Source organism: Lathyrus oleraceus, chromosome 6 (genome assembly GCF_024323335.1).
Source record: "Lathyrus oleraceus cultivar Zhongwan6 chromosome 6, CAAS_Psat_ZW6_1.0, whole genome shotgun sequence".
Taxonomy (NCBI): Eukaryota; Viridiplantae; Streptophyta; class Magnoliopsida; order Fabales; family Fabaceae; genus Lathyrus; species Lathyrus oleraceus.
This window is the reverse complement of record NC_066584.1, coordinates 115,577,729-115,649,817: the sequence shown is the minus strand read 5'-3', so window position 1 is coordinate 115,649,817 and position 72,089 is coordinate 115,577,729. Positions and strand designations below refer to the sequence as shown.

Genomic DNA, 72,089 nt, shown 5'->3' with positions numbered 1-72,089 from the left:
ACTCGAAGAAGTCTGAGATAAAGGCTCATTGGGTGAAGAAAGGAGGTTTATTTGGGTTGCCATCTGATTTACTCATCAAGGAAGCTACTGCTTTTGCTCAAGCCGGTAGTGTGGACGCTTTTGAAGCTATATTTGTGTTGCTCATTTATGGATTAGATTTGTTCCCTAACATTGACGATTTTGTTGATGTTAACGCCATTATACTTTTCTTGATTGGGAATCCTGTGCCTACTTTGTTGGGTGATATGTATTTCTCTTTGCATTTAAGGAATTCTAAGGGTGGTGGAACCACTGTCTGTTGCATTCCTCTTTTGTACAAGTGGTTTATTTCGCACTTGCCTCAGACGCCTACTTTTGTGGAGAACAAACAATGTCTACGGTGGTCTCAGAGACTTATGTCTCTCACTAATGATGATATAGTTTGGTATGATCCGTCATTGAGCAGTTTGGATATTATTGATTGTTGTGGTGAATTCTCTAATGTGCCTCTCATTGATACACAAGGAGGAATTAACTACAATCCTGCTTTGGATCGTCATCAACTTGGGTTCCCCTTGAGAGACAAACCTAATAACACTTTGTTAGAAGGTCTTTTCTATCAAGAGGGTAAAGATCCCCAACATTTGAAGCATAAGATTGTGCATGCTTAGCATAATGTGCATAGGAAGGGAAGATTTGAGCTTGGTCCGTGCAATTGTGTAGCTTTGGAAGCATACACTCTTTAGGTGAAGAAGGGAGCTTTGGAGTTGAAGATGCCTTATCCTTGTGAGAGACCTATATTTATGGTTGTGGTTGAGCCATTAACTCTCCCTAACCAAGATGTAGAGGAGTTGGAAGACGCACTCGCCAAGATGAAGCAAGAGAAAGATATGTGGGAAGATTGTTTCCGTGCTTTGAGAAAGAAGCATGAAGAGTTGCAGTTGGAGTCTAAGGAAAAAGATGCACTTATTGAGCTACTTGAAGACCGAGTGACAAAGAGACAAAGAGAGCCGGAGGTTTCATCTTCTAGCATGCCTCAGCCTTTCATTGCTTGGAAGAAGATTGTTGATCAGCTTATCCTCGAGAAGACTCAGATGAAGGCTTCTTTTGAGACCAAAATTCAACGCATTCGAAGGAAGTACGCGCCTTCAGCCAGATCTTCTGATGTTGTTATTAGGGATCCTTAGGATGACTAGTCTCCTTTTATATTGTACTTTTATTTGGTTTCTGAAATTGTACTCAGTGTAATCCTTCCAATTATATAAATGAAAAGAGATTTTTATGGTCATATGAATTGTTGCAATTGTTGTTAAGTATATATATATATATATATATATATATATATATATATATATATATATATATATATATATATATATATATATATATATATATATTGTAAATGATATAGTAAGTTCCTTGAAAATAAAAATAAACAAGCAAGCATTGCATTTCATTCATCATTTGCATAAGCAGGTTTCTCTTTCGCCAGATGTCCCATTGGTGTTTCTTATGTGCTTCAGCCAAGTTGAATCATCGGTACAACACTCGCGCCAATCATCTGAGAATCATGGAACATCTTGAGCAAGAAAACAGAGAGTTGAAGGACGAGATCGCTCGACTGACTACCATGATGGAGTCAGTATTGGCTACTCAGAGCCAATCTTCTCCAACGCCTGCAACTCCTCCTCCTTAGAGGACTGTTATTTCAGAGGTGGCTACCTCTACCATGTCTGCTGCTTCCGCTCACTTTGCGTCTGCTATGCCTGCCGGATTCCTGTGGGGAATGCCTCCGAACTTCATGCTTGAAGGATTTGCGCCTACTTTTGCTTCTATACCAGCATCTAGCCCGGTCATGTCTGTGCCACCTCCCGTTGTGCACACCATACCTCGTGTAGAGGACACCATTTATCATTCCGAGCCATATGAGGGCCCGGATGCTTATGAGAAAATGGACGAAATGAAGGATCAGTTTCTTGAGCTGCGCAAGGAACTGAAGACGTTGAGAGGTAAGGACTTGTTTGGGAAAAGTGATGCTGAGTTATGTCTGGTGCCGAATGCAAAGATTCCGGTGAAATTCAAAGTGCCTGACTTTGAAAAATACAAAGGGAACACATGTCCGCTCAGTCATCTAGTGATGTATTCCCGCAAGATGTCTACCCAAACTGACAACGATCAACTATTGATACACTACTTCCAAGACAGTTTGACTGGTGCTGCGCTCCGTTGGTATATGGGGTTGGATAGTGCAAGCATTCACACTTTCAACGATTTGGGGGAAGCTTTTGTGAAGCAGTATAAGTACAACGTGGATATGGCGCCTGATAGATACCAACTGAGGTCTATGTCTCAGAAGGATAAAGAGACATTCAAAGAGTATGCGCAGAGGTGGAGAGAATTGGATGCCCATATCACTCCTCCTTTAGAGGAGAAGGAAATGACAAAAATCTTTTCGAAGACCCTGAGTTCATTTTATTATGAACGTATGATTTCCAGTGCCCCCAGTGACTTTACTGAAATGGTAAGCATGGGGATGAGGCTTGAAGAAGGTGTCCATGAAGGAAGTTTGTCAAAGGAGGAAGCATCATCAAGTAAGAGATATGGCGGCAGTTTTGGGAAGAAGAAAGATAGTGAAGCTAATGCAATTTCTAATGGGAGGCAGAGGAGGCCTCAGATAAGAAGGAATCAACCATCCCGTCAACACCATCATCAAGTATCTTCAGTCATTCCTGTATTTTCGAATAATCAATCAGTACTAATTCAACAGTAATAGTGTCAACAACAGATCGGTATCGCCGTTGGTCATACGGTTAGTGGATCCAGTCCCGTATTCATCCAATAAAGCTGTTCCATATTAGTACAATGCAAAAATGATGAAGGATGGTCAAGAGGTCCCATTGCCTACGACCAGCTCTGTAGTGAGCATTGCTGATGTTACCAAGGTGACCCGAAGTGGTCGTGTGTTTGGGTCGGTGTTCCCAAAAGACAAAGAAGAATCAACTGTCAGTAGGGAGGTGGAAGTGCCTGCTGTAGATCTGGTTAGTGCTTCAAAGTATAAGTATGGGGAATCCAACAATTTTAAGGCTAATGATGATGATGAGGTACTTCGTCTGATCAAGAAAAGCGAGTTCAATATGGTGGAGCAGCTGCTCCAAACCCCCTCGAAGATTTCAGTATTGTCTCTGCTTATGAATTCAGAAGCGCATAAAGAAGTACTACAAAAAGTTCTTAAGCAAGCATTTGTGGAACATGATGTTATGGTGGATCAATTCGATCATGTTGTGGCTAACATCACTTCCTGCAACAATCTCAACTTTTATGATGAAGAACTCCCTGAGGAAGGTAAAAATCATAACTTGGCCTTGCATATCTCTATGAATTGCAAAGATGATGCTTTGTCCAATGTGCTTGTTGACACCGGATCTTCATCGAATATGCTGCCGAAGTCAACTCTTTCAAAGCTGTCATATCAAGGAGCGCCCATGAGGTATAGCGGTGTAATTGTCAAAGCTTTTGACGGTTCGTGCAAAACTACGATTGGAGAAGTGGACCTTCTAGTAAAGATATGTCTGAGTGACTTCCAAATTACTTTTCAAGTAATGGATGTCCACCCGGCCTACAGTTGTCTATTGGGAAGTCCATGGATCCACGAGGCGAGAGCTGTTACCTCCACACTACATCAGAAGCTCAAATTTGTGAAGAATGGAAAGCTTGTAATTGTTGGCGGGGAAAAGGCGTTGTTGGTTAGCCACCTATCATCTTTCTCTTATGCTGAAGTTGAGGATAAGGTTGGAACTCCGTTCCAAGACTTATCTATTGTTACTGAAAAGAGAGTTCAGGCACCTATGTCCTCATTGAAAGATGCAAAGAAGATTGTTGAAGAAGGCAATGTTGATCAGTGGGAGCGCATGGTAGAGGTCTCCGACAACAAAGGAAGAACTGGTATGGGCTTTCAGCGAGGATCATCAACTGCAAGGTCTGAGGATATGCAACTTAGCTTCTGTAACGGAGGGTTCATTAATGGCAATAAACAACACTTAGCTGTTGTGCTAGAGGATGACGAAGAGGAAGACTGCACCAATTTTGTGACGCATGGAAAGGCTTGCAACAATTGGACTGTTGTTGATGTTCCTATTATTTTTCATTGATCTAAGTAATTACTTTTATATGTTTTGAAAAATCCTTCTCCTCTACCTAAGGGAGAAGTGAACATTGTTTGGGCATTTTGAAATTGATCATTAATAAAATTAATTATATTCATCCACATCTAGGATGTTTTGTTTTTACTTTTTGCTTTATTCTGAAAATGATAATCACGAAAAACATAAATAAACAATATAAATTGTCCATATGCATAATATTTGGTCACAAATTCACTTCTCTAAAATAAAAATATAAAATCATTATGCAGGTTGGTTCCTAACCCCATTGAATACATTGATCCTTCTCCTTCTCCAAATTTTGAATTCCCTGTGTTTGAGACCGAGGAGGAAAGTGATGAAGAAGTGAGTGATGAACTATCTCGTCTTCTTGAGCACGATGAAAAGATCATTCAGCCGTTCGAAGAGCAGATTGAGCTAGTCAACTTGGGCTCCGAGGATGATGTGAAGGAAGTAAAAATTGGGTCTTGACTGTGTCCAGATGTTAAGAAGGGATTGGTTGATCTTCTTCGAGAATATTCAAATGTGTTTGCTTGGTCCTATCATGACATGCCTGGTTTGGATTCTGAGATTGTGGAGCATAGATTGTCGTTGAAGCCAGAATGCCCGCCAGTCAAACAGAAGTTGAGAAGAACGCATCCTGATATGGCAGTGAAGATTAAAGAGGAAGTGCAGAAGTAGATTGATGTCGGTTTCCTTGTGACCGCTGAGTATCCGCAATGGGTGGCCAATATTGTGCCTGTGCCAAAGAAAGATGGAAAAGTTTGCATGTGTGTTAACTATAGAGATTTGAATAAAGCTAGTCCGAAAGATGATTTCCCTCTTCCACACATTGATATGTTGGTAGACAACACTGCTAAGTTCAAAGTCTTTTCGTTTATGGATGGATTTTCCGGATATAATCAGATCAAGATGGCACCCGAAGATATGGAGAAGACCACATTCATTACACCTTGGGGAATATTCTGTTATAGAGTGATGCCTTTCGATTTGAAGAATTTTGGCACAACGTACCAAAGAGCAATGACTACTCTTTTTCATGATATGATGCATAAAGAGATTGAAGTATATGTCGATGATATGATTGCTAAATCAATTGATAAAGAGGAACATGTTGAGCATTTGTTGAAGCTATTCCAATGTTTGAGGAAGTATAAACTCCGCTTGAATCCCAATAAGTGTACTTTTGGGTGTTCGTTCTGGTAAGTTGTTGGGCTTTATCGTCAGCGAGAAAGGTATTGAAGTTGATCCTGCCAAGGTCAAAGCAATACAAGAGATGCCTGCGCCCAAAACTGAGAAGAAAGTCAGAGGTTTTCTCGACCGCTTGAATTGCATCTAAAGATTCATTTCACACATGACTGCCACATGTGCGCCTATATTCAAGCTTCTTCGGAAAGATCAGTCTTGTGATTAGACCGAAGACTGCCAGAAAGCTTTCAACAGTATCAAGGAATATCTACTTGAACCTCCAATCTTGTCTCCGCCTATGGAAGGAAGACCGCTGATCATGTATTTAACTGTGCTTGAAGATAGTATGGGTTGTGTTCTAGGTCAGCAAGATGAGACTAGAAAGAAAGAATTCGCGATTTACTACCTCAGTAAGAAGTTCACCGACTGTGAGACTCGATGTTCTATGTTTGAGAAAACTTGTTGCACATTGGCTTGGGCTGCTAAGCGTCTGCGTCAGTATATGTTGAATCATACCACTTAGTTGATATCCAAAATGGATCCAATCAAGTATATATTTGAGAAGCCTGCTTTAACAGGGAGAATTGCCCGTTGGCAGATGTTGTTATCAGAGTATGATATTGAATACCGATCTTAGAAAGCAATCAAAGGTAGTATCTTGGCTGACCATTTGGCTCACCAACCAATTGAAGATTACCAGTCAGTGCAATATGATTTTCCTAATGAAGAGATCTTATACTTGAAAATGAAAGATTGTGATGAACCATTGCTTGAAGAAAGGCCATAACCTGGTTCCCGTTGGGGCATGGTATTTGATGGAGCTGTTAATCAATATGGTAATGGCATTGGGGCAGTGATTATTAATTCTCAAGGCACACATTTTCGGTTTACAACTAGTTTGACTTTCAAGTGTACAAACAACATGGCAGAATATGAAGCTTGCATTATGGGGCTTGAAGAGGCCATTGATCTCAGAATCAAGCACTTAGATGTATTTGGAGATTCAGCTTCGGTTGTGAATCAGATCAAAGGTGAATGGGAGACGAATCAACCCGGTTTAATACCATATAGAGATTATGCGAGGAGGATTTCAACTTTCTTTACAAAAGTTGAGTTTCATCATATCCCTCGAGATGAAAATCGGATGACAGATGCTCTTGCAACATTGGCGTCAATGATCGTAGTGAAGTACTGGAATGAGGTTCCCAACTTGACCGTGATGCGTCTTGATAGACCAGTTCATGTGTTTGCTGTTGAAGAGGTCAAAGACGAGAAGCCGTGGTATTACGACATCAAATGTTTTGTCCAAAGTCAGATTTACCCGTCTGGGGCATCTTTGAAAGATAAGAAGACTTTGAGAAGGTTAGTCGGCAATTTCTACTTGAATGGTGATGTACTGTACAAGAGAAACTTTGACATGGTTCTGCTTAGACGCGTGGATAGACACGAAGCAGACTTGTTGATGATTGAAGTGCATGAAGGTTCATTTGGTACTCATTCCAATGGACATGCAATGACAAAAAAGATGTTGAGGGCAGGTTACTATTGACTGACAATGGAATCTGACTGTTGCAAGTTTGTGAACAAATGCCACAAGTGTCAAATATATGCAGATAAGATTCATGCTCCTCCAACACTGTTGAATGTTATCTCTTCCCCATGTCCTTTCTCCATGTGGGGAATTGACATGATTGGGATGATTGAGCCTAAAGCTTCGAGTGGACATCGTTTCATTTTAGTGGCAATTGACTACTTCAGAAAATGGGTTAAAGCGGCATCATATGCAAATGTAACCAAGCAAGTTATTGTAAGGTTTATCAAGAATAAGATTATATGCCGATATGGTGTGCCAAGTAAGATCATTACTGATAATGGATCTAACTTGAACAACAATATGGTGGAAGCTCTTTGCAAAGACTTCAAGATTGCACATCATAATTCTTTTCCCTACAAACCTAAGATGAATGGGGTTGTTGAAGCTGCAAATAAGAATATCAAGAAGATTATGCAGAAGATGATTGTCACATATAAGGATTGGCATGAGATGCTCCCATTTTCTTTGCACGGGCATCGTACATCCATCCGCACTTCAACAGGGGCAACCCCTTTCTCTCTTGTTTATGGTATGGAAGCAGTACTCCCCGTAGAGGTTGAGATTCCTTCATTGTGTGTGCTCATGGAAGCCAAGTTGACTGAGGCTGAATGGTGTCAGACCAGGTTTGATCAGTTGAATTTGATAGAAGAGAAGAGATTAACTGCCATGTGTCATGGTCAGTTATATCAGCAGAGGATGAAGAAAGTTTTTGATAAGAAGGTCAGACCTCGGGTGTTCAGAGAAGGTGACCTTGTGCTCAAGAAGATTTTATCTTTCAAACAAGATTCTAGGGGCAAATGGACTCCAAATTATGAAGGCCCGTATGTTGTTAAGAGAGCCTTTTTAGGCGGTGCTTTAATTCTTACAACTATGGATGGTGAAAAGTTCACTCGTCCTGTGAACGCAGATGCAATCAAGAAATACTTCGCCTAAAAAAAGAAAAGAATAACTCGCTAAGTTGAAAACCCGAAAGGGAGGCTTAGGAAAAAAAGGAGCGTCTCGGTGGATTGAAAACCTGAAAGGGCGATCCAGGCAAAAATTAGAGACATAAAACATAAAAAATTATCCCGATAAATTGAGTACCCCACCTTGGGGCAATTTATGCAAAAATTAGGGATTATGGTAAGTAACTGCATGCTACTGATCGTCCAGTATTGAAGAAACTTTGTTGAGCACAAAGGTTGACGTCAATTCATCACCCCCAGTGGCGGTCAAAAGCACAACGGACATCAAGAGTTTGTAGAAGGATTAGTGGTCATTTGTATTCAATGAAACCCTTTTCCATGTAAATTACCATTTTCAAATTTGTAAAGATCTATGGAGTCTTCTCATTTACAGACTACCATTCTATTATATAAAGTTGAGCTTTTATCCAATTGTTTCTACTCTTATTTATTTCAGCCAAATAGTTTTAAAATTTTATTATGATCATTTTTTAAATCAAAATTTTTAAAATCATTTTCTTAGACATATAAAAGCAAGAATTGTTCAGCGGCAGTTTTAAAGCAATATCAACAGCATTTCGAAAAACAGCAAGTCTTAAGTGTGAAGCTCTATGGGTTCCCCAAGCAGATAACCCTTCGGGTATCCCTAGCCGATTTTGTTGGTCTAGTTCCCCTGTGGAGTGTTTGATCCCCAGCGGAGCTTCTGTACTTTTCCCAGCTGAGTTGGTTGATTCAGTCCCTGGCAGAGTTTGTGTGTTCCTCAGCAGGGTTGATTTTCTGTTTTGATCTTCAGCAGAGTGAGATCGATTTCCCTAGTAGATCGCGTTGGTTTCTCCGCCAATAGCCATCCGACTCACTCCCAGTCAAAGTTTCCTCCTGGTTTTTGAGCAGATACTTGTGTTTATCCTCTGTATGGTTGTCTCCCATTTGATATGGTGTTGACCTAAAATTCCCTGCAGATTCAATAATATTTCCTTTCCTCAGCATATCTCCTCCTTCCCCAGATAATGTTGAGCCTTTGGGATGTTGATCTCCCTGTTCTCCAGCAATTGTATCCCTTGTTGTGGATTGACCGAGGATTGTATCGATGATTCAAATTTTTGCGACACCTTTGTATCCTTTGCGATCGTTTTGTCAGCATAATCATCATATATACATATACATATACAAATACATATACACTCATATAATTTCATGATTACATATATTTGCATAATCATATTTGTTGATTCCTTGTCTGAGATTCTTATTCTTTGTTATGGCGATACTTTATCCCCATACAAGTTTGGTGTCTGTCCTCTCAATGGTAGAAGTGTCGACCCCCTTAAGTAGAAAGATTTTAACCTTTCTCCTTTCCACACTGAGTTATTTCCTCATGGATGATCATTGTTTAATTTCCTCCCCAGTTGATTACCTGGATGGAATTACTCCCCTTGAGCTATATCCTCATTGGGTTGAGTCTTGATTGACCTTTTCTTTCTAGATCTTACCTAGATATATGCTTTTGGTCCCCTGAGAGCCTATTATCCGGTAACTGGTAATATTCTTCTCATATTTTTCACTTTTGTCCAATACCCGACAAGAGCAACTTTTTCTCCCCAGCGGATTCGTTTTCACGTTTCCCCAGGAAGTATATCCTTGATATGTTCATCCTAACCGATGACAGATATTTTCTTCCCTTGCTTGAGACTATCCTTGATATGTTCATCCTAACCGATGACGGATATTCTCATCCTTGGTATTCTACCCAGTAAAAAGGTAGTTGTGATCCCTATTTTATTCCCCAGAGGGTTAATCATTGATATGTTCATCCTAACGGATGACGGATTTCCTCCTATTTGCGGTCTTCTACCCAGTAACCGGTAGTTGTAAATCCTACTCTTCCCCTCAGCAGAGACTATCCTTGATATGTTCATCCTAATCGGTGACATATTTTCTCTTTGATGGTCTTCTATCCAGTATTCGATAGATGTAATTCCTACTTTTTGTTCAGTTGGTTTATCCTTGATATGTTCATCTTAACCGATGATGGGTATCCTCCTTAATAATTCCCAGGCAAGACTATCCTTGATATGTTCATCTTAACCGATGACGGATCTTCTTTACTTTGAGTCTATCCTTGATATGTTCACCTTAACCGGTGACAAATATTCTCATCTTTGGTCTTCTGCCCAGTAACTGGAAGTTCTAAATCCTATTTTCTACAGTTTTCCCCAGCAAGGCTATTCTTACCCAGTAACTGGTAATGAATACTCCCTCCTGAAGATTCCCAGCGAGTCATCCTTGATATGTTCATCCTAACCGATGACGGGTGTCCTCTATACCAGACTTTTATTATCTCCTTACCCAGTAGCAGGTAGTGGATAATAGATTTATGTTCCTCCTATGTTGAAGTTTATTTCTTCCCCAGTTGAGTTGAGTGCGCATTTCTTTAGTGAAATCGCTTTTCTTACATTGGTTCAAGTACTTCAGTTTTATCCTGATCTACTTTTAATCCCCTGCAGATGTCTTGTTTCCCCGGCTGAGTCTTTCCATTTTTATGGAAGTCCTCTAGTCCCCCAGCAGTTTTTAGTCGTAACCTGGCCTACGCGTAACCTTTTATCCCCTCAGAGTCTCTGTCTCCCCAGTGAGTTTTCCTCACGGAAAGCGTTATACTCCTGCGGATCTTCAGTCTCTTAGGGACCAAAATTTGTTTCTATGTTGTTATTTAATCCCATTCTACTGAGTCGATACGAAGATTTTAACCTTCACCTCCTCAATTAGAATGTCCTTAAATATGGGCAGCTGTAAGACCCCAATTTTTACCCTAAGAACCCTCATGCAATTTCATCATATGCATTAGCATTGGGATCATACTTTGGCATTCTCCTTACCCCTCTTTCATTGGGTTTATTTTGGGAGAGATCACCAAGCACCATGTGATTGTATCATACTTGTATTTTATCATTTCACTAACCAAAATACCAAAAATATGTCTTTGTATTTGCCTAACTTTTTTGTAGGTAGGGCATGATCATCAAAATTTATCAAGTTCACACCTAGGGTTTGAGACCCTCATGGCTAAAAGTACAATCAAGGATTGAGCCACAATGTCTCAAAGCATCATATATGAGTCACAATGATCTCTACATGTTATATTGGTCAAGTTTTCTTCAAGAGTTTGGAAGTGATTTTCCTTGGAAACCCTAGTTCGACTAGGTATCTTGAGTAACATCTCCAACAAGCTATCTCACCAATTGATCAAATTTCTCAAGGTAAACTTCAAAATTCATCATCTTATGCATATATGATCTACCATGAGCCTATAAAGTCAAAATAATTGAAGGTTAGCAAGTTGGTTGATGGTGGTTGGCCAGATGAATTCATCTGATCAAAACTGGGTCTCCCTAGACCTTATCTCCTACATTTTTCACCATATTAAAATTCTTCCAAGATAAAATTTACTCTAAGTGACATTCCAAACAACTTTCATGCTGAAACCTAGAGCTATTTTTTCTTGGAAAATCATTTTCTATGTTGAAACATTATAGATTATTTTGTCTAAACCCTAATTTGAAAGTCAACTTCCCAAAGCCATAACTTGATCAATTTTTTATGAGATGAAAGATTTACAAGTTTCACAATCAAATTCAAGATGTCTACTTCAACTTTTATGTTTGTAGTGAGAGCTAATTCAACTTTTATGAGCATATGATATGAGGATACATTATAGGTCATTTTTGACCTATACCATTGAGCAAGTGATTTTTCCAAACTTCAAAAATGTATAACTCTATCATTATAAATCCAAATCACATGAAATTGGTGATCATTTTAAAGTTCTTTGAAATAGCTACAACTTTTATAAAAACACGTTTCTCATTTGAAGCTCACATAAAAAGTTAAGCAAGGTGGAATATTGAGATATATGACTTGACACTTAGAAAAAATTTCAACATATTGAAATTTCCAAACTTCCACCTCAAAATTCACCATGATCCAAGTTCCAAATGAAAAAGTGTCCAACATCAAAATTGTTCCAATTGATCTAAGCTTTCCAAAGAACCCAAGTTCATGCATTTTGGATAAAGTTTGCTAGAGCTGCATATGGCTTTAACAGATCTGCATGATTGGAAGAAATCAAATGCCAAAAATCACATTTCACATTGCCTTGACACCCAAGCCACATTTCAAAATTCACCATGATCCAAGTTCCAAATGAAAAAGTGTCCAACATCAAAGTTGTTCCAATTGATCTAAGCTTTCCAAAGAACCAAAGTTCATGCATTTTGGATAAAGTTTGCTAGGGCTGCACATGGCTTTAACAGGTCTGCATGATTGGAAGAAATCAAATGCCAAAAATCACATTTCACATTGCTTCATGGGCCTGTACACGCCCATGCAAGCTTGTGCATGAAATGTTCAAAATTAGCAATTTTTCAAGTGTGCAAATTTCAATCCCAATTGCTATAAATACAGGCCCTTGGAGCTCAATTCAAAGACACCTTGCGCGTCAGCTTTGCCCCCCAATTGAAACCCTCACCATTCAAAGGAAAACCTGAGAATTTTCAACTTGAAAATTGAGTTTGAATTTCACTGTTTGGAGATTCAGAAACTCCAGGATCCAAAGCTTTGTACCATTGTCAAACCTCTCCTGCAAGCTTCTCAAGTGTGATCAGATCAAGGTTGAAGCAAGCAGGATCCATTTTTGCACAACATTGAAGGTAAATTTCAGAAAACTTCTTCTCTTCGATTCTCACTCAATTCTCTTGGATCTTTGGTTGTCTGAAGTCCTACCAATGTAGGCAAGAAGATTGAGTTGCTTTGAGGTCAAATCAAAGTAACTCAGTTCTCACACCTCAAAATTCAACTCCTCATATCTTTTTATATATTTGGAGTTAGTTGAAATTGAGGTCAGATTCCTGCTCTACACCATTTTTTCTTTCAGATTGTGTCCTCCTTTTTTATTTTGGTCATGGTTAAGGGTAAACCAGTCCGGTGAGGTCCACCGAAGAAGAAGACCGGAGCTCTGGCTCCGGCGGTGTGTTGGCACGTCTCCAGACCACATGATCCATTTGAAATGTTTTAATCTTAGGCGTTGGTTTTGATTACCACGCGTGTGGCGCGCTGACTAAGTTCCACCATGGAACGCGCGTTTCCATCCACTTGATCTGCCACCTCAATTAATGAGGGAGATCAAGCGGCTCACGTTTTTTTTATTTTTTGATTTTTATTTTATTTCATTTGATTTTTATTAATCCATAATAATTTTAATATTGATCCAAAAAATATGAGAGTTTCACCAAAAAAATTTAAATAAATTCCTCTTTCATATTTTGAATAAAAATTATTTTTTTGGATCATTATTAATATTTTCATGATTTAATTGATTTTGTGTTTATTTTTAATTGTTTAAAATACTTTTAAATATTTAAAAATTCTGAAATTTTTTCTTCAAGGTCCTTTGACCTTGTTTGACCTATGATAAATCTCATGGCCATTTCTTTGGTGCTTTGATGAGATTTTAGGAATTTGACAAACCATATTTAATTTAATGCATTATTTTTAGTATTTTTTAAATTGAATAAATGCCAAATAATTGTGTTGACCTCTTGTGATGGTTTGTGTAAGTTTGACTTGTGTTGTTGGGTCTTGGTCAAGGTTAATTTGACTTTGCTAGGTTAATATCATTGGATTTAGGGGATTGATGGAATGTACATTCCATCACCAAAATGAATGAATGATATTAATTTGGTAAAAATCCTCCTTTGACCAATTTGAGTTTTGATCCATTCCCCTCCCTCTTCATCTAATTCCCCTTCTTTATGCATTCATTTCATTTGGCCTATGACATCTCAAAATCCTAAGGCTAGTTGATTGCAAAATCAACATAAGTATGGATGAGATTAGGCCACCTCTTTTGCATATTCTTTTTGTGTGTGGTGTGTTTCATGAGTATAGTCCATTATACTATGTCTCTAACATGCATTAACACCAAAATTCTATTGCCCGACCTCAAATACTTGTGACTTCTACATAAGTCCAATTACGATTGCTTAACATATCGCTAAATTTTTGACACAAAAGGCATAGCATTCTAGTTAGTGAGATTGTAAGTCTCCCCTCTTTCATGGTATTGTGTGGAAACTTGGCCTTTTTTCCTTCCTTTGGAAGATGCCCTGGTTCAAGGATCCATGCTTGTGATAAGTGGGTTGAGTGTTCTACAAAGAATGACTTAAAACAAAAAAGAAAATGCAAAACAATACTAACTTCTAACTCATTAACAACTAAAATTTAATTTCAAGCCATTTACTTTAATGTCATTTAATTTCAAGTCTATATTCATTTGCCATTATTCATACCATTCTAATTGTTTATGTTAATGTCATTTTCACTTTGTCCATTTGGACCATATTTGTGATACATTTTGTTTGTGTATGTTTTGTTTGTTTGTGTGGTCTTTGACCATTAACGTACATAATAAGAACAAAAACCCTAAAAAACTTTTGTGTGGACTGTTGGCTTGATCTTGGACAATTGGACTTAGACTCTAGGAAACCTCCCTATGCTAAAGGACTTGACCAATGCCAACTTTCATGTAACCAAGTGCTTGCAATTTAAAATTGCATCTGATGCATCATTGAAGATTCCTTTGAGTTCATCTGCAACATGATCATTGTGAAGCTGTTATTTTGAACTTGTGACTTGTGGAATTCATCAGCTACATGGGCAAATTTGAAGGAGATCAGGAGTGACTAAGGCTTGGATGGGGCTATATTTATTTGATGCATTGCTCTTCAAGATAATATTGTATGCATTTGTTTGTGACTTGATTCTAAATGTCCAAGGGAATTTGGGTTTCTATAAGACATTCTTGTCTATTGGATTGCTACCCATTGGTCAGATCTTTTCAACTCTTAACTTTTAATTTTGTGCATAGGATTAATCTCTTCATCTCCTCCCCACTTATTTAATTTCAAAATCTCTCCCTCCTTTTAAAAATTCTTCCTTGCTTGAACTAGTTTTGCTCTAAACTTTGACCACTTTGCAAACTAGAACTTTGGCCTTATGCCATTGCATTTTCGAACTTCTTTTCTTAATCAAACTTGTAAATAAACTTAATTATACTTGACTTAAACTTTCAAAAGTCCAAAAAGAACTAACTCATTCAAACCTTTTTTTAGGCCTTTGTGCCTTTCAAACTTAATTTTTGTTAAAAACAATGCATCCACTTTGAAATTTGTATCATGAACTACGAGGTTTTGATCCCCCATTTTTATGTTGGTACGTAGGCACAAGTCCGAAGGTCTTGTCAAACACAAAAATATAATTAATGAATTCGTTTCTCACCCCCCATTCTGTTTGTTTGTAAACATCACTTTGTACAAAATACATAGGCACACAAAAAAGGCTCCCGAGAAGTACCTAGGACACTTTAGGTGCTAACACCTTCCCTCTGTGTAACTAACCCCCTTACCTGTAATCTCTGACATTTTATTAGTTTTGATTTGAAAATTTCTTATTTTTGGATTTTGTTCGTAGTTTTCCCTTTTCCCTTGGAAACAATAAAAACGCGGTGGCGACTTTGGTTTTATTGATGTTTAGCTTATCCATAGCTTGATGATCATGAATTTACCGCTACAACCACCTTATTTGCAATATGGACATCTGGATGGACCACCTCATCTGTCACCTCATCAACAACCTCAGCAACAACATGTATCACATTTGTCTCGACCGATGGGTCATGAACATCTTGAATATACACCTCCTGATCATGAACAACCTCGACATCATCTTTGGATGCTCGTATTATCTTATTGTTCGGCGCCGGGTGCTACGAGGTGCGCGAAACTTCCTCTGCCCAACCAACTATTTCCGGTGTGAACCGGTTGGAACTACTCGTCCAACCCGTAGCTAAGAAGACTCAGTCTCAACAGCCCTAGCCTGGATTGTCGCTCTATTTATGGCCCTGACTGTAATAGTGTCGTCATTACCCGTGTATTTCACTACAAAACGAAAAAACAAAACAAAAATATCAGTTAAATTTCGAAAATTTTGAAATTTCCCATATTTTATCGGAAAAACCAATTTTTCTGAACTGCAGTAAATTCAGAAGTTTTCGGAAAAAATGCATATGAAAGTACCAAGAAATATGAAATTTCTGGAAAAATATATTTATAAATACTGGAATTTCTGAAATTCCCGATACAAATTCAAACGATTTTTACAGAAATTTTGAATATCCGAAAAAATACTTACTGATTTTAGAATTTCCGAGAGAAAATTTGGAATTTCCGGTATCACTCTGGATTTTTCAAATTTGCGCATCATTAAGTTTGAGGGGTATCATATACAATTGGGTAGCAAGTTAAATGCTCGTAAACTTTCCATATTCTTGCTTTAAGTCCAAGGTTAAAGCCCACTCCATGATCCATGTCTCAGAGTTAGACATGAAATTTATTTAATGGTATTGGCGTTCTCCAGGTACGAATGTAGTTGAAGAGTAATATAAAATACGATCCTAATTATGTTACTATATCAAAATTTTCTCATCAATAACTTAATCTTTTATTAAATAGTGTATTATGTGTCAATGCAGAAGGGACAGACACACATTAAAGAGTAGCTCTTGTTTACTGGACGACACAAATTAGAGAGGACTGACCTTAAAATCTTGATTCAATCTTTAAAAAAATGTGGGTAAAACGGACATGTCCGACTGACCGGTCCCATTTTACTCTTCTTTAACAGAAACACTTTTTCTCTCATGTTTGGGATTGTATTTAACGCAATCTTATTAATAAAACATAAGATTAATCAGAATATTAACTACTTCACAATATTTACTTCATTTTCATTGACTTGCAACTACCTTCTAATTTATATACATTAAGTTAGCATTACAAAAGACATAAAACATATCATTTGCATACATTATATTTCACAATTACTTCTAATAAACTTTATGATATCATTGTTATATGTACATAGACAGAGGTTCATTCACAAGGTGGAAAATGTCATAACAACAACCATGCATTGATCACTCCCAACCCATCAACATCTTCCAAACTCCCTCCTCAATCATGTTTCTTGGAACAGACAATCCCTCCCCTTCGTCGAGCAAGATTCTATAAACTTCCCACTCGCGGTCTCCGATCACGTGTCTCCCAATTTCAGCCTGTTGAAACAATTCATCGGAATATTAACATAATGGCTGCAAAGATGCAAATTTAAAGGACTAAATGATTTGACCTTTACAATTTTTGATAACAGATCAGTAATTACCGAAAAGATGCAAATTTCAAGCATTTTGAGAGCAAGAGTAATATCATAAAAAACTAGAGGCCGTCCTTCGCCAGACAACTCGACAGGGTTTGCAACCAGAAGCTCAGTATCAGGGCCTCTGCTCACAACAGCTACTCTTAGTGGACGATATAGTTCCGTTCTAAGGCGTGACAGCAAAGAACTCTGCTTGTTAGGGTCAACTATTTTTTTTCCATCTGCTTGCATGATGAACAAGTCCATGTCACATTTTCGTCGAGGTTTTGTAATGAAACGCCCGAACGAAATCTGATTAAGCGACAAATTGCGTTGGCACATATTCGATTAATAATAGCATAAGATTAGCATAAAACAATATTTATTCATGATGATTTTGAATTCACATACCTTAATGTTGTAGTCCTTAAGAGTTCTCATTATATCGTAAAGAAGACCTTTGTGGTCTTGGCACGTAATTTGGACAAGGGAATGAGCTGGACTAAGCGTGTTGTCCACCGTGATTGAAGCATAATCTGATCGGAGAGTTCCACTTCGAACGGACTCAGGCAATTCCAAATTATAATCGTTTTCAGTGATGGCAGCTGGAAGGAATGAAGATGCCTGCGAACAAGCAGAAATTTCCGGGCCAACCAATTCGATTTCCATAGTAAGTACGGAATCCTCCAAGACACCTTTTATCTGTTCGATCGTATCATCCTTTCTTGTCTTTGTATGTAAAAGATCTCTGTTATTATACATTCATCAAAAGTGCATTAGGTAATACGATGAAGAAGTTTCGGTAGAACGAACTAGCATTATAGAGTAGCAAATGGAATATGTAAAAACCTGGGATCTATGATAAAAAACAGATCCAAGACTTTGCCATCAGGGGTAGTGGAAACCTTAACTTTGATAATAGAAAGCTCTAGCTCACAAAGAACCGCAGTAACATCTGCCACGGATATAAAAACATTCGGTTATTTTGTTCTGTCCACCGATTCCACACAAAATCGTTGTCACAAAGTAAAAGACAATCTTATAAAAATAAGATATGGCATAATAACATAGCTCCAAATTGGAATGCATTCAAGAATACGACATCAAATTTGATTCCAGAGGTGTAGAATTGATTTTGAGAAGTTAGAATGCTCTTCGAGTAGAACTGATTTTTGCCTCCACAAATGAGTCCAATTTAAAGCACTTTTAACCAGAATCAATTCATTCAAAATCAATTTTTGTCGATTCAGAACCAACCACACGCACCGAAAGACTTGGATTTCTCAGTACAGTTTCGAAAAATTACCGTGTAATAGTCCTTTCCGATCATGACAGCAGAATTTCAAAAGGAAAACATCAGGAGGCTTAGTTGGCTGCAAATCAGAACAGTAATAAGAGATTCCAGAAGCTGAGAAACAAGAAGGACATGCTTCAACCATCCTCTTCTTCAACAAACTCCACCTTGTCTTCTGTTTCCCAACCACCCAGAAAACTATGTAGCACCATTTTCCATCAGTTGACACGTCTTCATCGCAACACAGAAAACAAAACAAAACAAAAAATTGTTATTCATTCTAAATCTCAAATTCAAGAAATTCATTTCAGGGTCAAGCAAACACAGAAACCAAAGCAAACCCATCTCAGAAATTCAGTAAACTCACATACCCATCTCTCAAATTCAAACGAAAATGAAAAATTCAGGATAAAAATTTGATTTTTAGAGGAATTCCCATCTCAAAAACTATGAAAATTTTGATTTTTAGTGTTAGTAAAGTTACCTCCTCTAACAATGTTTAGACCAAAGAAGAGTATGATACGACACAAGTCACAACCAAGACCGGTTTTGTCAGGGCAATTCACAGTAATCATAGTTGGGTCGCCTTCTTTTTCTGGTGGCCTGATAATCACTACGTCGTCGTATAGTATTCCCATAGTTTGTTGATTTGGTTTTGATTCAAGGGTAGTCAATATTTGAGAAGGAACCGTTTTTGAAGTTTGTGTTTTGTTACAACAGTGGTTCCTTCTTTAACTTTACAGGTTGCTGTTGTTGAATCTTGTCGAGAATTTGAGAGAGAGAGAGAGAGATGAGTAAGTAGTAAGTAGTGAAACTGGTGGTGGGGGTTGTTGTGGGTTGACTATGGTCCAATTTTATGGGCAGGTGTAAAGGTTTAAGGTTGAAGGATATTGTTACTAAGAGTGAATCATTTTAGTTTACAAGTTGATTCTCTCTCCTAAAAATAGAAGAGTCAAGAGAGTTATTCTCTAAAATAAAAGCATGTTTTTGCTTCAAGCAATACTATATTATTAAATAAAAACATTCATTTGACAAAAGATGTTGGTTTTATACATAAGTCTCTTTTTAAATTATAAAATATATTTATTGTTTCTTTTTTAAATATATTTTTAACTAATAATAATAGTGGTGTATTTTGGAGCATGGTTGTTAAATTTGCGGGTGGACTTATAAATTCGTATGAGTTTATGAGTTTAAGAATCAAAAGCGAGTAGAATCGCACATAAAATCGTTTTTAATAAACTAGAGTAAATTCGAATAGACTCGCACAAACTCGTATAGAATTGTGAGTCTATGGCGAGATTACGAGTCTGTTCTTTTTAAGAAATTTTGTTTTGAAAAAAAACTAAGAAAACAACCCAAATTTCCCATAACTTTTTATATGTTTTTTTTATTTGTTTAAGATAAGAACACAAATTTGTGTAAAGACTTGATTTATTTGTTTAAAAAATTTGAGTTGAATTATTATTTACTACAATTTGTAGGTTCATACAAGAAGAAGGTTGCATAAACAAATGGATAATTTTATTTATGTCAAATTGTAGTAGACATGACAACATAACCCGTACCTGTAGGTATCCATTCGAATCTGCCCCAGATTTGACGGGAAAAATCCGTTTTGACTAGGTTTGGGTTTGGGTTTGGGTTTTCTCCGATTACAAAATATGGGAACAAGTCGGGTAATGTGGCACCAGTACCCACCTTGAACCCGTCCCCGAATCCGCCTGATTTATTTTATTATGTTTATGATAATTTAGAATATTAAATATATGTCAATGTTTTGATATTGTGATTTGTATTTATTATTTAAAATATTTGAAATGCATGTAGAAATTTTTTGAGATTGTTTTATTTTATTATTTGTAATATAATTTTATTTTGAAAAAACTAAATATTTCTATTAACAAATTGATTTCACTAAATGGATGGTGGCGGGGATGGGGGGATACCTGAACCTAACCCCGACCCGTTTGGGATGTATTTGTGTTTTATTTCCCCATCTCCGTTGGGGATCGGGGCGGGGAACAAATATTGTTTGAGAATTCAGGTTTGCGTTTGGGGAAGGTAAAAATCGTCCCTGGTCTTCCCTGTTGTCATGCCTAATTTGAAGTTGAAAAGTAGAAAAAGAAAAAGAAAAAATGATGTTCTTTCCTTTGAAAATATTCATTCTAATGATGAATGAATAACTAAATATCCTAAGGAAGAAAATGTGCAAACTGAAGTTAGTGTTGAGCAAGATGATGTTAATGTTAACATTGTTAAGGAAACGGATGTTGTTGTTACTAATGTTGTGCAAAGTGGTAGTGGTGGCATTGTTGAATTAGGTGGAATTGGAACTTCAAGAAATTTAACTTTGGTTAACGATGAAGAAGGTGTTTAATCTGGAGTAGAGTTTGATGATGATAGTCAAGATACCATTGAAGATGATGGTGATGATATTGGTGGTGATGATTTCACTAGAGTTTGGATGTTTGAAGCCATTAGCATATGTGTTTTATTATTTATTTTTCTTTATGTAATAGCCAATTAATAAGGATATAGTACTTTAACTACATACCTTTCTATTTTGTTTGTTTTATTATAGTTTTTTTTGTTAAGAAGTGTGCTATAGAGTATGAATTTTTCCATGTCCAAAAAGTACATGATGTGTGTGTGTTCCCCCTATAAAGGCAGAGAGACTCAGAGATCCTAGTAGGTATATTACAAGTTTGGGATGAGGGATAACTCACAGTGGAGAGTAGTCATATACAGTGGTTTTTGAGGTTGTTCGAGGGACCAGCTCACGTGAGGTGATATGTCATATTGGTGGTCATCGCTGCTAGGTTGTAAGCAGACGGTTAGATTGAAGGTGTTAGGACTACTAGGAGTATAGTGCTATTTGAGTAGTAGTAAATGTGTATGACATGAGAACCTCTTTTATCCCCTTGTGGGATAGTGTATATATAGGGCTTCCCGAGGTCTAGGTTTTTTGTCCTCAAAACATGGTCTTAACCATTCCCCACTTAGTATGGAGCTTATTAACCGCCTATCTTCTCGGAGTCAATGAGGACTCTCTCTTACTTAACTCCCACGTTAGGTGGACCTCTTGGGCGACTCCTTATGATTCCGTCCGGGCGAGCCAATTGTTACGCGAGGGCACCTAGTCAAGGGCTTTTCCAAATATAACATTATATAGTCCCTCAAGCACGAGGACTTTCCTCTAAAGAGCGAAGTGTTTAAAACCACTCCCTTTTACGGAATGTACCTCTCGCCCTATCGACGATTCCTTTAACTGAGAACGACTTTACTCGGTGGCGTCTCTCATGCATAGGCGAGTACCTCAACCGAGGGCATCTGAGGCATCATGCAAGATCTTTGGTTATAATTATCACCTAATGAGCCAGTGTCCAGGTGTCCTTTGTTTAACTAAGGCATATTAACTCGAGACGTCAATCAATCATGCTACGAACTTGTTTTTTTTCATTTAACGTAATTAATGATGACATGCTCTTCGAAATTGCAAACGTTAATGACATGTGTCTGTAGCGTGCAAAGTTTATAAAACCCCGGGGGAAAATGGTGGTTGAGACATTGGCCTCAAAGTTACCAGGGGCTAAAGCTCAACGATTAGAGGAGGGGTCTCCTTTTATTGTTAGCCAGGTGACGGAGCCTGCCAGAGGTGAGAATATGATACCCTGGCGTACCAACGCTAGACCCGACCTCCTACGCTTCAAAGGTTCACACCCCCGTTTTTTCAAGGAGTTCCCTATTGAGTATTGAGCCCTTTGTTCACAGTTCTCCTCGATTATCATGAACATGAACGATACTTTTTTATTAAAGGTGTCGATACTTCAGGATGTAGAGCATGGAAGGTACGACAAGGATGATAGTGACTTAGAGGAGAGGCTCAAGGAGCAGACGAAGGCTTACAATGAGAGCCAATGATTTTTAAAGTCCCTCCAGCAAGATGGGGAGAAATGGGGAAAGAGGTTGGAAGATGCCCAAGCTAAGGCTAGAGAGATCTCCGCTGAGAAAAAATCTTTGTAGGACTCTTTGGATGCAGTTTGCCTTCACTAAAAAGGTTTGGAGAAAGAGGTATCAGACTTGAACGACAAAATAGTGTTAACCGTTGATGTTTACTTTAAGATGGCTAAGGATTAAGTCCTTTTTTTGTAACCTACTATAGACCTAAGTCCCCTAGATCCTTTCAAGATCATGAAGGGCAGGGCGATGGTGGATGATGAGGTAGCGACTTCTCCCGAACTTGAGTCTTTCCCTATTCACGAGGAAGGTGTGACCCAGTAGGGCAGTAAATCTGAGAGTCCCCAGTCGAAGCATGCCATTGAGAAGGACCCCCAAGGAGAATTATGTTTTCCCTATGTGGCTTTTGTCTTTTTTTTGTATTTCTTTTGGCCCCTGTAGCGGTAAATTCACGATCATCAAGCTATGGATAAGCAAGACATCAAATAACAAGAGTCGCCACCGCGCTTTTATTGTTTCCAAGGGAAAAGGGAAAAGTACGAACAAAACCCACAAATAAAAAGTTTTCAAATCAAAACTAATAAAATGGCAGAGATTACAGGTAAGGGGGTTGGTTACATAGAGGGAAGGTGTTAGCACCCAAAGTGTCCTAGGTACTCCTAGGGAGCCCTTTCTTGTGTGCATATGTATTTTGTATAAAGTGATGTTTACAAACAAATAGAATGGGAGGATGAGAAAAGAATTCATTAATTATATTTTTGTGTTTGACAAGACCTTCGAACTTGTGCCTACGTACCAACATAAAAATGAGGGATCAAAACCTCGTAGTTCGTGATACAAATTTCAAAGTGGATGCATTGCTTTTAATCAAAAATTAAGTTTGAAAGGCACAAGGGGCTAGAAAATGGTTTGAATGAGTTATCTCTTTTTGACTTTTGAAAATTTTAAGTCAAGTATAGTTAAGTTTATTTACAAGTTTGATTTAAGAAAAGAAGTTTGAAAATGCAATGGTATAAGGCCAAAGTTTCTAATTTGCAAAGGGTCTAAGTTAAAAAAAAGACAAGCACAAACAAAGAAGTTTTTTTCAAAAAGGAGGGAGAGATTTGAAATTAAAGAAGTGGGGAGGAGATGAAGAGACTAATCCTAAGCATAAATTTAAAAGTTAAGAGTTGAAAAGATCTGACCAATGGGCTGCAATCCAATAGACAAGAATGTCATATAGAAACCCCAAATTCCCTTGGATATTAGAATCAAGCAACAAACAATGTATACAATATTAACTTGAAGAGCAAGGCATCAAATAAAGATAGCCACATCCAAACTTTAGCCACTTCATGATCTTCTTCAAATTTGCCCATGTAACAGATGAATGCCACATGTCACAGGTTCAAAATAACAGCTTCACCATGATCATGTTGTAGATGAACTCAGATGGATCTTCAATGATGTATCAGATGAAGTTTCAAATTGCAAGCATTTGGTTACATGAAATTTGGCATTGGCCAAGTCCTTTTGCATAGGGATGTTGTCTAAATTCTAAGTCCAATTGCCCAAGATCAAACCAACAGTCCACACAATAGTTTTTTAGGGTTTTTGTTTCTTATTATGTATATTAATGGTCAAAGACCACACAAACAAACAAAATATACACAAACAAGATATATCACACAATATGGTCCAAATGGACAAAGTGAAAAGGCATTAATATAAACAGTTACGATGGAATGAATAATGGAAAATGAATAGAGCTTAAAGATAAAGTGCATTGAAAGTAAAAGACTTGAAATTAAATGTTAGTTGTTAATGAATTAGAAATTAGTATTGTTTTTGATTTTTCTTTTCATTTTAAGTCATTCTTTGGAGAACACTCAACCCACTTATCACAAGCATGAATCCTTGAACCAAGACATCTTCCAAAGGAAGTAAAAAATGCCAAGTTTCCACATAATACCATGAAAGAGGGGAAACTTACAATCTCTCTAACTAGAATGCTATGCCTTTTTTGTGTCAAAAATTTAGCGTTGTGTTAAGCAATCGTAATTGGACTTATGTAGAAGTCACAACTATTTAAGGCCGGGCAATAGAATTTTGGTGTTAATGCATGTTAGAGACATAGTATAATGGACTATGCTCATGAAACATACCACACACAAAACGAATATGCAAAAGAGGTGACCTAATCTCATCCATACTTATGTTGATTTTCCAATCAACTAGCCTTAGGATCTTGAGACATCATAGGCCAAATGAAATGGATGCATAAAGAAGGGGAATTAGATGAAGAGGGAGGGGAATAGATCAAAACTCAAATTGGACAAAGGAGGACTTTTACCAAATTAAGATCATTTATTCATTTTGGGAGATGGAATGTACATTCCATCAATCCCCTAAATTCAATGATCTTAACCTAACAAAGTCAAATCAACCTTGATCAAGGCCCAACAACACAAGTCAAACTTATACAAACAACCAAAATGGCTCAACACAATTATTTGGCATTTATTCAATTTAAAAATATTAAAAATAATGCATTAAATTAAATATGGTTTGTCAAATTCCTAAAATCTCATCAAAACACCAAAGAAATGGCCATGAGATTTTTCATAGGTCAAACAAGGTCAAAGGACCTTGGAGAAAAATTTTCAGAATTTTTGGAAACTTAAAAGTATTTTTAAACAATTAAAAATATTCACAAAATCAATTAAATCATGAAAAATATTAATAATGATCCAAAAAATAATTTTAATTCAAAATATGAAAGAGGAATTTATTTAATTTTTTTTGGTGAAACTCTCATATTTTTTGGATCAATATTAAAATTAATATGAATTAATGAAAATCAAATGAAAATAAAAAAAAACGTGGACCACTTGATCTCCCTCATTATTTGAGGTGGCAGATCAAATGGACATGAGCGCGCGTTCCACCATACACCTGGTCAACTGTTTCACACGTGTGGTAATTACTTTGGGTGCTCAGGATTAAAACATTTCAAATGAGATCAGTGGCTCAGAACCTATCCAGCATACCACCGGCGCTGGACCTCCGGTCACCTTCTCAGACGAGGTTCACCAGACTGGTTCACTCATCACCAACACTAAAATGAAAAAAGAGGACATGATCTGAAAGAAAAAATGGCGTAGAGCACGAATTTGACCTCAATTTCAACTAACTCCAAATATATAGAAAGATATGAGGAGTTGAATTTTGAGGTGTGTCAACTGAGTTGCTTCGATTTGACATCAAAGCAACTCAATCTTCTTGCCTACATTGGTAGGACTTCAGACAACCAAAGATCCAAGAGAATTGATGAGAATTGAGTGAGAATCAAAGAGAAGAAGATTTCTGAAAATTACCTTTAATGCTGTGCAGAAATGGATCTTGCTTGCTTCAAACTTGACTTGATCACACTCGAGGAGCTTGCAGAAGTGGTTTGGCAATGGTACAAAGCTTTGGATCCTGGAGTTTTTGAATCTCCAAACAGTGAGATTCAAACTCAATTTTCAAGTTGAAAATTATCAGGTTTTCCTTTGAATTGTGAGGGTTTCAATTGGGGGAAAAGCTGGCGCGCAAGGTCTGTTTGAAATGAGCTCAGAGGCCTTGTATTTATAGCATTTGGGATTGATAATTGCGCACTTGAAAAATTGCTAAAAATGGCAAGGGTGATCCACAAGCTTGCATGGGCGTGTACAAGCCCATGAAGCAATCCATTATGATCTAATTGCAACTGTACTGAAGTTCAAATCATGCTTGAATGGCAAGGCAAAGTGAAATGTAGTTTTGGACATTTGATTTTATCCAATGATGCAAACCTGTTAAGACCATGTGCAGCTCTAGCAAACCTCATCCAAAGTGCATGAAATAGGGTTCTTTGGAAATCTTAGATCAAGGGGAACAACTTTGATGTTGGATACTTTTCCAATTGAAACTTGGATCATGGTGAATTTTGAGGTGGAAGTTTGGAAATTTCAACATGTTGAAATTTTTTCTAAGTGTTAAGTCATATATCTCAATATTCAACCTTACTTAACTTTTTATGTGAGCTCCAAATGAGAAACGTGTCTTCATAAAAGTTGTAGCTATTTCAAAGACCTTAAAAATGGTCACCAATTTCATGTTATTTGGATTTATAATGATAGAGTTATGCATTTTTGAAGTTGAGGAAAATCACTTGTTCAATGGTATAGGTCAAAAATGACCTATAATGTATCCTCATATCACATGCTCATAAAAGTTGATTTAGCTCTCACTACAAACATCAAAGTCGAAGTAGACATATTGAATTTAATTGTGAAACTTATAAATCTTTCATATCATAAAAATTGAGCAAGTTATGGTCTTGGGAAGTTGACTTTCAAATTAGGGTTTAGACAAAATGACCTATAATGTTTCAACATAGACAATGATTTTACAAGCAAAACTAGCTCTAGGTCTTAACATGAAAGTTGTTTGAAATGTCATTTAGAGTAACCTTTCTCTTGAAATAATTTTCATATGGTGAAAATTGTAGGAGATAGGGTCTAGGGAGACCCAGTTTTGATCAGATGAATTCATCTGGCCAACCACCATCAACCAACTTGCTAACCTTCAATTCTCTTGACTTTCTAGGCTCATGGTAGATCATATATGCATAAGATGATGAATTTTAAAGTGTCCCTTGAGAAACTTTATCAATTGGTGAGATATCTTGTTGAAGAAGTTACTCAAGATACCTAGACAAACTAGGGTTTCCAAGGCAAACTACCTCCAAACTCTTGAAGAATACTTGATCAAAGTAACATATGAAGATCATGGGGACTCATATATGATACTTTGATACATTGTGTCTCAATCCTTGGTTCTACTTTTAGCCATGAGGGTCTTAAACCCTAGATATGAACTTGATAGGTCAATGATGATCATGCCCTACCTACAAAAGAGTTAGGCAAATGCAAAGACATATTTTTGGTATTTTGGTTAGAAAAATGATAATATACAAGTATGATACAATCACATAGTGCTTGGTAATCTCTCCCAAAACAAACCCAATGAAAGAAGGGTAAGGAGAATGCCAAGGTGTGATCCCAATGCTAATCATATGATGAAATTGCATGAGGGATCTTAGGGTCAAAATTAGGGTCTTACAACTGCCCCTATTTAAGGACATTCTAACTGAGGAGGTGAAGGTTAAAATCTTCATATCGACCCAGTATAATGGGATTAAATAACAACATAGAAACAAATTTTGGTCCCTAAGAGACCTCATGATGCATATGATATGAATGTAAAACCGAATTTTCTGTGGGGAAAATGTTGCCACAAAGGAAAAGAAATCAGAGAGACTGAATATCTGCAAGAGCATAATACATTCCATAAGGAAAAGCTCACTGGGGAGACAGAGACTCTGAGGGGGAAAAAGGATTATGCGTAGGCTAGGCTACGACTTAAAATTGTTGGGGGACCAGAGAGATTTCATAAAAAATGGAAAGACTCAATCAAGGAAATAAAACATCTGCAGGGGATTCGAGTAACTCAGGGTAAAGCTGAAGTACTTGAATCATTGCAGGAAAAATGATTTCACTAAGGAAATGCACACTCAACTCAATTGGAGAAGAAATAAACTTCAACACAGGAGGAGCAGAAATCTATTATCCACTACCTGTTACTGGGTAAGGAGATAATAGAGATTTAATAGAGAGGACATCAGTCATCGGTTAGGATGAACATATCAAGGATGACTCACTGAGAACCACCAGGAGGGAGTATTCATTATCGGTTACTGGGTAAGAATAACCTTGCCAGGGAAAACTACATAAAATAGGATTTACAACTACCAGTTACTGGGCAGAAGACCAAATATGAGAATACCCGTCACCGATTAGGGTGAACATATCAAGGATAGACTCAGAAGGGAAGAAAATCCATCATCGATTAAGATGAACATATCAAGGATAGACTTTCCTGGGATGTCAATGAGGATATCCGTCATCGGTTAAGATGAACATAACAAGGATAAACCAACTGAGCAAAAGTAGGAATTACATCTATCGAATGCTGGATAGAATACCATCAAAGAGAAAATCCGTCACCGGTTAGGATGAACATATCAAGGATAGACTCTGTTGAGGAGTAAAATAGGAATTACATCTATTAGTTACTGGATAGAATACCACAAAGAGAAAATCTCACTGGTTAGGATGAACATATCAAGGATAGACTCTGCAAAGGGGAAAGAAAAACAGGATTTACAACTACCGGTTACCGGGTAGAAGACCGCAAAGAGATGGAAATCCGTCATCGGTTAGGATGAACATATCAAGGATTAGCTCTCTGGGGAACAAAATAGGGATTACAACTACCTTTTTACTGGGTAGAATACCAAGGATGAGAGTATCCGTCATCGGTTAGGATGAACATATCAAGGATAAGCTCAGACAGGGGAAGAAAATATCCGTCATCGGTTAGGATGAACATATCAAGGATATTCTTTCGGGAAAATAATGAATCCACCGGGGACTCTACTGATGGGGGAAACAGGGGTACCTTTGCCGGGTATTGGGCAAGAAGTAACAAACTGCAAACTAAGAAGAATATTACCAGTTACTGGGTAATAAACTCTTAGGGGACCCAAAGCATCTACCTAGGTAAGAACTAGAAAGAAACGGTCAATCAAGAGTCAACCCAATGAGGATATAACTCAAGGGGAGTTATTCCATCCAGATAATCCACTAGGGAGGAAACTAAAACAAAAATCCTCCACGAGGAAATAACTCAGTGGGGAAAGGAGAAAGGTTAAAGTCTTTCTGCTTAAGGGGCCGACACTCTATAATTGAAGGAGGACAGACGCCAGATTTGTATAGGGATAAAGTATCGCCATAACAGAGAATAAGAGTATCAAACAATGAATCAACCAATATGATGATATAATTATGCAATTATGAAATTATATGAGTGTATACGTATATGTATATGTATGTATGATGATTATACTGACAAAACGATCGCAAAGGATACAAAGGTGTCGCAAAAATTTGAATCATTGATACAACCCTCGGTCAATCCATAAAAGAGGGGAACAACTGCCAAAGCAAAGAGACCAATATCCCAAAGGCTCGACCCTAGCTGGGGAAGGACGAAATCTGTTGAGGAAAGGAAACATTATCGAATCTGCAGGAAATTCTAGATCAATACCATATCAAATGGGGTACAACCGTACAGAGGATAAACGCAAATAGCTGCTTAGAAACCAGGAGGAAACTCAGACTAGGGATCGGGCTGGATGGCGACTAGTGGAGAAACCAACACAATCTACTAAGGAAACCAATCTTACTTTACTGGAGATTAAAACCAACATCAACCATGCTGAGGAATACACAAACTCCATTGGGGAACGAATCAACCAACTCGGTTGGGGAATAACTGAAGGGTTAACTGCTCGGGGGAACCATTAATGCTCCACACTTAGGACTTGTTGTTTTCGAAATACTGTTGATATTTCTTTTTAATTGCTTTAAAATTCTTGCTTTTATATATTTAAGAAAATGATTTTGATTAAAAAATTTAAATTAAAAAATGATCATAATAAAATTTAAAACTATTTGGCTGAAGTAAATAAGAGTGGAACAATTGGATAAAAGCTCAACTTTATTTAATAGAATGGTAGTCTGTAAATGACAAGACTCCATAGATCTTTACAAAGTTGAAAATGGTAATTTACATGGAAAATGGTTACATTGAATACAATTGACCATTAATCCTTCTACCAACTCTTGATATCTTCTGTGCCTTTAGCCGCTATTGGGGATGATGAATTGACGTCAACCCTTGTGCTCAACAAAGTTTCTCCAAAAATTGAAGATCAGCAGAATGCAGTTACTTGCCATAATCCCTAAATTTTGCATAAGTTTCCCCAGGGTGAGGTACTCAACTTATCGGGAGAATTCTTTCTATTTTATGTCTCTAATTTTTGCCTGGATCGCCCTTTCAGGTTTTCAATCCACCGAGACGCTCATTTTTGCCTAAGTCGCCCTTTCGGGTTTTCAACTTAGCGAGCTGTTCTTTTATTTTTAGGCGAAGTATTTCTTGACTGCATCTGCGTTCACAGGACGAGTGAACTCTTCACCATCCATAGTTGTAAGAATCAAAGCGCCACCTAAAAAGGCTCTCTTAACAACATATGGGCCTTCATAATTAGGAGTCCATTTTCCCCTAGAATCTGGTTTAAACGATATAATCTTTTTGAGCACAAGGTCACCTTCCCTGAATACCCGAGGTCTGACCTTCTTATCAAAAGCTTTCTTCATCCTTCACTGATATAACTGACCATGGCATATGGCAGTTAATCTATTCTCTTCAATTAAATTCAACTAATTAAACCTGGTTTGACACCATTCAGCCTCAATCAACTTGGTTTCCATGAGCACACGTAATGATGGAATCTCAACCTCTACGGGGAGCAATGCTTCCATACCATATACAAGAGAGAAAGGGGTTGCCCCTGTTGAAGTGCGGATGGATGTACGATACTCGTGCAAAGAAAATGGGAGCATCTCATGCCAATCCTTATACGTCACAACCATCTTCTGAATAATCTTCTTGATGTTCTTATTTGCAGCTTCAACAACCCATTCATTTTGGATCTGTAGGGAGAAGAATTATGATGTGCAATCTTGAAGTCTTTACAAAGAGCTTCCACCATATTATTATTCAAGTTCGATCCATTATCAGTAATGATCTTAATTGGCGCACCATAACGACATATGATCTGATTCTTGATAAACCTTACAATAATTTGCTTGGTCACATTCGCATATGATATCGCTTCAACCCATTTTGTGAAGTAGTCAATTGCCACCAAAAAGAAACGATGTCCATTCGAAGCTTTAGGCTCAATCATGCCAATGATATCAATTCCCCACATAGAGAAGGGCCATGGGGAGGAAATAACATTCAACAGTGTCAGAGGAACATGAATCTTGTCCGCATAAATTTGACACTTGTGGCATTTCTTCACAAACTTGCAACAGTCAGATTCCATTGTCATCCAATAGTAACCCGCTCGCAACATCTTCTTTGCCATTGCATGTCCATTGGAATGAGTACCAGAGGAACCTTCATGGACTTCAGTCATCAACAGGTATGCTTCATGTCTATCCACGCATCTGAGTAAAACCATATCGAAGTTTCTCTTGTACAATACCTCTCCATTAAGATAGAAATTTCCGGCTAATCTCCTCAAAGTCTTCTTATCTTTCACAGATGCCCCAGACGGGTAAATCTGACTTTGGAGGAAACACTTGATGTCATAATACCACGACTTTTCATCTTTGATTTCTTCAACGGCAAACACATGAGCTGGCCTATCAATATGCATCACAGTCAAATTAGGAACTTCATTCCAATACTTCACTACAATCATTGATGCCAATGTTGCAAGAGCATCTGCCATCCGGTTCTCATCTCGAGGGATATGATGAAATTCAACCTTAGTAAAGAAAGTTGAAATCCTCCTCGCATAATCTCTATATGGTATCAAACCCGGTTGATTCATCTCCCATTCACCTTTGATTTGATTCACAACCAAAGCTGAATCTCCATAGACATCTAAATGCTTGATTCTGAGATCAATGGCCTCTTCGAGCCCCATAATGCAAGCTTCGCATTCTGCCATGTTGTTTGTACACTTGAAAGTCAATCTAGCTGTAAAGGGAAAATGCGTGCCTTGAGGAGTAATAATCACTGCCCCAATGCCATTACCATATTGATTAACAGCTCCATCAAATACCATGCCCCAACGGGAACCAAGTTCTGGCCCTTCTTCAAGCAATGGTTCTTCACAGTCTTTCATTTTCAAGTACAAGATCTCTTCATCAGGAAAGTCATACTGCATTGACTGATAATCTTCAGTTGGTTGGTGAGCCAAATGGTCAGCCAAGATACTACCTTTGATCGCTTTCTGAGATCGGTATTCGATATTATACTCTGATAATAACATCTGCCAACGGAAAATCCTCCTAGTTAAAGCAGGCTTCTCAAATATATACTTGATTGGATCCATTTTGGATATCAACCAAGTGGTATGATTCAACATATACTGACACAGACGCTTAGCAGCCCAAGCCAATGCGTAACAAGTCTTCTCTAGCCTAGAATACCGAGTCTCACAGTCGGTGAACTTCTTACTGAGGTAGTAAATTGCAAATTCTTTCTTTCCAGTTTCATCTTACTTACCAAGAACACAACCCATACTATCTTCAAGCACAGTCAAATACATGATCAACGGTCTTCCTTCAACAGGTGGAGACAAAATTAGAGGTTCAAGCAGATATTCTTTGATACTGTCAAAAGCTTTCTAGGAATCTTCGGTCCAATCACAAGATTGATCTTTCCGAAGAAGCTTGAATATAGGGGCACATGTGGCAGTCATGTGTGAAATGAATCTTGAGATATAATTCAAGCGGCCGAGAAAACCTCTGACTTGCTTCTCAGTTTTGGGCGCAAGCATCTCTTTGAAGGTGAGAAAAACAAGAAAGGGGGGTTTGAATTGTTTTGGAAAATAAGCGCTTTTGCAAAATAAAATCACACATGATTTTATACTGGTTCGCTTATAACACAAAGCTACTCCAGTCCACCCGGCCAAGGTGATTTCGCCTTCAACAAGGACTTAATCCACTAATCTTGAAAGATTATTACAACTAACGTCTAAGAGAAAGATCTCTTAGTCCTCTCAAGTATACAGACTGCGCAGAGTCACTTGAGGAATAAAAATCAATTTAGGTAAAACAGAATTTGTAATCTAGAATGCTTCTAGGCTAAAGCAAATATTACAGAATTTGAGCAAGTAAGAAGTTTCACGTTATGAGCAAAAGCTCGTGAAAGATTTAAGAGAGAGAGTAGAGTATTTCTGTGCGTTCAGGTGTGTCTCTCAATGAGGTTTGCCGTCCTTTATATAGAGGTGAAAGGACCGTTGTAGTGATGGCAGATATTTTGTCTTGATGAGATTTTAATGCCATAACTTCTGTTGTTTCTTGCCAAAACAAGTTTGTCTCCCTGAATAACTTCTTTCCAAATATGGTTTCTTTCCCTTTGAAGTTGAAGTTGCCGTTACTCTGGATAAGGAAATTCTTCGTCAGAGTCTGAATTACCCTATTAATATGAGATCTGAGAAATGACATTAGAGTTTCTGATAGTCTTGGTCTTTTTAGATCATCAGTGTTGACTTCAGAGGAAGTTGAGAGCTTCTGGTGTTCTGATATGCTGTTGCTCAGAGTCAGAACTTCTGGGGCGTGCTTCTTCTTCAGATGCTTCTGATATTCTGATGTGTTGTTTTGCTCGGAGTCAGAACTTCTAGGGAGCGTTTCCACTTCAGATGCTTCTGATATTCTGGTACTTTGTATCTGATTTTATTCTATATCTGATAAAGCGATCATATTCCTTTGTTCTTGTTCAAAGTCCTGCACACTTAGAAACTTTTCGTTAGAGTGCCAATTTTGGTTTCATCCTTTGTTATCATCAAAATCCTGGAGTCTGTTGTAGAACTATTTTTGTTCTTACAATCTCCCCATTTTTGATGATGACAAAACAAACTTAAATGACAGATGAAACATTCAGATATAAGAGTTTATCAGATCAAATAGAAGTGAGCTCCCCCTGAGATAAGCTAGGGAGTTCAGAAGTTCTTACCAGAGCTTCCAAGCAATGAAGTTTTCTAGATACCTTTCTGCATCTTTCTAAGTCAAAGAGTGTTAGATGGATTTTAATTGAATAGTATGTTTGCAGAGTGCTTGAGGATTTAGACAATTTTTCATCAGAGCTGTTTGATTTCTCCCCCTTTTTGTCAGAATCAAAAAGACTTAAAAAAAATAATAAGCAGGAAAAAAAATATATATATATCCAGATAAGAGCAAAAACATCAGAGACAAAAACAAGCAAAGCATCAAGCAAGAAAAAAAATCCTAAGTGCCTAAGGGTTGGGAGGAGGAGGCATTCTCTGAAGCAGTTGAGTCAGCAGATTCTGGATGTTGGCGTTGACTGTGTCCTGTTGATCCAATCTGGCTCGGACTTCCTTCTGCTCTTTCTGAAGCTCCTCAAGGGTCTTGAGAACCAGAGGGGCAAAAGTAGAGGACTCCCCCTGAGTCAGAGCATTTTGTTCTTCAACGGCTTTAGCTTCAGCTTCAGCAGCAGCTTTTGCTTCAGCTTCAGCAGCAGCGACATCAGCTAGGGCTTTGGCTTCAGCTTCCCTTACCCTTTGAAGTTCTTCTTGTCTTGCTCTTTCTTCTGCTTCCCTTCTGGCTTCTTCCTCAACTTCTCTGGCTAAGCGCTCCTGTAGTCTTGCCTCAGCGTCTCTGATAAAGTCGTTTCTGACTTGCTCAGAGATGTGCTTCAGCTTAAAGGCCTCAGAAGTCATCCAGCCAATGACTCTGTTCCAGTGTGTCCTAACAGAGGACGGATCATCACTGATGCCAGAGTTTGTGGACAAGGACTTAACCTTTTCCACTGATGCTTCTGCAAACAACATAATTGCCTCTTCTAGGGTTGGCAGGGAGTGGTCAGGTTCAGATGGTAGAGGTGAGGAAGTGGGAGGGCTTAGGTTGATAGTTTGAGGTTCAGCGGAAGTGTTTGGAGGGGTAAGGTCAGAGGCGTTGGGGTCAGAAGATTGAACGTCAGATGGAGTAACTGTTGGTTGTTCTGTGGGTGGTAAGATTACTTCAGGTTCAGGTGGAGGTGACTGTGGTTGTTGGGAGGCACGGTTTTGTGTATGAAGTTGGGCTAGAGTGGGAGAAGCGGGGTCAGAGGGTTCTGTGTCAGAGGAAATGACAAAGTAGGGAGGTGATTCTGGGGCTGAGGATGAGGAAGTGGTTTGATTCATTTGTTCAGCTTCAGATATGGGTAAGGAGGTATTAGCAAGGTTGAATTTTGGTAGTGGTTGAGATGTTCTGGTCGTTGAAGGAAGGGTTTCAGATGTGGTATAGAGGGGTGTTGGTAGAGGAGTAGAAGAAGCAAGTTGCTGTACAGAAGGAGTAGGAGAGGCAGACTTACCAGAAGACTCATGCAGAGGTGCTGGAGGTCTTGATTCAGAGGATTCTCCTAGCTTCGCTTTCTTCGCCTTCGATGTCTTCTCAGATGGACCTCTTTTATACCTCACGAAGTCTGGAGCTGTATCTGGCAGTTCGCTCAACCTGAATTCTGAGATGTCCACTCCTTCATCCTTTAGACGTTGGAGATAGTGGAGAATTGCTTCTTTGGGTTCTTCCTTGTAGAACATACATAGACCATTTGGAATTTTCCTCTGATCTTTTAAGGCTTCCCAAGAGGTGTCCAGAGTAGGTCTGACGTTGACTTTCTCCAGAATCCCCATGCTTTTTAGATTCCTGGAGTTCAGAGGCCTTCCGGTTTCTATTGCCATGTCTTCCATGAGCCTGTGTTTTACCAGATGGTCCACGAGACCATTTTCTATCAGAACATCTGAGATTAGTCTTCCCAGAGGGATGTAAGTTCTTGGCTTCATGTGATTTCTGGTTTCTCGTACAGAATCTCTGAGGTATTTGAATAGAAGTGCAGGGAGACATAACTTCAGACCTTTGTGAATGCAGTACAGAATGCATTTCTGATCTGTATTGATGTAATCTGATGAATTTGACGCTGGGCGATGATGGATTGTACCCAGAATGATTTTGAGCCAAACCCGGAGGTTCTGATGCAGTTCCTTGTTCTTTGAGGGGTTGCCTTCTGCGTTGAGTTTGAAGATTGTTGGGTTGATTTCTTGAGATATGTATTTCTCCCTGGGATTGATGTTGTAAATTCTTCTTCCTCCATCTTTCTCCATGTTCAGCAAAGCAGCGATGGACTTTTCAATTATCACAATCTTTACTCCCAGAACGTAGGAGACGATGAAATGATCGTCAGCATCAGTAAATCTCCAGAATTCCTTAATGAGATTTGGGTAAACTGGACCGTAGAGGCGTTGAAAGTAGTTTCCCCAACCTTGTTTGTGAAGTTCTTCAGTGAGGTCTACGCCATTTCTTCTCATGTTATTAAAAACCACTAGGGATTCACACAGCACATCCAGTTTTTCAAAAGGTGTTGCAAGGTTAATATGGGGTTCACGGTCAAGAATGTGAGGTTCCTTGTAAACTGGTGTTGTGACTAGGCCTGTAACCGTTGGAGTAGGGTTGCTGGTGCTTTGAGCTGGGTTGCTGGAATCCATTTGCTGAGAGTAGTTGAATACAGATTGTTGTTGAGTATCCATGGTGTTGATGAAGAACTGAGATGAAGATGAACTGTTTGCAGAAATGCCTGAGAGAACTTGGGTTTAAAGAGTGAGTGACAGTGAGATGTGTGCAAAGTGAGAAAAGAGTGTTTAAATACCCAAACAAAAACGCATGCAAAACGACGCGCTAATCAGAGTTATAACACGAAAACCAAGTTAGCACGTTTAGAGGGAGAAATGATTATGGCTCATAAATGATGTCTAATCCCAACAGTTTGCACACTGCTCGAGGAGATCTCAAGAGTCTGTTCCTTGATTACTGCTGGACAGTTGTCTAGAAGTTTCAAGGTTAGATGCAAGACTCTCCACGTGGTTTGATTTATCTGATCTTCAGGAATACCAAACGATTGGTTCCTAGAGATTTCCAACTCAGATAACTTCTAACTGGGTAGAAGTATCAGAGTCAGAGGCAGGATCCATTTGTTTATGTCAGAGTCTCATTTAACCACTTCAGAGGCACATTTTATTCAGGGCAATTTTGAATGTTCAAATTTTCTAAGATAAAGAGGAATCTATCTTCAGCTAAGGGTTTAGTGAAGATATTTGCCCATTGATGATCTGTATCAATGAACTTCAATGTGACTATCCCTTTCTGAACATAGTCTCTGATAAAATGATGTTTTATTTCAATGTGCTTAGCTCTGGAGTGCAGAATGGGATTCTTACTTAAACAGATGGCAGCAGTATTATCACAAAAGATAGGAATGTTACTCTCGAAGATTTGCAGATCTTCTAACTGATTCTTCATCCAGAGCATCTGAGTCATGCACAGTGACGCTGAGATGTATTCTACTTCTGCTGTGGACAGAGCGATAGTTGATTGCCTTTTGCTTGCCCAGGATATCAGATTGTTTCCCAGGAGCTGACAATTTCCAGATGTGCTTTTTCGTTCCAATCTATCTCCTGCGTAATCTGCATCACAGTAACTAGAAAGTCTATACTCTGATGTTTTCTCATACATCAGGCCCAGGTTAGGAGTTCCTTTCAGATATTTGAGAATTCTCTTAACTGCAGATCTGATTGGAATCTGGCACAGAGACAAACACTGAAGAGAATATCAGGTCGAGTAGCAGTCAGATAGAGAAGGGAGCCTATCATACCACGATAGAGCTTCTGACAAACCTTTTTACTGACTTCTTCCTTTTTAAGAATGCATGTTGGATGCATGGGAGTCTTTGTAGAGTTGCATTCAGCCATGTCAAATTTCTTCAGAACATCTTTTATGTATTTGCTTTGATGAACGTACGTGACTTCTGAAGTTTGGTTAATTTGAATTCCCAGAAAGAACTTTAGTTCTTGCATTAAGCTCATTTCAAATTCTGCCTGCATTAACTCAGAGAATTCTTGACAAACAGAGGCGTTAGCTGAACCAAAAATGATATCATCAACGTATATCTGGCATATCATGAGATCATTGTTAAGGTTTTTACAGAAGAGTGTGGAGTCAACTTTCCCTCTGATAAAATTATGTTCCAGAAGAAAGTTACTTAAACGTTCATACCAAGCTCTGGGAGCTTGTTTAAGTCCATATAAAGATTTTTTAAGTTTAAAAACATGTTCTGGATAATTTGAATTTTCAAAACCTGGAGGTTGGTTGACATACACTTCTTCTGATATATAATCATTAAGGAATGCGCTCTTGACATCCATTTGATATAATTTGATAGAATGATTTATGGCGAAAGATACAAGAAGACGAATAGATTCTAACCTGGCGACTAGAGCAAAGGTTTCATTGTAGTCAATACCTTCTTGTTGACTGTAACCTTGAGCTACCAGTCGAGCTTTGTTTCTGACGACTTCTCCTTTCTCATTCAGCTTGTTTCTAAATACCCATCTGGTTCTGATAACATGAGTGCCTCTGGGCTTAGGAACAAGATCCCAGACATCGTTCTTTGTGAATTGATCTAGCTCTTCTTGCATGGCTAGAACCCAGTAGTTATCTTGAAGTGCCTCATCACAGGATGTAGGTTCGATTAGAGACACTAGTCCCCGAGGAGTCTCTTCAGAGGTCTTGAAGGTAGATCTGGTTCTGACAGGTTCGTCCTTGTTGCCCAGAATCAATTCTTCAGATATGTTGAGGCGACTTTTAGCTTTCTTTGGGATTAATGGAAGATTAATTTCCTCAGGATTTTGAATGGCAGTTGCTTCTGGAGTTTTGTCAGATCCTGCAAGAGTGATTTCCAAATCTGCAAAATTCTCAACTAGCTTTGACTTTTCAGGGTCAAGCTTATCGTCAAATCTGACATGAATTGATTCTTCCATAATTTTGGTTTCTGTATTGTATAATCTGTAGCCTTTAGAGTGTTCTGAGTATCCTAACATAATACCTTTCTGTGCTTTGGAATCAAACTTGTTCAGATGTTCTTTAGTGTTTAAAATAAAACAGGAGCATCCAAAAGGATGAAGATATGAAATGTTTGGTTTTCTTCCTTTACACAGTTCATAGGGAGTCTTTTCCAGAATAGGTCTTATGGAGATTCTATTTTAAATGTAACACGCTGTATTTACAGCTTCGGCCCAAAAGTGCTTAGCCACATTCGTTTCATTGATCATGGTTCTTGCCATCTCTTGGAGTGTCCTATTCTTCCTCTCTACAACTCCATTTTGTTGTGGAGTTCTAGGGCAGGAGAAATCATGGGATATTCCATTAGAGTCAAATAATTCCTCAAAAAAATTATTTTCAAATTCCCCACCATGATCACTTCTGACTCTTACAATTTTAGAGTCAAATTCTTTTTGCACTTTGGAACAGAAGCTAGTGAATACAGAGTGAGACTCGCTCTTGTGCTTTAGGAATTTTACCCATGTCCAGCGACTGAAATCATCAACAATGACTAGTCCATATTTCTTTCCATTGACTGATGCTGTTTTCACAGGACCAAACAAGTCGATGTGAAGAAGTTCCAGAGGCTTAGAGGTAGTAACAATAGTTTTCTTTTTGAAAGATGTTTTTGAAAATTTTCCCTTCTGACATGCTTCACACAGAGCATCTGAAGAGAACTTCAGTTTAGGCAGGCCTCTGACTAACTCGAGTTTGTTTAGCTGAGATAATTTCCTCATGCTAATGTGGCCCAAGCGTCTATGCCATACCCATTGCTCTTCGTGAACGGACATCAGACACTTCACAATTTGTTCTTTTAAATCAGACAGATTGATTTTATAAATATTGTTTTTCCTCTTGCCTGTGAATAGGACAGAACCATTGTTTTGATTTATGGCTTTACATGTTTTTTGATTGAAGATTACATCATAGCCCGTTATCACTTAATTGACTTATGGATAACATGTTATGCATTAATCCTTCTACGTAAAGAACATCAGATATAGAGGGAAGAGTACCATTACCAATAGTTCTGGAGCCTCTGATCTTTCCTTTCTGATCTCCTCCGAAACCTACGAATCCAGTGTCTTTAAGTTCCAGGATTTGGAACATAGACTTTCTTCCCGTCATGTGTCGCGAGCATCCAGAGTCCAGGTACCATGACTGGTGTTTGAACTTTGCTGCATAAGATATCTGCAACATAAACAATCTTATCTTTTGGTACCCAGAGTCTCTTGGGTCCTTTATGATTAGTTTTCCCAGAGTTTCTGATTACCTTGGGTTTTCTAGCATTTTCAAACTTTTGTTCTTGTGTGTGTGTGTAGTGATATGAAAATGGGGATTTAGGTTGGTCACTAGTAGAAGTTTTATCTTCCTTAGGATCATACCCAATTCCTCTTTTATTGTTCTGACTGACTCCATAAATCATGGATGCCATTACACTCCTTCCTATCCCATTTTCAGAAACTTTTGAAAGGCTTTTTCGTACTTATAAATTATCGTGTTTGAAGTTTGTGGAGCTTGAGATAATGCTTCTTCTAGTTTAAAACAATTTTTCTTTGCTGCATCTCTTAGTGATGTCAAAACTTTGTTTTCATCTTTTAGTTCTAGAATTGTCATCTCAAGTTTGCCACATTCTTCAAATTTTTCTTCAAGACAGCCTTTTATTGCTTTAAATTTTTGTTTTAGTTTCTGATATGAGCTAAGAGTTTCAGACAAGCATGATTCTAGGTCAGATCGAGAGAGTTCAGAAAATACCTCTTCTGATTCAGATTCTTCATCTGAAGTGCTCCTGGATGTGGTAGCCATGAATGCCACATTTGCCTGTTCATCAGAGTCAGATTCTGATGAGTCAGATTCGCTGTCATCCCAGGTGGCCATTAATCCCTTCTTGGTTCTGAGGGAGTTTTTCTTGAAGCTATCTTTTCTGGAGCTGTCTTTCTTTAACTTTGGGCATTCGTTCCTGTAGTGACCTGTTTCTTTACATTCATAACAAGTAACATCTTTGTTAGTTTTACCTTTTGAGGTTGATTCTAATCGATCCCCTCTGGGTCTTGGTCTCTTGAAGTTATTGTTCCTCTTTTTCCAGAGTTGTTTAACTCTTCTAGTTAGGAGGGACAATTCTTCTTCATCATCAGAATCTTCCTGTTCAGAGTCATCAACATCTTCTATTTCAGCCTGGAAGGCTTTGTTCCTGTCGGGCTTGCGTCTTTCAGATCTAGACTTTAATGCTACATATTTGTTCTTCTTCTGAGGCTCATCTTCCTCCAGTTCTATCTGATGACTTCTGAGTGAACTGACAAGCTCTTCAAGGCTGATGTTGTTCAGATCCTTTGAAAGCTTTAATGCAGTGACCATGGGTCTCCACTTCTTTGGCAAGCTTCTGACTATCTTTTTGACGTGGTCTACAGTTGTGTATCCTTTGTCTAGTACTTTGAGACCTGCAATAAGAGTTTGGAATCTAGAGAATATTACCTCTACAGCTTCATCATCCTCCATTTTGAAGGCTTCATATTTCTGGATTAGAGCCAGAGCCTTTGTTTCTTTGACCTGAGAGTTTCCTTCATGAGTCATCTTCAGGGAGTCAAGTATATCTTTAGCTGTTTCCCTGTTGGTGATTTTTTCATACTCATTATAGGATATGGCATTGAGAAGTATCGTTCTGGCTTTGTGATGATTCTTGAATTCGCGCTTCTGATCATCTGTCATCTTGCTTCTGGGAACTTCAACTCCAGCATTAGTTACAGGAGGTTTGTATCCATCTGTGACAATGTCCCAGAGATCAGCGTCGTAGCCTAGAAAGAAACTTTCAATTCTATCCTTCCAGTAATCGAATTTCTCTCCATCAAAGACAGGAGGCTTAGCATTGTAACTTTCTCTTTCATTTGTCTGGGCCATAGTTTTTCTCGTTCTGGATCTCTCTACACGGTTAAGTGTTTGATTGGAAAATCAATAACAGAGCCGAAGCTCTGATACCAATTGAAGGTGAGAAAAACAAGAAAGGGGGGTTTGAATTGTTTTGGAAAATAAGCGCTTTTGCAAAATAAAATCACACAGGATTTTATACTAGTTCGCTTATATAAGACCCCAATTTTTGTCCCTAAGATCCCTCATGGCATCATATCATATCATTGCATTGCCTCAAGGATCATTGGACACCTTGCTTCCTTCCCTGTGGGTGGGTCATCTTTTTGAGAGTGATTCTTGATCACCAAGCATGTTTGCATTTGTATATCATTTGCTTTTCCTTTTATCACTAACAAAAAGTACAAAAATATGTCATCTAACATTTGTCTTACAGATGAAGCAATAACAGGTCAGGACAATCAAAAGCATTCATTGAGCAATAGATGGTGGTCATTCTTGAGATTTGGACCCCACAGTCATTCACAAGAGTTCATATGAGCTATGATGTCATTTTGAAGCAAAATCCCAAGTGGTAGAGGCTTGAATCTCATCAGAACATTGTCAAGTCATCTGAAGACCTAGAAAGTCAACTGCAAGGTCAACTGTGGATTTGGAGGTGGGAAGTGATTAGAAATACTTCATTCATGTTCAAACAAGTCTCATTTGACATTTCGAACACTCACATTGAAGAATTTGAAGTCAGGTTAAGAATTTCCAAAAAATAGCAAGTGACCTATAATTTGAACTTTCCAAAAATGGAAAGATTTTGAACCAACTTCAACTCAATATTACATCATCAAGAAGGCTTCAAATGAAATTTTGTTGAACATGAAATTTGTAGATCTTTCTCTCCCATTTCCAAAATGTCCAAGATCATGGATTTCTAATGTGTGGTTGAGGAGATATGATCAAATCATGGCAAAGTGTGCTTGAGAATTCAAATGAGCATAACTTTTTGGAGGGAAATTACAAAATTCAAAAATGAACCATTGTTTGAACTTTTTTCCATTACCATTGGTTTTAAAAATTGATTTTAAGTGAAAATGGATCAGATTCGTGCACTGTTCACACATGCATTCCATGCATGGGGGTGAAAATCCAATTTGTGCATACACCTTAAAACTTAATTAATTCCAATTAGCTTTGGCTTAAACAGGTTTTAAACATGATTAGCATAGCATATATAAGGTTAAGCATAACTGTTTTGGTCAAAAAAAATACTACCATTTTTCAGATCTAGATCCAAAATCACCAAAAATTTTCTCTCAAAATTTCTTCCAAATTCTTCACATCCAAGCCTTTTCTAGTGCTAGATTCATGATCATGAAGCTTTATTGAACAAGTTTGAACGTGGAATTGAAGAAATTGGTGCCATATTGAAGCATACTCGAAGCTTGAAGCATCCATGGTGATTTCAAAATCTGCTGAATTCAAGTGTGTTTGAACTTCATTCTCTCCATTAATCATCTCACTGAGCATCATAGAGGAACATTGGAGCTATCACAAGCCTTGAAACAAGCCAAATCCGAATCTGCACTTCAAGAGGTCATAATTCTTATCTCTTAATTCTGAAATCCATGGCCATATTATTGTAGATCTAAGCATGCTGATGAATTTGAGCTTTGAATCGTGTGATTTGGTGCTGTTTTGAGTTAGTTATGGATGATTGAAAGTTTGATGATGAATTTTATTCTCTTCGATCCGTGTTTGTTTTGATGTTTTTGTATGAATGGTTTATGGATCTTGCATGTACATGACATGATGATTCGAATGCTGTGTTTGATTGTGATTTCTGGACATATTTTTTAAAATCTGGAAAATCCAGATGAAGATCATCATGATCTTCATCTTCAACCTATGAACTTCACCATTTCTAGAATTTGCTACGAAATTGCTTTGATTGTGCTACGAAACTTTGAATTAGCTACGAATTTTTTGGCGCGCTAGGGTTTAGGTATAAACGGTGTCGTTTTGATTGAGCGCTCAAATTTGAATATGCACCTGGTTCGAGTCCCGGCGAGTGAAAAATTTCAAATGCTTTATCATTTTTCTCATTTTCCCTCCATAATCATACTATGTGCTTCACATGCTTTTTTTTTTATTTTTTCCAACTTGTAAAAATCATAACAATTTGAAAATTGATCCAAAAAAATACCTGTTTTTTTTGCATTGTGATCCTTGGTTTGTCTACTTTTTTTATCATCATAATTTCCAAAGTTGTGCTTGGCTGGATATTATTTTGTGCTAGAATGATTGATCATATGTCCATATTTGACCTTGCCTTGCTTATCCTATCATGAAATGCTTGTTTCTTATCCAATGAATGTGAAATTTTGCATGATGAAACTAGACGCATTGCTTGACATTTTGGTTTTGGTTTGGTATTTTTCCTATGCACCATTTCTGTTTTATGCATGTGCTAACTTGGTGTGACAATTTGTGTCACACCTTTGAATGTTCAACTTGTGCCATGTGCTTTCCATACCAAATGATCTCCAATGCTTCTGATTTTTTGTATGTTGATCATGTTAGATGTCTGGAATGTGCATGATTTTTTCCAGATTTATTTGAATCATTTCTGTTTTGATTTGAATTTTTCATTCATGTTGATCACATATGAGCTTTGAAATTGCCTTGAACTTCTTTTGATCATGAAATACTTTTGGTGAATGATTTTGATGTGAGACCTTTTGGAATATGTCAATATGTGTTTGGAGTTGCTTTGTGTTAAATTTCAGCTCCTGTTTTAAATTTTTTCTCCATCTTTGACCCTAGGCTTTGACCTAGTGGTTTGTGGCTTACATTTGAGCTTTGATTTCAGGTTGAACATCCAAGTTCCATAGTTGGTGATGCTTCATCATTTGAGTATTGATGCTTGATTTTGATTACTAACACTTGTGTGTTTTGTAGGTTGATGCTAACTCATTTGAGTTTGCCTTTTGGCTTACACATTTTGTACATTGGGATTGTCTGTTGCTTATTGACTGTTGTCTGTTTGTCTGAGCATTGTACTGATTTGTTTAGTGTTTCCACAGGTACATAAGTTGCTTTAAGTTCATTGTGAAATTTGCTTTGCTTGGTTGCTTAACCACTTAGGTATAATCTCTAATCTTCATGTAGTCTGGAAGACCTACTGTTATTGGTAGGCACCTGTCTGAAGCCCTCCTTAAGAGACAATGTTTGTGCTTGTTTAACTTTGTGCCAAGCAGGAAAAGTCCTCTTATGAGGCAATTGGCAGATAAAAGAGATGTGTAATCCATCTCCTGCTACTCAGTGTGTCATTCACCTTGCTCACACCATGTGTTGATGCATGGTGAATAAAAACCCAAGATCTTATAGAGTCAATCATTTGTGGAGAAGAGTTCCAACTTTCTGAACTCCCACACTTTCCATTGTTTGAAGCTCTCCCTGACCAGGGATAAGAGCTATGAGGCACACCCCTCATCTCCATTTCATCTGCTTCATCCTAACTCTCAATGTTAGGATTAAGAGCACAAAATACCCATTCCAGTTGGCTGTAAAGCCTAACCTTGCTTGAGCCTAATTGATTGTATATAGTGTGTGCTAATTGACTTGTTTGTTTGCTTACTTGATTCATCTGTGCATATTTGCTTGAGTGTGCCTTTGAGCATTTATCATCATTACTGGTATATCATTTCATAATCATTGTTCATATCTTTGTGACATTCTGTTTTGTCCATTGAGGAGTCAATTGTAAGTCCAGCTATTGGCAGTTGTTTCCTATGATCTGGTGGGATTTGGAACTAAGACCATTCATTGGCATTCCTTTCCTTGGAGTCGAGTGTAAGACCATTTATTGGCAACTTGTTTCCTCTTGCTTATTGCACTTGTTATTTGTTTTCTGTGAGGAGTCAATTGTAAGCCCAACTATTGGCATTTGTTTCCTATGATCATTCTTTGTGAGACTAGTATAAGTCCATTGATTGGCATCTGGTATCCATGTTTCTTTTTGCTTTGGGAGATTGGTATAAGTCCATTGATTGACATCTGGTATCCATGTTTCTTTTTTCTTTGGGAGATTGGTATAAGTCCATTGATTGGCATCCGGTATCCATTTTGCTTTGTGAGATTGGAATAAGTCCATTGATTGGCATCCGGTATCCATTTACTTTATCCGTCTGTTACTTGCATTGTTGCCTATTCCAAAGGAATCACTTGAATCATCTATATATGATCTCAAGAGGTGAACATCTAAGAAGTTTTACTTCCTCACCCTCCCACCTTTTGTTTCTTTAAACCTCCATTCGCATGCTAACTTGAAGCCTAAAAACTATTGTGCAAACATTTTCACTTGTTTTCAAACTAGAAACCTAGGCCTTAAGCCTCTGATTTTTCAAACTTCATTTTCATAATACTTCATTTGAATTGAATTCTAATCACACTTTGACCACTTTTGTGAATAATCCTAATTGGTTAATTTCACTCACTCAATTGTTTTGTGGCTTTGTCCATTCTTGATAAGTTTTCATACATTAGCCATAGGTTTGATTTATCCTAGTTGGTTGATGTTAATCTCACCTTTTGTCCTTAGTGATTGAATTGTAAGACTTCCTTGCTTATTATAGGGTTAACCCCTCACTAGCAAGTTGAAGCTTTTCTCACATGGTGGACTTGTTATTTGTATAAGGTTGAGTTTTCTCCCGTGGATAACGAAAGACCTTAGGGCTTTTGTTTAAAATCAACCCACTCATATTTTGGAAATCTTTTAGCCGAACTACGGCGTTTTGATCCTTACCTTCCATGGAAAGGTACGTAGGCAACGGGTTCATCCGTTCAAAGACAAAAATAATAACTTGTATATTCTTTTCTCATCCCTTCAATCATGTTTACACAATAAATATTTAGTGAACAAATAACATTTCGTACAACAAGTTGTGAAAAGGGCTCCCTAGGAGTACCTAGGACGTTTTGGGTGCCTAACACCTTCCCATTGCGTAATTAACCCCTTACCCAGACCTCTGATCTTTTCATTAGTTTTCTATGTGTAAAACTTCTTAGGCTTTTGTTCGCTTTTTAGCCATTCCTTTGGATAAATAAAAGTGCGGTGGCGACTCGATTCTTTGTATGCTTTGCTTTTGGTTTAATCAATAAATCATAAAGTGACGAATACACCGCTACAGCTTATAACACAAAGCTACTCCAGTCCATCCGGCCAAGGTGATTTCGCCTTCAACAAGGACTTAATCCACTAATCTTGAAAGATTATTACAACCAACGTCTAAGAGAAAGATCTCTTAGTCCTCTCAAGTATACAGACTGCGTAGAGTCACTTGAGGAATAAAAATCAATTTAGGTAAAACATAATTTGTAATCTAGAATGCTTCTAGGCTAAAGCAAATATTACAGAATTTGAGCAAGTAAGAAGTTTCACGTTATGAGCAAAAGCTCGTGAAAGATTTAAGAGAGAGAGTAGAGTATTTCTGTGCATTCAGGTGTGTCTCTCAATGAGGTTTGCCGTCCTTTATATAGAGGTGAAAGGACCGTTGTAGTGATGGCAGATATTTTGTCTTGATGAGATTTTAATGCCATAACTTCTGTTGTTTCTTGCCAAAACAAGTTTGTCTCCCTGAATAACTTCTTTCCAAATATGGTTTCTTTCCCTTTGAAGTTGAAGTTGCCGTTACTCTGGATAAGGAAACTCTTCGTCAGAGTCTGAATTACCCTATTAATCTGAGATCTGAGAAATGACATTAGAGCTTCTGATAGTCTTGGTCTTTTTAGATCATCAGTGTTGACTTCAGAGGAAGTTGAGAGCTTCTGGTGTTCTGATATGCTGTTGCTCAGAGTCAGAACTTCTGGGGTGTGCTTCTTCTTCAGATGCTTCTGATATTATGATATGTTGTTTTGCTCGGAGTCAGAACTTCTAGGGAGCGTTTCCACTTCAGATGCTTCTGATATTTTGGTACTTTGTATCTGATTTTATTCTGTATCTGATAAAGCGACCAGATTCCTTTGTTCTTGTTCAGAGTCCTGCACACTTAGAAACTTTTCGTTAGAGTGCCAATTTTGGTTTCATCCTTTGTTATCATCAAAATCCTGGAGTCTGTTGTAGAACTATTTTTGTTCTTACACTCTTGTATTGCTTTGACCTTGGCAGGATCAACTTTAATACCCTTCTCGGTGACAATAAAGCCCAACAACTTACCGGAACGAACATCAAAAGTACAATTATTGGGATTCAAGCGGAGTTTATACTTCCTCAAATTCTAGAATAGCTTCAACAAATGTTCAACGTGTTCCTCTTCATCAATTGATTTAGCAATCATGTCATCGACATAAACTTCAATCTCTTTATGCATCATATCATGAAAAAGAGTAGTCATTGATCTTTGATAAGTTGCACCAGCATTCTTCAAACCGAAAGGCATCACTCTATAACAGAATGTTCCCCAAGGTGTAATGAATATGGTCTTCTCCATATCTTTGGGTGCCATCTTGATCTGATTATATCCGGAAAATCCATCCATAAACGAAAAGACTTTGAATTTAGCAGTATTGTCTACCAACATATCAATGTGCGGCAGAGGGAAATCATCTTTTGGACTGACTTTATTCAAATATCTATAATCGACACACATGCGGACTTTTCCATCTTTCTTTGGCACAAGCATAATATTTGCCACCCATTGCGGATATTCAGCGGTCACGAGGAAACCGACATCAATTTGCTTTTGCACTTCTTCTTTGATCTTCACTGCTATATCAGGATGCGTTCTTCTCAACTTCTGCTTGGCTGGTGGACATTCTAGCTTCAACGACAATCTATGCTCCAAAATCTCAGAATCCAAACCAGGCATGTCTTGATAGGACCAAGCAAACACATCTGAATACTCTCAAAGAAGATCAACCAACCCCTTCTTCGCATCTGGATGCAGTCGAGACCCAATCTTGACTTCCTTCATATCATCTTTTGAACCCAAGTTGACTAACTCAATCTGCTCTTCGAACGACTGAATGGCTTTTTCTTCATGCTCAAGAAGACGAGACAATTCATCACTCACTTCTTCATCACTTTCCTCCTCGGCCTCAAACACATGGAATTCAAAATTTGGAGAAGGAGAAGGATCATTGTATTTAAGGGGTTAGAAACCAACCTGCATAATGATTTGATATTTTGATTTTAGAGAAGTGAATTTGTGACCAAACATTATGCAGATGGACAATTATATTGTTTATTTATGTTTTTTGTGATTACCATTTCCAGAGTAAAGCAAAAAGTAAAAACAAAACATCATAGATGTGGATGAATAGAATTAATTTTATTGATGATCAAATTTGAAAGTGTCCAACAATGTTCACTTCTCCCTTAGGCATAGGAGAAGGTTTTTTTTTTAAAAATAAATAAAAGAAATTACTTATATTGATGCAAAATAATAGGAATGTCAACAACTGTCCAATTGTTGCAAGCCTTTCCATGCGTCACAAAATTGGTGTAGTATTCCTCTTTGTCATCCTCTAGCACAACAACTAAGTGTTGTTCATTGCCATGAATGAACCCTCCACTATGAAAGCTAAGTTACATATCCTCAGACCTAGGAATTGATGAACCTTGCTGAAAACCCAGACCGGTTCTACCTTTGTTGTCAGAGACCTCTACCATGCGCCCCCACTGATCCACATTACCTTCTTCAACAATTTTCCTTGCATCTTTCAATGAGGACATAGGTGCCCCAACTCTCTTTTCAACAACAATAGATAAGGCTTGGAACGAAGTTCCAACCTCATCCTCAACTTCAACATAAGAGAAAGATGACAAATGGCTAACTAATAATGCCTTTTCCCCTCCAACAATAACAAGCTTTCCATTCTTCGCAAATTTGAGTTTCTGATGCAACATGGAGGTAACAGCTCCTGCCTCATGGACCCATGGCCTTCCTAACAGACAACTATAGGCCGGGTGGATATCCATTACTTGGAAAGTAATTTGGAAGTAACTCGGACCTATCTTTACTAGAAGGTCCACTTCTCCTATCACTGTTTTGCATGAACCGTCAAAAGCTTTGACGATTACACCACTATATCTCATGGGCGCTCCTTGATATGATAACTTTAACAATGTTGTCTTTGGCAGCACATTCAACGAAGATCCGGTGTCAACAAGCACATTGGACAAAGCATCATTGGACAAAGCATCATCTTTGCAATTCATGGAGATATGCAAGGCCAAATTATGATTCCTACCCTCCTTAGGGAGTTCTTCATCACAAAAGCTGAGATTGTTGTAGGAAGTGATGTTAGCTACTATATGATTAAATTGATCCACCGTAACATCATGTTCCATAAATGCTTGCTCTAGAACTCTCTGAAGTGCTTCTGAATTCATAAGTAGAGACAGTACTGAAATCTTTGAGGGGGTTTGGAGCAGTTGCTCCACCATATTAAACTCGCTTTTCTTGATCAAACGGAGTACCTCATCATCATCATTAGCCTTCAAATTGTTGGGTTCACCAGACTGACACTTTGAAGCACTAGCTGGATCTACTGTAGGCATTTCCACCTTCTTACTGACAGTTGATTCTTCCTTATCTTTTGGGAACACCGACCCAAACACTCGACCGCTACGGGTCACTTTAGTAACATCAATAATGCTTACTACAAAGCTGGTCGTAGGCAATGGAACCTCTTGACCATCTTTCAACATTGTTGAATTGTACTGATACGGAACAACCTTATCGGATGAATACGGGACTGGACCCACTAACCGTATGACCAACGGTGATACCGATCTTTGACTGATGTTGTTACTATTACTGCTGTCATACTGAATTACTACTCTTTCTGGATTCTTAAACACTGGCACGATGACATTCACATCGTCATCTACGTGACAGGATTGAACAATTTGAATCATACCTTCATTGATCAACCGCTGGATGTCTCTTTTTACTACCATACAACCCCTTGGGTTAACACTGCAGATAGCACAACCATCATGGTCATGCTCACAATCGCTTACCATATAAATGTCCTTATGCATCGTCACTAAAGACCTTCTGATGAAACGGACATCAAACACTTTGAACTCCCCAGGGCAGCCGTCTACCATATTAACAGATGAATTTCCATGGGCTAGCAGTGGGTTTGTGTAGCGGGGTATTCATTACCTTATGTTTTATTGACTAAACCAAAAGTAAACATACAATTCGAGTCGCCACCGCACTTTTATTTGTCCAAAGGAATGGCTAAAAAGCGAACAAAAGCCAAGTAAGAAGTTTTATCAAATCAAAAACTAATAAAAATGTCAGAGATCTGGGTAAGGGGGTTGGTTATGAAATGGGAAGGTTTTATGCACCCAAAACATCCTTAGTACTCTAAGGGAACCTCTTTTCGCAAAATGTGTGTTGTAGGTTGGTATTTGTGAAAATATGTGCAAAAGATTGGAGGGATGAGAAGAGAATATATTATTATTTACAATTTTGTTGTTTGAATGGATGAACCCATTGCCTACGTACCATCACAAAGGTAGGATCAAAACCTCGTAGTTCGGGGTAAAAAATCTCAAAAGATTGGTGAATTGATTTGACCAAAAGCCTTAAGGTCTTTTGTTATCAAACGGAGAAAACTCAACCTAAACCAACAATCCACCATGTGAGGAGAGCTTCAACATACTAGTGAGGGATCCACCCTATAATAAGTATAGAAGACTTATAGTCCAATCACTAAGGATAAGGTGAGGTTTACATCAACCACTATGATAACTCAAACATATGACTAATGTTTATGAAAAGGTTTTAACAAAGGTGGACATTGGAACCCCAAAAACAACTTGAAGTGAGTTGTACTTACAAGTTAGATTCATTTTACAAAATGAAGTCAAATTTGAATTAATATTTATTCACAATGAGTATTAATGAAAAGATTTTGAAAAGTCAAAGGCATAAGGCCTAGGTTTCTAATTTGAAAACAATGTCAAAGTTTACACAAAAAGAGTTTGGCTTGGGTTAGAGTGAGGAGAAGAAGAGAGTGGCTAGTCCTAGAGCATACAAAGATAAGATAAGAGATAAAACCCTTGGAGTTCCTTTTCTTGAGATCATAGAAATGATTCAAGATGCTCCTTTCCTTTGGACTTAGCAAACAACAAGCAATCACACAATTATAGATTCAAGCTCCTAGGACTTCCATTTCGCTTGTCTCTCTTAACTTGGCTACTCATGACAATGGTCCTTCTTACTATCTCAAGATGGAATCCCTATCACACAAGAGCTAACATCAAAAAGTTCACAACACAATAAGAGAAATGGACAAATAATGAGTTTAGATTAGGGGTCCTTTGAAGTCAACTTTGAGATTTAGCATTCTAAAGGCATGAGGCCTAGTTGCTCTTCAACAAATTTAGCATTCTAAAGACATGAGGCCTAGTTTCTCTTGAACTCCTTTAAGCATAGGTAAGTCCTAATTCTAAGTCCTTTCTCCTTTTGCATTGGATTCACACAAACAAAGACAAAACAATCACAAGGCAACAATATATTTATATACAATAATGGGCTTAAATGAGCAAAAAGGAAAATGACATAAACATAAAATATGTGCTCAAGTGAGCAAAGTGAAAAGGCAATATGAATAAATGAGCAAGAAAGTAAATTGCATTAAAGTAAATTGCAAGAAATTAAATTTTCAAATTAAAGTTAGTAGTTAGTATGGTTATGTTAGTTGGTCATAAGACAATTTAGCGCTATGTTAAGCAATCGTAAGTGGACTAATGTAGTAGTCACACCTATCTGAGGTCGGTCAATAAAATTATAGGCAAATAAACACAAGTTAGAGATCATGACTAGTAAGTCAAGCTCCAAAAACTTGCAATGCCAAAAGAAAAGAGAAAAGCCTTGTATGGACTTTAGGTTTTTTGCTTGACCAAGAAGCAACCTATCTTGGACACAAAGCAACTCACTTGATCTTGGATCAAGTTGAGTTTGATTTGGATCAAAGAAGGTTAAACCTCTCATATGTCAAGACCAACCATAAGACATTAACTCATTGGCCAAAATAAAAAAGAAATGAGATGAAGATGAAATGAATGGAAAAAGAAATAAAGTGTCAAACACAATTGGTCAAAAGTGAATCAAATCATCATCAACCAATGCTAAACAGAAGAGAAATGAAGATTAGAAGTCAACAAGTCAAACATATTTTTTTGGTATTTTTGAATTAAAAATAAATGCAAAAATAAAATGGACAAAATATGGTCAAACCTCAAATTCAATTGAAATCAACTTGAACAAGTCCAATTAAATTCTCATAGGTCTAACATGGTTAAACAAGCTTTGACAAATTTTTGCAATAATTTTTGAAATCAGAAACTATTTTAAAACAATTAAAAACAATGAAAATAACACAATATGAATTAAAATCTCAAATAAATCTCAAATCAATTAAGAAATTGATGAGACTATTTTTCATTGACCTATCATGATTCATATGTGTTAAGAAAATATTTTTGGATTTTTCATTGACCTATCATGATTCATATGTGTTAAGAAAATATTTTTGGATTTTTCAAATATCAAAAAGTATTTTAAAATGAATTAAAACTAATAAAAACCAAATAATTCACAAAAAATATTAAATGAAGTCACAAAAATAATTAAAAATCAAAATATGAAACTAGATTTTTCAAGAATTTTTTTGGCATTGGTCTCATATTTTTGTGACTTCAAATAAAATATTTATGAATTTTTGAAAATAAAAGGAATTAAATGAAATTAAAACAAAAATAAGAAAATCAAGAAAAACCAACGCCCTTGGATGTTTCATTAATTGACGTGGACACATCTCATGTCTTAGAGGCGCGGTCATACCATGTGCTCAAGTCAAGCGCGCAGTTCATTGAATTAAAAGAAGTCAAACAAATGGAAGGCCAAGATTATAACATTTCCTCAAGATCCAATGGACCTGAAGCTCCCACGTGGGGATGGTGGTGGAAACCACCATCTTCTCTGGCCAGCCAACTGATTCCGGCCACCACGCGCAGTGATTTCAACCTTAATGAAAATGAAAAAGCAAGGTATCAAAATAAAGCTGAGGTGATGTACATCACCCCTGTAACCATGGATTCTCCTCAATATTCCTATTTAAAGAGAAACATGAGCTTGAAGATCATGGTACACAAACTGAAATGGCACGATTCTTGATATTAAGACCACCACCGGCCTGCCTCATGCTTGAGGACTTCAGAAAATAACACAAACTCAAGCAATTCACATTGTATTTCAAGATCTGAATCAAAAAAGTTTAGTGATCTACCTCTAAAATGGAGCTTCAAACAACACGAATTGTCCAAGCTCTTGTCCAATTTTGATCTGGAAGTGTGATGGTGGTGCAAGGTCAAGGAATTAAGACTTGAAGATCAACTAATGATGTTGAAATTCAAGCTTGAAATTGAAAATGAAAACTGAAATTCCTGTGAGTGAGGGTTGGGTTTTCACTTCAGCAGCGTTTCAGATCTCCTTGTGGTTGAATTTTGAATGAGGTTGCACTTCTAATTATAGCTGGAATGGAGGCAAAGTGGTGCAATGCTCGTGTGCATCAAAATTGGAGCTTCCATGCATGGGCCTGTACAGGCGCGTGCAAAGCCCAAGAGTGAATGGAAATGCATGCTGAGATCAAAATGAGTTAAATTGGACGTGCAATTGGCCTGGTACTTGCTTGCACATGAAGTTATGAAGTGAAATGCCAAAATGCACATAAACATGTAGCTCTTCGAAACTCCCACATGGAAAATCAAAAAATGGCCATGTGAGTAATGGTTGGAAATCTCTTAAAACAAGGAACAAAAGTCATGTTGGGAAAAAAATCATTTGGAGTTTGGAAATTTATGAAAATTGGCTGTGAAGTTTCGGGTACAAAACATGTTTAGGTTCCCCTTTGAAAAATTTGCCAAAAACAAGCAACTTCAAGCCCTTCTGTTTCAATGATGCAAGCCTCAAATGGAAACACCTCCAAAATCAAAGTTGTAAAGATTTTCAAGATGATCAATTTAGACTTAAATTTTGCATCGTTTGTATTTTTCATGAGAAAGTTATGGGAACTTGAAGTTGGATATTTTTCAAATTCAATGACTTTGGTCCAAAGTGACCTATAATGTTTTGTATTATCACATGTGTTTCTTTTAGGATTATGAAATTTGTCCGACATAACATTTGAAGTAGACATCTTAATATTTCCAATTCAATTGGTATCACATCAAAATCATAAAAAATAAGGAAGTTAGGTCCCTGGGAAGTTGACCTAAAATTAGGGTTTCAGTCAAAATGACCTATAATGTTTTGAAATGAATGATGACCTTCCAAGTTTCAAATGGATTTTTGATGAACATGAAAGTTTTTAATATGGTTCTTAAGAACATATTTTCTCTTGGGGTCATCTTCATTTGACAAACACAGAAAACGTTGTATCTCAGTGATCCTCAGTTTAGTCAGATACTGGTCAACTTCTCAAGGCCAAACTTCAAATCTTGATGAATGAATGATTGAGGATACTCACATAGGCTCATATACGCATAAAATAATGAATTAAAGAACTTCCCTTGATTAAATTTGATCATAGGTTAAGGTTGCTTCATGAGCAAGGCACAGTCAATGCATAGTTGAATTAGGGTTTCCTTGGGAAACAATCCCCAAGACCTTTGGGTTATCTTGATCAAATTGGAAAATTGAGATATTTGGGAGACATATATGATGATTAAGAGCTTTGTGGACCATTGTCATGCTTGTTCTTATCTTCATCTAGCCACTTCATTGAGCTTAGGAGCCTCCTAGGAGCATGGGAGCACATGATCACTTGAGCTTCACAACAAAAAGAATTAGTGACATATTTTTGTGCTTTTGGTTAGTAATCAAAATAAGAAAAGAAATAATATACAATTCAAGCATGCTTGGTGGTCTCAAACCACTCACATAAGTCCCAACCCTAGGGTAAAGGAGCCAAACATGCTATGATCCTTGAGGCAATGCAATGAGCAAATGATATGATGCCATGAGGGATCTTAGGGTCAAAATTAGGGTCTTACAGATGCCCCTATTTAAGTTCATTCTAGCCGGAGATATGAAGGTTAAAATCTTCGTCTTGACGAGGTAGAATGGGCTTAAATAATAACAAAGAGACGATTTTTGGTTCCTAAGAGACCTCATGATGCAAATGCGTGCATGCAAAATAAAATCTTCATGGTGAATGATTGCCAAGAAGGAAAAGAAATCAGAAGAAACCGAAAAATCCATAGGAGTAACACACTCACTAGGGAGACAGAGACTCTGGGGAAAATAGGGTAAAATGCGTGAGCAGGTCACTGTAAGACCCCAATTTTGGCCCTAAGATCCCTCATGGCATCATAGCATTGCATTTGCAAAGCCTCAAGGATCATAAGCATCTGGGATCCCTGGGAGGGATCTCTTGTGAGTTGGTTTGAGATCACCAATCATGCTTGAATTGTATATTATTGCTTTTCTCATTTTTATTCACTAACCAAAAGCACAAAAATATGTCACTAACATTTCTTGTTTGTAGCTTGAGCAATCACAAGGCCCAAAGCTTCTAGGAGATCCTTTGTGCAATGATGTGGCCAAGAGAAGATGAAGGCAAGCATGACAATGGTTCCCAAAGATCTTATCCATCAAATATGTCTCCCTAATATCTCAATTCATCATTTTGATCAAAGCAAGTCAAAGGGTTTGAGGTTTGTGTTCCAAGGAAACCCTAATTCATCTGTGTACCAAATGTGCCTTGCTCATGAAGCAACCTCAGCCCATGGTCAAATACAATCAAGGGAAGTTATTTAATTCATCATTCCATGCATATTTGAACTTATTTGAGTGTCCTCAATCATCAATTCATCAAGATATGAGTTGTGGACTTGGAAAATTGATCAGTCAATTCATCTGACTATTTTGAAATGCACTGAGACCTAACTTTTTATGGGTTAGTCAAATGGAGATGATCCCAAAATAAAAAATGTTCTTAAGAACAATATGAACAACTTTCATGTTCATCAAATATTGATTTGAAGCTTGGAAGGTCATCTCCCATTACAAGACATTATAGGTCATTTTGACTGAAACCCTAATTTTGGGTCAACTTCCCAAGAACATAACTCATTCATTTTTATGATTTTTAGGCGGGATCAAATGCATTGGAAAGATTATTGTGTCTACTTAAAATGTTATATTGAACAAAATTCCATAATCTCAAAGAAAATACATGTGATAATGCAAAACATTATAGGTCACTTTGGACTAAATGCATTGAAAGACAAAAATGTCCAACTTCAAAAGATATACAACTTTGATGTTGGAGGTTTTTCCATTTGAGGCTTGCATCATCAAAACAGAAGGGCTTGAACATTGGCCAAATTTGGAAACTTCACTTTTGCATGTTTTGCACCTAACACTTTAAACTCAAAATTCACTAATTTCCAAGGCCCAATTGAAATTTTGATCAACATATCATTTGTTCCTTATACAAAGCTTTCTAACCATTACTCATGAGGTCGCATTTGGAGTTTGGAAGCACCATTTTCGAAGGCATGAAGGTTTAGTGCATTTTGTGAAATTCAATTCCAATTGCCATGCATGAGCTGTTTACACTTCTTGTACACGTCCATTTGCAATCTGCATGAGTTTAGCAAGTTATTCCAAGCTTCATTGGGCCTTCCACATGATCATACAAGCCCATGCAAGGAAAATCCATTTGCCATGCACACGAGTAAAATCACTTGTTCAGCCAATTCCAGCTATAAATACATGTGCTATGCTTCATTATGAACTAACCTAAGGGCGCCTGAAATGCTGCAAGAGTGAATTCCCAACCATACCAAAGGAACTAAATCCATTTTCTTCAAAAAATTTCAGATCTGAAATTCAATTGAATTTGGTTGAATCTTCAGATCTAAAGTTCCTAAACCTTCATCATCTGATCCATTGAAATTCCGTTTGGCAAAAGGAACCAAGGAAAGGGACTCAAAGCTTCACAAGTCAAAGGTGTGCATCAACTGGTTTTTTCTTCGAAACTCCTTATTCTTTGATCTATTGGTCTTGATATTGTGTTGTCTGAAGTCCTCTCTGTAGAGGCATCATTGCTGTATGCTCAATTTTTGAAATCCATGTAGTTCAGCATGAACACCATATTTTTCTCTTTCTGATTTCTCTTACTGTGGGGATCTAGAAGAGAAACTAATGGTACAGGGGTGATGTACATCACCCCAGCTTTAATTTGGTATATGGATCGTGAGTTTTGGTTAACTTTTGCAAACCTGCAACTCTGGCCGGAGCTGGTGTGCTCGCCGGAGAAGACGGTGGTGTACACCACCGTCCACCATGCCAGATTGAATCTGAACCATTGGATGTGTTTCCCACGATCTAATCCTGGCCCTTGTTATGTTTGACTTCATTTAACTCATGGTACCACGCGCTTGACTCATGTACATGGTAAGCGTGCACTTGAGAGCCTTCTGATCAGCCACATCAATTAATGAGGCTTGATCAGACGCTCGTGGTTTTTTCTGATTTTTTATAATTTCCATTTTATTTCTTTTATTTCATTTAACTTCAAAAATTCATAACTCTTTCATTTTTAATCCAAAAAATATGGGACCAATTGCATTATTTCTCTTTTTAATTCTAGTTTCTAAAAATGATTTTTTATGTTTCTTATTTTATCATTTGATACTTTTTGTGAATTTTCTCTTTTCTGGTTATTTTTAATTCATTTTAAATAGTTTTTGATATTCAAAAAATACAAAAATATTTTCTCAACCTATTTGAATGATGATGGATCTATGAAAAATATTCTCATCAATTTTTTAATTGATTTGATATTTATTTGAGATTTTAGTTCAATTAGGTTATTTTTATTCATTTTTAATTGATTAAAAATAGTTTCTGACTTTTAAAAGTGCTGAAATTTTTTGTCAAACTTTGTTTGACTTTTTTGAACTTGGGATAAATCACTTGGACTTTTCAAAGTTGATTTGAAGTGATTTTGAAGTTTGACCCTTCTTTAATATTTTAATTCAAGTTTATTTTTAAATATTAAAAAGGCCAAAAAGTATTTTGTTCATTTCTTGACTTCCAATCTTCATCTCACTTCTGTTTTTGATTGTTTGACCATGATCCTCAATGTCATTGGTCAACATTTGTTGATTGGTAAATTCCATTTCATTTAATGCACCTTATTCCTTTTATTTCCCTTATCCATCTTCTTCATCTTCTTCTTTTTCTTTTTCTTTTTGATCAATGAGTTAAAGGTTGATAAGTTAGCATTGATTAGGGAGGCTTAATCTTCCTTGATTCAAATCTAATTCATCTTGATCAATTGATCAAGTGAATGGATTTGCATTAAGGATAGGTTGCTTCCTAAATCATGCAAAGGACTTAAACCAATACAAGATCATTTCCCATTCTCTTTTTGGCATGGCAAGTTGTTGGAACTTGGTTCACTAATAAAGACTTCTAACTTGTGTTGTTGCCTACATTATTATTGACCGGCCTTAGATAGTTGTGACTTCTACATAAGTCCAATTACGATTGCTTAACATAGCACTAAATTTGCCTTATGGCACACTAACACTACGCCAAAAACTGGAATAGACAGCGCACCTTAGAGGGCGCTTTATTACAAAAGCGCACTCTAAAGTGAAGCGAAAAAATAAGGAGCGAACAACTGGAATAGACAGCGCACTTTAGAGGGTGCTTTTGTAATAAAGCGCCCTCTAAGGTGAAGCGAAAAAATAAGGAGGAGATAGAGGGACAACAATACAGGGCGCTTTTTAGAAAGCGCCCTCTAAGGTTACCCTTAGAGGGCGCTTTTAAAAAAGCGCTCTATAAGTCCATGTTCATTTCCAGTTTATAAAGCGCTTTTGGAAAGCCTTAGAGAGCACTTTCATAAGCGCCCTCTTAGGCCCCCTTTAGAGGGCGTTTTTTTTCCACAAGCGCCCTCTAAGGTCCCCTTTAGTAAACATTAAAATTATAACATACTGCGCGTTTTGTTATTTCACTCTCTGTTATTTTCGTTCTTTGTCACGTTAGGGTTCTCACTGCTACGATTTTCGCTACTTCTAAGGCGTTCTCTTTCCACCTCTGTTAGATCTACGACGTTTCCTCCTTCTATTAATTCGTTGTTAGCTGTTCGATTTTGACACCATAGGTATTTTTCTAATCTTCATATTACTTGGTTTCTTTTCTGACGTTCGCTATTGTTCATTTTTGGTTTCATTTTTCTTGGTTCATACATTTATTGAGTATTCTCAACAATAATTATTGTGTTGCAATGCTAGCAATGGAGACTAGGCATTATGGGTTAAATTTCACCAACTGTTCCATTTGTTTCTCGATGTAGAAAAAGGACGCAGCAATATCTAAAACACCTTCTACCAATCAAAGGTACTCTATGCTATTCTGAAGGAGCACATTGCAGATGATGTTGACTACAAGGTTTGCTTTCTAATCTGCAACCAACTGTATTTTAATTTTTTCTCTGTCCTTTCACTATGAACTGTTTAGATTAGTATTTTGGATTAGTAAACTGTGATTTGACAACAAAGTTTAACTTTTACAATCATGTTTACATGGATTTGGAGGATATGTAATGTAGCTATTGGTTTATCAGGTTCTTGTTTCCTGCACAACCGCTATGGTCACAAGACTTGTTGCTGATCTCCTTGGGGAGTTGAACTTGAATGTGAGAGAAATCCATTCAAGAAAGCCTAAGAGTTATAGAACCAGAGTTTATGATGAATTCCGGAAGTCAAAGGGTCTCATCTTGGTTACTTCGGATGTATCTGCACGTGGAGTTGATTATCCAGATGTTACTCTTGTTGTACAGGTATATTTGGATCTCCTTCCTTGTTTCACTTGTGACTATATTACCAGCATGCTCGTGTCCATATGAATTTCTGTCCTGTTTAACGCATACTCGCAAGGACACTCAATACATACATTTGCTAAAAGTGCAAGCCTTTTTGATTATGATTTGCCAAATTATTTAACGCTTTTATTGATTTCAAATTTTCATGTTTCTTCCATTTCTACAATGAACAGGTTGGTCTACCGGCTGATAGAGAACAATATATACATCGACTAGGTAGAACGGGGCGAAGAGGAAAAGAAGGGCAGGGCATACGGCTACTAGCTCCTTGGGAAGAGTTCTTTTTAGCTACTGCAAAAGATTTACCTATTGGGAAAGCTCCGGTCCCTTCAGTTGATCCTGACACTAAGAAAAAGGTATACTTGGATATACAAGGGAGACAATTATTGATTTTCTTCTAATACTTTAGCTAGTTTTTAGATAAACAAACCAATATGTGGAGCAACGATTAGCTACGAGTTTGGCAGGATCGCGGTGTGTCACCATGATTTTGGCAAAAGCTAAATTTTAAAGCTTTAGCAAAATTACAATGCCACCTCGAGTTCATTAAACTCATTGTGATTCCAACGATGCACTTACATTTTAAATTGTTAACAGGTGGAAAGGGCTCTATCCAATGTGGAGATGAAAAATAAAGAAGCAGCATATCAGGCATGGCTTGGTTACTACAACTCTAACAAGAAAGTGGCGAAAGATAAGTATAGGTTAGTGGAGCTTGCAAATGAGTTCAGTCGATGCATGGGGCTTGATAGCCCTCCAGCTATTCCTAAGCTTGTCCTTGGCAAGATGGGTCTTAAAAATATCCCTGGTTTACGTTCCAAATAGGTTTCCATTCAATTTCTGATAACAGTCTTGTGAAAGAGAGAAATGTTCTTGAATTGAAATGCCCCCACTTATAGTTTGATTTTAAGACTTGAAACTTCTAAATTTCAACTATCATAGTAATTTTTTCTGTATATTTTGTACTTCTAGATGAATTATCATTTAACAAGTACTGCAGAAACTTCAGTGCCAGATGAATTTGTACTGTAAATCACTGATGCAAACTGTCTAAAATAGATATTCAATCATTAGTTTATGATTTAAAACATATACCTCGAATTGTTTTATATTTTGTGTGTTGAAAAATGATAAGAATATATTTTGATGTTTTTGCTTTGGTCATTCCCATTGTTATTTTATAATATTTTGTGTGTTGAAAAATGATAAGAATATACAGTTTTAGGTGTTCTGCTTCAATATACAGGTTGTCTAAAATAAATAAAAAAATATAGCGCTTTTAAATTTTTTTTTTTTTAAATAACCACCCACTTTAGAGGGCGCTTTCCAAAATAAGCGCCCTCTAAACCCTTTAAATTTCCACTTTAGAGGGCGCTTTCCAGTAAAATCGCCCTCTAAACCCTTAAAAGTTTCCACTTTAGAGGGCGCTTTCCAGTAAAAGCGCCCTCTAAACCCTTAAAAGTTTCCACTTTAGAGGGCGCTTTCTTTAAAAAGCGCCCTCTAAAGTGGCCCTTAAAGGGCTTAAAGAGCCACTTTAGAGAGCGCTTTCACCAGGAAAAAAGCGTTGTCTTTACCTATGTCAGCGCCAGATTAGAGGGCGCTTTAAAGCGCTGTTATAGCCCAAAAAAGCGCCCTCTTTTCCCTTATTTGGCGTAGTGTAACTACTAACTACTAACCACTAACATTTACTTTTTGCACTTTACATTTATGCAATTTATTATTCTTGTACATATTATTCATTTGCTTTTTCCTTTGCTCACTTGAGCACATGTTTATGTTAATGCAATTTGCCTTTTGCTCACTTGAGCATATAATTGTGTATATATCATTGTGCTTGTGTTTTGTTTTGATTGTTGTGGACCAAATACAAAGAAATGGACAAATGGACTTAGACTTTAGGACTTTCCCTATGCAGATTTGGAGTCAAAGAGCAACTAGGCATTGGGCCTTTAGAGTGCTATAAAAGTCAAAGAGCAACTAGGCATTGGGCCTTTAGAATGCTTAATGTTGAAGAAGACTTTGAAAGGACCAACTTCTAAACTCCTTCTTGTTCATTCTTGTTTTTGTTTGATAGAACCTTTTAATGTGTGTGTTCTTGTGCTAGGGATTCCAACATTGAGCCAAATTGAGGAACCATTACCATGAGCTTCTAAGAGGGAGGGATCCAAAATACCTTGAGGAGCTTTCCAAGAGTTCATTTGATTGTTGATTTACTTGAGTTTATGCTTATGTGATTGCTTATTCCAAAGGATGGGAGCTGCTTGGATCATCAATATGATCTCAAGAGAGGAACTCCATTTGTGGTTTTACTTCTTATCCCTCACCTCTTGTATGATTAGGACTTTAGCCATTCTTCTTCTTCCCTCCACTCTAACCCAAGCCAAAACTTTTGTGCAAACATCTAACACTTGTTTTCAACATTAGAAACCCAAGCCGTATGCTTTTGATTTTCAAACTTTCTTTTCTTAATACTTAGTTTGAATTGAATCTTAAAATCCACTTTAACCATATTTTGTAAGTACTTTTCATTGGTAAATATAACCCATTCAAATGTCTTTTGTGGTTTCAATGGCCACTTCCTTAATCAAACTTTTCATAACCTTTAGCTATTAGGTTTGAGTTATACTTGTGGTAGATGTAATACTCACCTATATCCTTAGTGATGGACAATGAGTCTTCCATGCTTATTATAGGGTTAACCCCTCACTAGCATTTGAAGCTATCCTCACATGGTGGATTTATGGTTTTAGGTGGAGTTTTCTCCCTTGGATAACAAAAGACCTTAAGGATTTTGGACCAATCAATTCACCCACTCATTTTTGAGATTTTTATCCCGAACTACGAGGTTTTGATCCTAATCTTTTTTTAAGATGGTACGTAGGCAATGGGTTTATCCATCCAAACACAAAATGTAAATAACTTGTATATTCTCTTCCCATCTCTTCAATCATGTTTGCACAAACAAATTTTCACCAAATACCAACCTTGCAACCAATATGAAAAGGGCTCCCTAGTGTAACACCTCAAAATTTTCCCTCCTCTTCTTGAGACTAGTTTGACACATTGCATTTCATATTTTAGGGCATTAGGAATTGCATTTTGCATTTCATATGAAATAAGAAGGTCATCCTCCAAAGTCTTTTCAAAAGATGGGAAGTTATATGATTCAAGCCTGAGGGTTTCTATGAATTGGTGATCAACCATCTGAGGGCACGAGCTTCAGTTAGGGTTTCTTGATTCTTCAAAGGTCCTAAGCATCATTGTGTTTGCAAGGATATATTACCATCATCAAGGGTTTCATTGTTCATTCTCAAGTTCCTTTGGATTAGGGTTGTGACCTCTGGTCCACCTTAATCAATGCCACTCTTCCAACTAGGGTTTCTCAAAGAGATGAGATATTTTCTTGGGATAAAGATCACATGATTGTTATAAGGAGCTTACATGAGCTAGGGTTTCATTTTTGAGAAATTTCCCCAAGTAGTGGAGGCTCAAGCTGATCAGGGCATTTCAAGGTCATCTGAGGACCAAAAAGTCAATTGTGCAGTCAACTTTGGGCTTTGAGGTTGGGGAGATGAATTTAAACACCTCAATCATGTTCAAACAAAGTCCATTTGTCATTCTAAACATCTATCTTGAAGATTTTGAAGTCATGGCAAAAGTTTCCAAAAATGGAAAATGACCTGTAATTTCAAGTTTCCAAAAATTGCAAGTTTCTGGTCCACATTCAACTTGACTTATCAACACCAAAGAAGTTTCAAATGGATTTTTGGTGAACATGAAAGTTGTAGATATTTGTCTCCCTTTTCCAAAAAGTCCTAATTCATGTCCATATGATGAATGGTTGAGAAGTTATGGCCATATGATCACAAGGTGTGCATGGAAATTCAAAGTGACATAACTTTTGATACAAAACTCCAATTTGGTCCATTCTTTTTGCAAAATACTCCTCATGACCAATACTTCTCAAAACAAGCCTTGCCATGCATGGAAAAAGTGTGTATGATCATCATTCCTCAAGTGATCATTTTGGAGGGAATTTCCATAATTCAAATTTGGCTTATGATACAAGTAAAACAACAATTCCATGTTGATCCTTGGCTGATTTTAAGTGAATTTCAAGCTTAACATGAGCATGTGCACATGTGTTTTGGCCATGCAAGTTCAATTTACAATTTTGCAAGATATTCCAATTCTCACTAATCATGACTAAATAATGCCTAATTTGGATTTCAGTGAGATTAGTGAACCATATAAAAGCTGAAACCCTAATCTCATTTGCCATAACAGAATTTTCAGATCTCAAATTTTCAAGTTCCCTCCAATTTTTCTCTCACTTCGAATTTCATTTTTCTTCACACAAACACCAAATATTTTTGTAGATTCTTGATCCTCATGCAATTCTGAGCAAGAATCAACCATTGTTTGTTGGAATTGAGCAAGAATTGGATCAGTTCGTGTACAATCTCATGATAATGGATTTTGGAAATTGAGCTAGATCCAGGTGGTTTCAGCTGTTGATTCTTGCACAAAGCTTCAAGGCAAGGTTAAAGAAGAAGATCTGGAGCTTTTGGACACTTGAGAGCTTGATTTCAGAGAAGTGCATTTCCAATTGAGTCAAAATTGATCCTCTCCTTTTGCTGTTTTCTTGTTATAGTTGTATAGATCTCACTGTGTAGAGCATGTAGATGTGTTTAGAATCGAAAATGATCAAGTATTGAGCATGATATGTGAACTTCAAGTTTTGATCCACATAATGTTTCTCTTCGATCCATGAAATCTAGGAAGAATTAGGCTGAATTGATGTGATATTTAGACTCTATGTTGCAAGAGCTTTCGATTGATGTATCATTTGCTAAATTCTGGAAAATTTTGTTGGAACTCCACCGGAATGTCACCGGAGAAGACGACCGGAGTTTAGCTCCGGCGTCTGGTTCATTTTTAGGGTTTTGCCACGTGAATTCCAGATGTTGCCTTGCGTGTATGAACCATTGGCTGATATTCTCTTGACTTTGCCACGCGAGCTTTGACTCGCTGGTGTATGTTGGTGACTCATAAATGAAACGCATCGTTTCATTTATGCTGTGTTGGCTGCCATGTAACTGCTTGCTTGTCCATTTGATTGGTTACAATTGCTTTGACTGCTTGCGTGTGCGTTTGACTTGCTTAGTGTGCATGATGACTGTGTTAAATGATGCTGTGCGTTTTGATGTTCAAATGTGGAGCGTTTGATCAGATGAGCGCGCCTTATCCAACGGTTCTGATTAATTCTGGTTTAATTCAAATAATTGTTTCCCTCCATATTTTCCATGTATTTCCATTTTATTTTGTTCATCTTTGAAAAATCATTAAATATAGAAAAATGATCCAAGTTAAGTCCAATTTTTTTCATAGTCTTGTTTTAATGTCTAGTTTTTTATAGTGTTATTTTCATGAATTGTTGTTGGCTGGATTTTTATCTGTGAATTTTTGATTGAACATTGTGCTAAATTGATATGTTGCATTCAATGCTTTGTGAAATCTTCATCTTTGATCCAATTGATCTGATTTTTTGTATGCTTGATCTTCACATGTGATATGAATTTTTGAGCACTGGTTTGAATTTTTTCTCATATGCTATAATTGTTTTTGACACATGAAGATGTATGTGACAATTTGTGTCACATTTTTGGCATTCAATTTGTGCATTTTTGTTCATCTATCATTTGAACTCTTCTGGATTTGATTTTTTGCATGTTGATTATTCATGACATGATGAACTTGCATAAAAAATTTCATAGTCATTGCATGCTTTTCTGTTTTGATTTAAGGCATGTGACATTTGATAAGAGCTCCAAGTTGAGGCAATTGACGGATAAAAGGGATTAGTAGCCAATCCCCAGTTATTCAGTGAGTCGTTATTTATGCTCGCACTACGTGCTGATGCTTTTGAACATGTAACCAAGATCTTTGTCCAAAGTCTATCAAGTGGAATAGGGTCCCACTTTCTAGATCCTCACGCTTTCTGTGATTTGAGCTCACCCAGGCCAGGGTTAAGAGCATGAGGTCTCATCCTCATTACCATTTTGATCAGCTTCACCCTGACGTTCAATGTCAGTGGTTAAGAGCTACAGATTACCCATTACAGTTTGGCTTGTTTGTCGAGGTTGATATGACCCCTCTTGACTAAAGCCTACCCATTGTTTGGGCCTCTTGTGTGGATATAGTGTGTGATGCTTGTTCACTTGTGTTGGTGTGTTTATTTGCTTTCCTCTTCTCATCTCCATTTCTGTAGGAGTTGTATGGTTGATTTCTGAGGAAGTAGGATTCTTGTTAGAGACCTCAATTTAGGGATATTGATTGCATGACAACTATTAGGCTCGAGTCTTAGTCTCCCTATTAGTTTGTTGTTTCCCTGGTCTCTGGATAGGAGAGTGTTGTACCCTTGTTAAGGGGAACTACGTCGCCCTGATTCTCATACCAGATGAGATACGTAGGCAGGAGGTTGCGAGCAATCTCTCCGGGCACCCTTTTTCTTTTTTGCTATGTTGTCTTGTGTGTGTTCACCCTCTTCTTTGTTTTGGTGTGAATACCCGTTTGTTCAGCGTATGTGTGCGGTATATTTATACCTTATGGGGTTCATCTTCGAGATTCATTTGGGGTTCATTTGTGATCTTTGAGATTCATTCGGGATTCATATCGGGGTTCATTTGTGATGATGGTTATCATCTCGAGGTTCATTTGTGACGGTTGTCACTCACTTGGGGTTCATTTGTGACGGGTGCCACTCACTTGAGGTTCATTTGCGACGTTTGTGGTGATTATTCACTTGGGGTTCATCTTTGGGGTTCATCTTTGGATATTTGGTTACTCTGTTGGGGTAATCTGATAACCTTTTTCTTTTGTGTTCGCTGGTTAGCATTTGTTATTGTTAGGAGTCGGATATAAGTCCATGTATTGGCATTCTGTTTCCTGTTTGTTTGTTGTTGTTAGGAGTCGGATATAAGTCCATGTATTGGCATTCTGTTTCCTTGTTTGTTGTTGTTGGGAGTTGGATATAAGCCCATGTATTGGCATTCTGTTTCCTATTTTTTTTATTGTTGGGAGTCGGATGTAAGTCCATATATTGGCATTCTGTTTCCTTTTGTTTGGTTATTGTCAGGAGTCGGGTGTAAGTCCATGTATTGGCATTCTGTTTCCTTTTGAGTGTTTCTTTTGACGTCTTAACGTCTCTTTTGTGGTGTCTTGTTTCGGCGTGCGTTAGCCGAGCTACGAGTGCTCTGATTCTTCTCTGGATAGAGAAGATACGTAGGTATAGGACGCGATGTATTAGCGAGCATGCCTCCCCTTTTCCCCGAACTACGTCGACTCTGATGTTTGTTTCTGACAAACTACGTAGGCCCAGGATACAACATCCTACCGAGTTCATTTCCTCCGTTGTCTTTCTTTATCCTCCTGTTTATTATTCCAGTTTGTGCAATTTCTTTGAGCAGTTTTATTAACAACCCTTTTCTTACTCTTTGAGCTAACTTTTGAGCGTGGATCCCGTCGAGTACGGCGGACGTGAGGGGTGCTAATACCTTCCCCTTGCGTAACCGACTCCCGTACCTTGTAATCTCTGGTCGTAAGACCGTTCCTTTCCCTTTCTTAGGTTAGTCCTGCGCTCCCTTTCCGTCATAGGATGAATAGCGTCGGTGGCGGCTCTGTATTTTCCCGCCGGTTGTTTTTCGCATTGCGACACCTAGGAGTACCTAGGATGTTTTGGATGCTTAAAACCTTCCCATTGCATAACCAACCCCCTTACCCAGATCTCTGACATTTTTACTAGTTTTTGATTCGATAAAACTTTTAGGTTTTTGTTCGCTTTCTAACCATTCCTTAGGATAAATAGAAGTGCGGTGGCGACTCGACTTATATGGTTTACCTTGGATTTAGTCAATATCTATAATGGTAACGAATACCTCGCTACAGTCACGACTTGAAAACTTGCCGAGAGACACGAAAGGATTCCACGAAAATAAATCTATGGAAAGACTCGAGCTGACGCAAAGATGCATGTATTGGAAGATATGCCAATACAGCAAAACTATCCACAAAGGATACATCGGATAAAAATCCGGACTCATATGGGGATGTCCATAAAGGACTCAGCTGAGGAAGAAACAACGAGATATTACCGATTACTGGGTAATAAACTAAAAGAGAGACATGTTATCAAAACACCGGTTACTGGGTGAAAGAATAACATGCTCGAGGAGAAAGAATATCTAAGACCGGTATAAGGGTGAGAGATATCAATCCCAAAACATCCGAGGAGGACCTAAAAGGCACATCTCAACTCAGGAAAATCTGACTCCACAGGGGACAAAAAGTCATAATAGGGAGCAAAAGGAAGGAGCTCCAGGGATACCGGTTACTGGGCATACAATAGGTGACCAACCAGGCGTGAATTGGGAACATATCGAAGACACTCATCATCCGAAAGAAGGGCTGAAAAAGCAAACTCGACTTAGAGGATGGATATTCGATTCCATAAGGAAATACGAACCTTACTCGACTGGGGAAGAAAAAGACTTCGACTGAAGAGCGCATGAGATATATTATCTATTACCGTCATGACGCAAATAACATACTCGCATGGAAGATTATCCACAACCGGTTACTGGGTTAATAAAGGATAAATCGACCGAAAAGAAAGGACATCGGGATACCGGATACTGGGTATAAAAGGATGACCAGTCAAAAGGAGAAATAATCATCACCAAACAAGGGTAAATGAAAGATGACTCGGTGGGGGATAAATTGCTTGACAAAAGCAATCATCCAAGAGATATATCACTAGTTACTAGGTGGTATACTCAAAAACGAAGGAATATCAATACCGAATATTGGATAAAGATAACCAACAAATAGAGGATTACATCTACCGGTTACTGGGTAGAAAACCACAGAAATAGGACTTACAACTACCGGTTACTGGGTAGAAGGCCACAAAGTCCACTAGGGAAAAGATGGACAATTACCGGTTACTGAGCAATTGAACCACTAAACCACAGGGAACTGCAAGGGATAACAAGAAAGGAGGTCAATCCAGGAACAAACTAGAAAGACACAATAAAACAAGACTCAACCCAATGAGGATATAACTCAGGGGAGTAATTCCATCCCGATACATAACTAGGGAGGAAACTGAAACAAATAATCATCCACGAGGACGTAACTCGGTGGGGAATAAAGAAGGAAAGATAGACACTTTCTGCTTATGGGGCTGTCTCTATATGGAGAGATCAGACACAAATATCTGCTTGGGGAAGAATACTTCACCAATAGCAGGAGATAACAAGCAAAGATATATGGCAAAGAATGCAATATGAATATCTGAATGCTATAATTATGCATGTATATGCATGGTTTATGTATGACTAATGCTGACAGACAGACATATCTAACACAAACAGGTCCGAGAATCAATGGACGGACATCCGGTATAACATCTCAAAAAAAGAGAAGGACAAGGCCCACAGGAGAAATCAGCTCTGGTAGGGATGCATCAAATACCAGGAGACATAGACCACCGCTGGGGATAGGCAAAGTCTTAGCTGGGGAACATGCAGAGATATCAATAAGATATGTCATAGAAGAACTCTACTGGGGATCTTATCAGGGGATGATGTGAAATTCCATGGGGAACAACCACCAAACAAATACACATCAATCAAGCATTCTCTTCTAACTGCTGAAGAGACATCTCTGCTAAAGGGAGAAAGAACCATTTGCTCCGCTAGGGAAGGAAACAACACATCTTCCTCAAAACCCCTCAATATTGGAAGATATCTTCGACTCAGAGGGGATACAAGCTATCAAGCTCGGATTGGGAAACTCCACTGGGGATGAACTGTAGGCGACCATACTGGGGATAGTCTGCTATAAGCAACCCTACTAGAGATGAACTGCAAGCATTCCCTGAGGAACTGTCCTGGATGAGGGAATCGGAAACTAATCCTTAGTCAACATGTGTCATGCTGAGGATGAAAAGGGAAACAAACCCTTCTCCGACAGCTCTAGACAAATTCTGCTGAGGAGACTATATCTGGAAAGATAGCTCTGCAGGGAACACATGCCTACTCCGCTGGAGATTTCTACTCATACCGGGGAAAGACAAGCTTCCTCGTGAATAGATAGCATATCAACCTTTATCAATCTATAAGGGATTTTAGGTCAATCCACACAAGGGATGACAACCATATAATTGATAAAACACAAATGTTAGTGTCAGACTCTTTGGGGAGTTGAGGATGTATCACTCTTCTCTGCGCTCGCTGGGGAGATAACTGAAAGCTGATGAAGAGGATATAAGGATGCCAGAATATGAACAAATGTCTTACCTTTTGGAAATCATACTATCCTTGGGAGAGCACTGAAGACTTTACAACTATCTTTTCAGTCACTGTGAATGTTCACTTTGTTTAAAAACAATTTATAAAAACTTTAATTGTTTAAAACAATGATATTTATCAATTAAAACATGCAAACATTTGTTAAACAGAAACAAATAGGAGTGCCAAATGGCGAGACTCCATGGATCTTTACAAATTTGAAATTGGTGATATATATTGGAAAAAGGCTACATTGAACATAATGACCATTTCTCCACTAACTTTGAATCCAATGTATTCAAAGCTTCAGTTGACGATGATTGAGCGAGACTCTTTGACAAAAGACAGCTATAAAACAAAGTCTTGTCAGGATGCGGTTACTTGCCAAATCCCTAAATTTTGCCTAGATTGCCCAAGGGTGAGGTACTCAATCTAGAGGGATATATATATTCATTTTTTTTATGTCTCTAACTTTTTCCTGGATCGCCCTTTCGGGTTTTCAATCCACCGAGACACTCATTTTTGCCTAAGCCGCCCTTTCGGGTTTTCAACTTAGCGAGCTATTCTATTTTTATTTTAGGCGAAGTATTTCTTGTCTGCATCTGAATTCACAGGACGATTGAAATCCTCCCCATCCATAGTTGTAAGCAACAAAGCACCGCCTGAAAAGGCTCTCTTAATAACATATGGACCTTCATAGTCTGGAGTCCACTTGCCCCTGGAATCGGGCGCGAACGACAAAACTTTCTTGAGCACGAGGTCACCTTCTCGAAACACACGAGGCTTGACCTTCTTATCAAAGGCTTTCTTCATCCTTTGCTGATATAACTGACCATGTCACATGGCAGTTAATCTCTTCTCTTCAATTAAATCCAGTTGGTCATAACGACTCTGGATCCATTCAGCCTCAGCCAACTTGGCTTCCATCAAGACTCTCATTGATGAGATCTCAACCTCCACTGGGAGCACAACCTCCATGCCATATACAAGAGAGAAAGGGGTTTCCCCTGTTGAAGTGCGGACA

The 72,089-nt window shown here is 37.8% G+C and overlaps 2 protein-coding genes across 2 annotated transcripts; one reads left to right on the top strand and one right to left on the bottom strand.

Annotated features, from left to right (window-relative positions):
- Positions 1–16,677: 16,677 nt before the first annotated feature.
- Positions 16,678–19,363, bottom strand: LOC127096823 (ACT domain-containing protein ACR10). Its single transcript, XM_051035361.1, has 6 exons — positions 18,887–19,363; positions 18,415–18,633; positions 17,958–18,063; positions 17,520–17,856; positions 17,136–17,420; positions 16,678–17,028 (listed from the first exon to the last, which is right to left on the bottom strand). The coding sequence occupies exons 1-6, from the start codon at positions 19,038–19,040 to the stop codon at positions 16,891–16,893; spliced, it is 1,239 nt and encodes a 412-aa protein (XP_050891318.1). The 5' UTR covers positions 19,041–19,363; the 3' UTR covers positions 16,678–16,890.
- Positions 19,364–21,957: 2,594 nt separating this feature from the next.
- On the top strand, positions 21,958–61,727 carry LOC127094313 (DEAD-box ATP-dependent RNA helicase 31). The gene is made up of 5 exons (XM_051033164.1): positions 21,958–22,060; positions 22,177–22,253; positions 60,441–60,671; positions 60,887–61,069; positions 61,311–61,727. The coding sequence occupies exons 1-5, from the start codon at positions 21,958–21,960 to the stop codon at positions 61,536–61,538; spliced, it is 822 nt and encodes a 273-aa protein (XP_050889121.1). The 3' UTR covers positions 61,539–61,727.
- The last annotated feature ends 10,362 nt before the right edge of the window (positions 61,728–72,089 follow it).

Coding starts and splice junctions, on each gene's coding strand:
- LOC127096823 (XM_051035361.1), bottom strand. CDS start 19,040: ATGGGAATACTATACGACGACGTAGTGATTATCAGGCCACCAGAAAAA. Junction 17,857..17,957: donor TTTTTTATCATAGATCCCAG/GTTTTTACATAT, acceptor GTATAATAACAG/AGATCTTTTACATACAAAGA. Junction 17,029..17,135: donor TTGAAATTTGCATCTTTTCG/GTAATTACTGAT, acceptor TTGTTTCAACAG/GCTGAAATTGGGAGACACGT.
- LOC127094313 (XM_051033164.1), top strand. CDS start 21,958: ATGGTGGTTGAGACATTGGCCTCAAAGTTACCAGGGGCTAAAGCTCAA. Junction 22,061..22,176: donor GGTGACGGAGCCTGCCAGAG/GTGAGAATATGA, acceptor CTTTGTTCACAG/TTCTCCTCGATTATCATGAA. Junction 60,672..60,886: donor ATGTTACTCTTGTTGTACAG/GTATATTTGGAT, acceptor TACAATGAACAG/GTTGGTCTACCGGCTGATAG.